This window comes from Vigna radiata, chromosome 7 (assembly GCF_000741045.1).
Source record: "Vigna radiata var. radiata cultivar VC1973A chromosome 7, Vradiata_ver6, whole genome shotgun sequence".
In the NCBI taxonomy this organism is placed as follows: domain Eukaryota; kingdom Viridiplantae; phylum Streptophyta; class Magnoliopsida; order Fabales; family Fabaceae; genus Vigna; species Vigna radiata.
The window spans coordinates 30,839,364-30,893,118 of NC_028357.1; the positions used below are offsets into that span (position 1 = coordinate 30,839,364).

General features: G+C 31.1%; 6 protein-coding genes across 23 annotated transcripts; 5 read left to right on the top strand and 1 right to left on the bottom strand.

Moving 5' to 3' along the window:
* The first annotated feature begins 3,792 nt into the window (after positions 1-3,792).
* Positions 3,793-6,549, top strand: LOC106765833. 15 transcript variants are annotated; one of them, XM_022783421.1, is made up of 6 exons: positions 3,793-3,998; positions 4,089-4,207; positions 4,410-4,467; positions 4,947-5,006; positions 6,054-6,094; positions 6,347-6,549. In XM_022783421.1, the coding sequence occupies exons 1-5, from the start codon at positions 3,865-3,867 to the stop codon at positions 6,061-6,063; spliced, it is 381 nt and encodes a 126-aa protein (XP_022639142.1). In that variant the 5' UTR covers positions 3,793-3,864; the 3' UTR covers positions 6,064-6,094; positions 6,347-6,549. The 15 variants fall into 15 exon arrangements, 11 of the variants coding, with proteins under 11 accessions (XP_022639142.1, XP_014506071.1, XP_022639139.1 ...); XM_014650585.2 differs by having other exon boundaries at positions 4,410-4,422; XM_022783418.1 differs by lacking the exon at positions 6,054-6,094.
* A 4,283-nt stretch (positions 6,550-10,832) lies between these two features.
* On the top strand, positions 10,833-13,824 carry LOC106767399 (WAT1-related protein At5g47470). 2 transcript variants are annotated; one of them, XM_014652278.2, is made up of 7 exons: positions 10,835-11,371; positions 11,452-11,517; positions 12,175-12,291; positions 12,419-12,665; positions 12,760-12,921; positions 13,401-13,552; positions 13,621-13,824. In XM_014652278.2, the coding sequence occupies exons 1-7, from the start codon at positions 11,124-11,126 to the stop codon at positions 13,730-13,732; spliced, it is 1,104 nt and encodes a 367-aa protein (XP_014507764.1). In that variant the 5' UTR covers positions 10,835-11,123; the 3' UTR covers positions 13,733-13,824. The 2 variants fall into 2 exon arrangements, with proteins under 2 accessions (XP_022639148.1, XP_014507764.1); XM_022783427.1 differs by lacking the exon at positions 11,452-11,517 and having other exon boundaries at positions 10,833-11,371.
* A 6,696-nt stretch (positions 13,825-20,520) lies between these two features.
* On the top strand, positions 20,521-22,373 carry LOC106767479 (zinc finger protein ZAT4). The gene has a single exon (XM_014652384.2). It carries the CDS (start codon positions 20,899-20,901, stop codon positions 21,742-21,744), a length of 846 nt encoding a protein of 281 aa, XP_014507870.1. The 5' UTR covers positions 20,521-20,898; the 3' UTR covers positions 21,745-22,373.
* A 5,828-nt stretch (positions 22,374-28,201) lies between these two features.
* Positions 28,202-37,550, top strand: LOC106769273 (protein transport protein SEC16B homolog). 2 transcript variants are annotated; one of them, XM_014654821.2, is made up of 14 exons: positions 28,202-28,407; positions 28,542-30,275; positions 30,365-30,685; positions 33,576-33,707; positions 33,784-33,906; positions 34,048-34,215; positions 34,367-34,492; positions 34,576-34,710; positions 35,284-35,411; positions 35,486-35,594; positions 35,673-35,999; positions 36,103-36,234; positions 36,330-36,625; positions 36,731-37,550. In XM_014654821.2, the coding sequence occupies exons 2-14, from the start codon at positions 28,638-28,640 to the stop codon at positions 37,176-37,178; spliced, it is 4,083 nt and encodes a 1,360-aa protein (XP_014510307.1). In that variant the 5' UTR covers positions 28,202-28,407; positions 28,542-28,637; the 3' UTR covers positions 37,179-37,550. The 2 variants fall into 2 exon arrangements, with proteins under 2 accessions (XP_014510307.1, XP_014510308.1); XM_014654822.2 differs by having other exon boundaries at positions 28,202-30,275; positions 35,350-35,411.
* A 704-nt stretch (positions 37,551-38,254) lies between these two features.
* On the top strand, positions 38,255-39,167 carry LOC106767569 (40S ribosomal protein S30). The gene is made up of 3 exons (XM_014652492.2): positions 38,255-38,403; positions 38,517-38,654; positions 38,863-39,167. The coding sequence occupies exons 1-3, from the start codon at positions 38,400-38,402 to the stop codon at positions 38,907-38,909; spliced, it is 189 nt and encodes a 62-aa protein (XP_014507978.1). The 5' UTR covers positions 38,255-38,399; the 3' UTR covers positions 38,910-39,167.
* Positions 39,168-41,222: 2,055 nt separating this feature from the next.
* LOC106769096 (asparagine--tRNA ligase, chloroplastic/mitochondrial) lies at positions 41,223-48,671 on the bottom strand. Of its 2 annotated transcripts, none has more exons than XM_014654569.2 (15): positions 48,219-48,671; positions 48,066-48,134; positions 47,646-47,738; positions 46,858-46,962; positions 46,064-46,201; positions 45,133-45,213; positions 44,969-45,046; positions 44,754-44,822; positions 44,537-44,611; positions 44,339-44,422; positions 44,136-44,222; positions 43,607-43,702; positions 43,149-43,223; positions 42,294-42,420; positions 41,223-41,548 (listed from the first exon to the last, which is right to left on the bottom strand). In XM_014654569.2, exons 1-15 carry the CDS (start codon positions 48,549-48,551, stop codon positions 41,433-41,435), a joined length of 1,626 nt encoding a protein of 541 aa, XP_014510055.1. In that variant the 5' UTR covers positions 48,552-48,671; the 3' UTR covers positions 41,223-41,432. The 2 variants fall into 2 exon arrangements, with proteins under 2 accessions (XP_014510055.1, XP_014510054.1); XM_014654568.2 differs by having other exon boundaries at positions 47,628-47,738; positions 48,219-48,669.
* Between the last annotated feature and the right edge of the window lie 5,084 nt (positions 48,672-53,755).

Below are 53,755 nucleotides of genomic sequence, written 5' to 3' on the forward strand. Positions count from 1 at the left end.
CACTTTTCAAATTAAAAGTATACGAAACCTTCCAACTTTTAATTCACATAAGCATTCCAATTATCTGGCTTAATATTCAATTTCAATTCACAAAATAATTTCCATTTAATGCACAACAATGTTAAAAAAATAACACGCTACAGTAAGATTGCTTTACTGTGACAACAATGCTGCAACAGTAAAGTTGCTTTCAAATAGAATTACGCACCGAATAAAAACACAAATGTGCAATGCAACACCTTAATGCAACAATAAATAAAAATTGGCTTCCAGACGAATTCAAACAATCATCTAAGAGCAAAAATTGCTTTATGTCAAATCAAAATTTTGTGCACCAGAAACCAAGTTAAAAAACCCCGCATAACCCCTTGAATTTCCACGACTGGAGTTGTAATATTAAAGTTGCTTTAATGCAACAATCACAATAATAAAACAAAAGGAACTTGCGGCTTCAGGGGTTAAAAGTAATTCACGTTCCAGGTGAATGAAAATCACGTGAATTGTTTCTATCATGCAGAATTTTAATTTTGATTTAGCCTTTGTGAATCAAATTCACGAAATAGTGAATTGCAATTTTTCTTTTATGCCAACAAAAAACAATTAAACATCTGAAAATTTAAAATCCCTAAATTTTACAATTCAAAAAATTAGGGTTTTAAAATTGGGAACATTACCATTCATGGAGAATCATAAAATTCAGAACCAGGCTTTGATACCACTTGTAAGCAATTCTTTAATTTTTCAATTGAATGAAAATTAAGTCAACAAGATCTTGAATTTTCATGATACTCACAATTCCCATATACACAGTAAAGGAGAACTAACCTGGATCCATTGTGCACTTCTTCCTGTCAAAAGTTATCTCTCCTCTTACTCCTCTTTAATGCCTTCTTGATGATATAGAAGTTGTCAAGGAAAGTTTTCTCTGTTAAAGTCACAGTTTCTATGTCTTTCCTGAGAACGATACGTACTCTCTTTTCTTTTCTTTTTCAGAAAAGTAACTATTGTCAATCTTAGTCAAAACTTTTCCTCTTTTATGATATTTTAATTAACCTTAATAAAATACCAAAATACCCTTTTGGAGTGAGAAGAGAGGGATTAATTTTAATAACTCTAAAATAATCCCAATAACTTTAATACCTTATATTCTAATAATCATCACATTAGAATCTTTACATCAAAGTTATATTTTACATTACATGAACCAATGTTAATTATTAATATAATTTAACAGGTATCAGAGTTATGGTCAAAGCCTATCCTAGCGATATTTCTTGTTTCTTGGGCATTTCTATTCCACCCGTTATCGGGCCGTATTGTACCACCCAATTTCTACTATCACGCACGAGATGTCTATACCTCAGCCTGAAGGGGATGTGTTGGAAGTCCCACATCAACTAGAGACAAGGCCAATATATATATATATATATATATATATATATATATATATATATAAGTAGGGATGACAATGGGTCGGATCGGGCACGGATAGTGCGATACCTGAACCCGACCCGCATGTAAAAAACTATATACCCGTACCCGCTCCGTTACCCGTCGAATACCCACATAAAAAAAATNCGCGGATGTTTTCCAACTCGCGGATACCTNTTGGATACCCGTTTTAACCCAATAATACTTTAAAAAAATAATATTTTATTTGTTTGTTTTTTAAAGATGGACATATACAAACCTTCAATGGGCCAAGCCCAAACCCTTCATCAGGGTTTCTTTNTTCGNAGGAGTCTTCATTCTCCTCCCTATCTGGTGTGCGGCGCGTACAGGAGAAGTCCCTGGCAGCCTCAGACAACTTTTTCTTCTCCATGAAACGAGCTCGATTAATCCTTTTTTCCTCTGAAAGATGAAACAGAAACAGAACAAATCGCAGATCCAGCGTCTCATCGCCTCNAAGCTGCCACCGTCGCGCCTCACCGCCTCCAAGCTACCATAGTTGCGCCTCGCCGCACCACGACAAAGGGAGTTCGCTCCCGATCCAAGAAGAAGAAAGGAGGAACGCCTCCCTGAGTTGCGCTTTCGCTGCTCCACTNGCTATGTTCTCGCCGCGCCATCACTCCGTCATCGCCGCTGTGAGGTTGTTGCCTCTGCTCAAGACGCAGATCTTCCTTGTCCCAGCATTGGATCGTTCGCGGTGGAGAGAAAAGGATAAACTTCAAGCTTCTTCTGGCTTTAGTGTGATGAAGGAGATGAAGAAGAAAGAGAATGATTGAATGAGCCTTGTTGTGACCCTTTGAAAAGAAACCCTAGAATTCTCTCTTTGTCTCTAGCGGCAATGTAAATGTAGGAGAAAAGAATTTGAAATTAGGGTTTGACGACTTAGAAAATAATTTAAAGGGGATAAATAAAGGGGGTAAAATTGACATTTCGTTTTGCAGACGGGTTGCGGGTACCCGCGGGTACGGATAGTGTGATATCCGAACACGATCCGTTAACAAGCAGGTATTAAAATACTCGCTACCTGCGGGTACTAAATATCCGTTGCGGATTTTATCCGCGGAAACCCGCAGGTATGGGTTTTTTTGCCATCCCTATATATAAGTGATGTGCAAACCTCACCAGGACATGGAAATTGTTTGTCTCTTTATGACATCTCTCAACAAACGTCAATATCAAACCTTTGTTGGCGTAATCGTAAGAAATATCACATAGATACATCGTTCAATAAATTAACACAAAATGTTGAATAGTCGAATGGCATGTTCTAAATTTGTTTAATTTTTTTTCCACGAGAGACCAACTTAATATCCCTTTGGTCCAACACAAAGCAATTAGATATAAAGTTCAAACAACTCATGAGCCATTAAAATTCAAGTACAATAATAATTTGACCTTGCCACAACGCACATGCAACGTTATCCACATAGCTCGTCAAGAGTGATGTTTCAAGTGAACCTCTTGAAAATCCACCTACTTCATTTTTTCTTGAACAACATTCTCGTGTTACTCAACAACAACATCTTTTTGCTCAATAACATTCTCATACACCTCATGAACATCAACATCATGTAATATCCTAACTTCTTTAGGGTGACTCTTTTTACGAGTTGATATTGTAGGTCTCCTTCTCTCTTCGTCTTGTGAAGATCCCCAACTTGATATGTAGATACACCTTATGTTCTTGTTAAGTGAAAAAATTGATCAAATATTTAAACATGGATAAAAATATAAAAACACAAAATATAGAAACCATATTTTGAAATTCAAGAAAGACTTAACTACATTTTAAAATTCAGGAAGATTTAATCCGATTTCATATATGGTTTTAAATCTGGTAAATCCTTAATTGGTTTTTGAAATCCAATATAAACAATCATCATCGGATTTTGAAAAAAAACATACAAAATTGTCTATATACATTGTAAAATTTAAATGAAAATTAATAAATCTCAACGTAAATGATCGTGTATCTATCTTGTTAATGTAGTGAGAAGGAAAGTTTTGCAATAGCTAGGATGATATGCAAAATTAGAAAGGTAAAAAGGAAAGAGGTGAAAATGAAAGAGGTGTAGGGTGCTTGCGTGGTGTGTTAAGTAAAATTTTGAAACATAAGTAAATGATGTGATTATGCATTTTAATAGAACAGAGAAAAAGTTAAAAAATTACCCTCTTCATCTACCAGAAGGTTAATTCTGGAATTAAATGAAATTTTGGAAATGCAGAAAGAAGGATTTAGAGGTGCAGGAAGAGGCCCCTTAAAGGACGGGAGAGGTTGGGCTCAACCTGTCAAAAGGCCCAATACTTTTAATTTCGAAGAAAATAGATAAAATTAAAATAATCTCATAAAAAGAGGCAAAACCCTAAACCCTTTCTGCGCTGTTCTGTCTCCTCTTCCGATCTGATCTATCTTCAATGGCTTCCGCCTGCAGCAGAATTGCGCAACGAACGTTAATTTCGTCTGCAAAATCCGTCATTAAGTCCAATGTTCGAGCTTCTTCCAAACCAACTTCAACTTCCGTTCCTCTTCGACAATCCTTGTTGACCAGGTTTCCCTTCCATCTACGACTCTCGTTTCTGTTCCTAATCGCAAAACCTCTGAAATAATCCATTTCTTTGTTGTGGTTGGTCTGTGACAGGATATCGCCGGAACTGAGATGCGCACAGTCGCTGTTGCCGCTGCACAGTGCGGTGGCGGCAGCTAGAATGACTTCTTGCTTGAGCGTAACTTCCAGAAGCTGCCGAGCGCTTTCTCAGGGTACTCTCTGCTGCACCTCTCCCGGCCTCTAATACTTTCTTTTTCAAAATTATACGCAAAGTGTGAGTAGCTTCTTTGCTTCTCCGATTGTGTTATTCTTTCGATTTTCTTTCTCTTTCCATTTCTGAATAAATTGTTTTGAGCAAACTACAACAAATAATACAAAACCTAATACGTTTATTCTATTTCTTTGTTTTACTAGGACCCATGCTCTGGTATTTCTCGTATGTAATTGAAAGTATTTCATTGGAGTTTAATTGGCGAGTTTCAGTTTCCAAACTTATTCAAAAGGCTGTAGTCTTTTTGCTTCTTGTTAAATTTTAGCATCATTTGGCCTCTTCATGATACTATTGCATCAAATGTGGGTAGTTGATACTAAATGATGTATGGAGAATGAACCCAAAAAAAAAATGCAATACAGATATTTTAGCCAAAAAAGAGGGCGCAGGGAAGTTTAGAATTAGGAAGCTATAGATAATTAAGCCAGCCGTTATCGATACTAAGCTAGATAATTTGTTCTGACGATAGCATAATTTCAGCATGCCGTGTCTAATCAAGAATGTAAGTTTTTTTAGTCCTTCAGACGGCATTGTGTGGCTTAGTAACCTACAGTTTATAGAGTTGGGGTGTTATGGTTCAGTAGGTTTACGGAAAACAATTGGAGGCTGTGAGTAAGAAGTAAATAGTGCTTTAACCAGGAATTTTGTCGTTAACTAACTGTAAAATTTGGTTCCTGCAGGCACATAGTAATTTGGATTTTGCGGGACAAGCCAATTATGGCGTACTGCTTCATTATCAAGTATGAAATAATTAGTGTTTGTTTAACATAGTGTAATCTCTTCAACAAATATTAGAATGACTTCGATTTCTGCTATCTTTAAAACAAAGTCTGTTGGCAGCTTCTGCAGATATTTGAAGTCTAAATGGATGTCCTTTGTGATAGTGTCGTCGTTTTTCTTTTTGTGTGGGAAATGAAAATGTGAGGGAGAAAGAAGTTAGAGGATGAAAATGATGGACATATCTTGTATAATACTATAAAGTCTATATTCATTGGCATTTTCCATTTCTCACACTCTCTTCTCTCGAATATTTCCTAAGAAAAGGAAATAATGATGTCCCAGTTTTCTATATAATAAATCGATGATCTGTGTTTTCTTTGACACGTGTATTCTCACTCTCCAATCAGTAAAAACAGTGTCAAATGAGTGTAGGTATGTCAACCTACCGGTTTACTACATAATATGGTGAGCTGGCAGTCCTCTATGATTTTTAGAAAATAGCCATTTCATTTACATATAAAGCTTTTTGTTAATGATTTCAACTCATTACCTTGATCTTTTATACTCTATCTATTGTACACTGTAACCTTCATTGCTAGGGTGATGAGCTCGACGAATTTAAATAATTAAACATATAAGCACACAAACTGTTTCCTGTTGAGTGATTTGTAATTGAGATTCATGGAATTCTGGACGAAAGTCACCCTCAGTCGGGACTCGAGCGCATTAGCACCCGAGCTGGAAATACCATTCCCTAACTAATCACGTTTGTAAATAATGCATGTCTTTGTGTTAACATGTTTTTGTGTTAACAATGATTTGTTGGATTAAGTTTTCATCAGTGGTATTAGATAGTTGAAAAAACAAACGGAAGGCCTTATATTGGTACGTAGGGAAATTGAAATTAGGCAGTGAATTGGGCATTGGTGCAATGGATAATTAAAGGACAGTTATGATAGCCAATCAGACTCTTGAATGCAAATATTTGTCTTAAGTTTATGATATTTTGACTTTTCACTTTATAGTAATTAAATATAACACGATAACATAACTGCTACTTTCATCAGATGGAATTGATGGGACGTGAGACATGCATGCTGTTTTTAAGGTGTGGTATTTTGTCTTTGCTGTCCGAATAGTTTGGACAATCATCTTCTCTATTAGCATGTCTATCAGTTTGTGCTTAGAACATATGTTTAGACATGGTGTGAATGCCATATGAACAGAGCTTATAAATTTCATTGACCATAATTACCCTTATTGACCTTGACATCATTACAACTGCCTTTACAGGCCTTTGATTTATTTAGTGTTTTTTTAACTCAAGCATGTTACTAACCGTGTCTTTATTTTATTTTAGAGCTTGGTTTATCAGTGCCAAGGTGAGACCTGCTACAAGAGAGATTGAAGAAGGCCTTGTGTTTTTGAGGATATCTAGATGATTAAACCCTAATGCGCGCGCAGTAAGCAACACTGTGATTCTTTCAGTCTGAGAAAATGAATATCTGCTGAATAAAAGATTCTCGCCCTGAATTTTACATTTATTCACTTGCCTTCCTCGCTCGTGTTTAGTGCCGTCTTTACTTTTAAGCCCAAGTTCTTCAGTTATTCAATTCTTGCAATTAATAAACCCCAAAACACATTCTAAGTATGATATTTTCTTAAAAGGATTTTTAAGAAAATTAGGAAGAAAAATGTATTAGTTTTTTTATAAATTAGAATTATATTATACAGGACTTTTTTTTTTTTAAAATGATGTGAGAGTAGTTATAAATTAGTTTCTGGATAAGTTCATTTTAGTTTAGAGTGAAATATTAATTTTTCATTTTCTATTTTGAAAGTCGTTGTGAACTTTTCCAAATAAAGCTTTTTTTATCAAATCATTGCCTACTGCCACTGCAACTTGATCTCAAACGAAAATGTCTGCCAGTAAAACCTCTCTTCCACAGCCACAGTTACCCTGCATGCGTCAGTGTGGATTTGAATTCCAGTAGATGAAGATTGGTACCAAGTTACAAAGCTCAAGAAAGAAAACTAGTAATACTCGGCCTATTATATTAACAATAAACTCTATAATATCATTAGTTTAAGTTGTCTTTTAAAAACGAAAGCAAACAAATCTGATGAAAAATCATATTCCAAAAGAAAACGTAAATGATGTTAGAAACAAATATCATATTTAGCACGGAATGGTTACAAGAAAGAGATTTGTTCGGCCACTTTGGTTAGCCTCAGTCATAAAAACCCCAATGAATGAACAGACACACTATGTATGGTTTTGAAAAAGACAATTCTTATTGAACGGGTAAGATTGATCTTAGAAATTTGATAATTATAAAAGTAATTAGGATTTGAATATAAGTTGGGAAACGTATGAAATAGTTTGTAAATGAGTGGTGAGGAACCTTTGTCATAAAGGTGAGGGAAAGGCCAAGCATGGGAGCTAAGAAAAGCCTCTCCCGAAATGGAGACTAGCGTGAATTGCCTTACAAAGTTTTCTATCCTTTCTTCATTTTTAAATTATTGTTTTATTTTCTTTTTCTCTTTACAAGTTTGCCTCTCTTTTTCTCGCTACGTCTCATCTTCTCATTGCTCAATTTATTGTTTTCAATCTTTCTTTTCACAGTATAAAAACTATATAATTGTTTATATATGCACGATGAAAGTGATATAATATATATGCAAAACAAATAAAAGTTCATTCATATTATCTTGGGAAACAAATTAATTATAATAATTTGACATAAATATTAATCATTAAAATTACTCAATATTCAACTCTTAAAAGTTTAAATATAAATTACAAATTTTACATTAAGTAAAAATAAAAAGATTAGTTAAGAAAAAACAATATCCATAAATATTAAGATTTAAGATTTTATATTAAAAATAGTGCAAAATCTCTTATACGAGCAACTTGTAGTGTAGAAATGGTAACAGACAAGAAAAATGTGTTGAGATAAATGATGAATAAGTATATTGTGCTAAAATCCAACTTACACTTTATATAAATAAAAAACTTAAAATAATTGAATATTATATAACAAAAACAAGATATTAAATCTTAAAATTTTATGTTGAAATTGATATCAAGTCTTTTATATAAGTAAAGTAACTCATATATTAAACAAGATTAATATTTTCAATTTGTACTAGGATGACAAAATGGACATCGACTATGGCTGGGTGAGCTCGTCAAAATAAGATAGGTGAATTTTTCAACCTGACCTAACCTGTTTTTTATTTTTTAATTAAAAATTAAAACTAAAATAATTTGAAAAGTTAAATTTTGTTATATTTTTAAATATTTAAATATATAATAGTATTATAACTTAAATAATTAATCTCTATAAATTAAATTTCAATTATTAATTATAATACAGTAATATAATATATAAATATAATACTTATTTTAATTTATTTAATTAAAATATAATAAATTAGTCAATTAAAAACTTAATAATATTTATATGTCTAAATATATTTTTAATATATATATATATATATATAAACAAATTTTAAAAATCAAAATAAAAAAATAACGGATTAGCCTGTCCTGTGACCGTTATATTAAAAAATTATACCCGATATATTATAATTTTTTTTTATGACTAGACTCCATTTGTTTTTATCGACTAAGGATGGATATAGTTAAAATTAAAATGGCCGATTGACTAACTTTATTTTTTTAAACATTATTAATAAAGACGAGTGAAGTTTTATTTATTTTTTTCAAAATTTGGTTTAGTAAGAATTTGAAGTACATTATAAAAGAATGTTAAAAAGTGAATTCAAGTTTAGTCTTAACTCAATATCTTGTTAAGATGTGGACTTAAACACATAAAAAGATTGTACTTATTTATATATTATAAATTGATATTATTTTTAATCGCACATATAACAAAAAGAGAAGTAATAAAGTTTAATAGCCAATTTTGTCTTCAGTTTCGTTGACAAATCTCAATTTAGTCCCTCGTTTTAAAAGTGATTGAAATGAGTCCTTAGTTTCAAAATTTTGAGTCAAATTAGTCCCTTTGGTCAAACAGAAACAAACAACGTTAAAGGCTTGATGATTTGGCAGAAGAGATATTATTTTATAGATATATCTATAAAATAATATCTCTTATGCTAAATCATTAAATCCTTAAGACCATTTGTTTCTGTTTAACAAAAGGGACTAATTTGACTCAAAATTTTGAAAGTGAGGACTCATTTCAAACACTTTTAAAACGAGGAACTAAATTGAGAAACTGGGGACAAAATTGGCTATTAAACCAAGTAATAAACTTTTATGTTCAGTATAATATAAGAGAATGAGTAAAATTATAATTATAAAAATAACTTAAAAATAGTAATTAAAAAACAAAAATGTATTATACTTATCAATTTGAAATTAAGTAATGATATAAAAAAATACATTAATTGGTAATACAACATTTTCTCCATTTCCTCTGTACCACTACTTCAAATTTATAAGTAATGATCAGGAGAGTCAAAATTAGTTAATTCATTAGAATATCATTAACATCTGAATTTAATTCCTTTTTTATAAACAAAAATATTAAAAAAAATGAAAAATGTATATCTAAAAATTTATGATATCAGATGGAAGAAGCACAGTTAGTATTGAAAAAAAAAAGTTATAAACAAAAAAAGTTGTATTAAAAAAAATCATATTTCAATTTATTTAAGACAGTGTTGAAATTTAAAAAAAAAAATTATCTTTAACCTAAAACATTAAAGAAAATAAGACTTTCGACTTGAGACATCTTCATCAATAAGGTGATAAGTTTATGACATGAGTCTTATAAGACATTTCCATTACAATATATTGATATAACATAAAATTTAAGAGTTTGATTTCACTACGGAGAACAAATATTTTTTGCGACAACTAAATGGAACATGAATTATAAGGTGTGAGTCTTTTAAGATAAGACTCTTGTAATACAATGAAAATTACAAAAATGTCTTAAAAGTGATTATCACATTAAAACCCATAAAAAGTGAATCAAAACTTATAAAAACCTTAGACTCTATTACACGAATAAATTTAAGTATGCTGACATAACATGAAATTTAAGATTTTGGACGGTCTTAGAAAAAACTCCTAGTCATAAAAAATAAAATAATATTTTCTGTGTTAAAAACAAGTTTTATGCTAATAAAATAAAACATTAATTAAAATGCGAATTTTATAAGGATCCTATGTTAAAGTTACAAAAAATGGTTCTAAGAATAAGAATAATAAGAGAGACTAAACTCACAAAAATAAATAAAGATATTTTATGATAAGATAACTTTTGTAATGGAGATAATCTCATATTGTTACTTAGATAATTTTTTTTGACAACATTTAAACATCATCTATGTGTCATTCAAAATTACTTTACAATCAATAATAATAATCATAAACATCACTATGGACCAATCACAGAATGACACGTAGATGATGTTCAAATAGTGTAAAAAAATTATTGTCTAAGTATCATTATCCTTGTTATTTATATTCATTTTATTACTTAATTTGCATATTGTAATTCAAGTTGGATTTCTAATAAAAATAAATGCATATTTGTTTCAAGATACAATTAATGTTATATTGTTCATTTCATTTTTTATTATTTTCTTTAAAATTTTATATAAATATAAATTTAATAGTAAAACCAATGATTTTAAATTCAAATTTTGTTCTTGTAGGAAAAAAAATGTTTTAACTTGCATAAGAGATCAAACAAAACAGTTGTGGATTTACAAAAAAAATTTCGAATAACATTAAAAATATGAGTTGAAGTTACTTGTAAGAACAAAAGGAACGGACAATCCTCCCTATATCCAAGGAAAAGAAAATCTAGATTTAGATTTAGCAAACAACAATTGAACGTTAAACAACAGCCTCTATTTATGTCTGAAAAAAAATCAACAGAAGAAAACTGAGAAAAGTTGGTACGACAAAAGAAATTCAAGCAAGAAAGGGCGACAAGAGAGAAAGAAAGTTTGGTAGAAGAACGTGGAGGGTAGCCAGCTCAGTTCTATAATCTAACTCAGATTTCTCATGCAACCATAAGAAACATGCAATAAAGGAAGTTGAAAGGAAGGCACGGAAACGAGAATGAAGAGAGGATAGGGTGGCATATATGTCCTCTCTTGGTATCAGTTTTGATTTGATTTTGCAGAGAGGAAAAGTTACGACAATGGTGAATGGAGGGTTGGTGGAAGATGTTGCAGTGATTGGAGGGTTGATAGGGGTGCAATTTGTTTACGCAGGAAACGCTTTGTTGCTCAGTTATCTTATGTCTTTGGGCCTCGAATCTCTTACCATTGTCACTTTTACTTCCTTTGCTACGTTCCTTATTCTCTTACCCTTTGCCTTCTATTATGAAAGGTTCATCTTCTTCTCCTTCTCTCTCTCTCTACATTTTATCTGCTTTTGGGATGCAGTTTCATCATAAACACCTTTTGCAGGTGTCGATGGCCCACCAAAGTTGGTTTCAAGTTGCTTACACAGCTTTTCTTGCTTGCACTAGGAGGGTAGCCAAATCTTATTACTAACTTCTCACTTTCTTTATTAAATTTTCATCTCAATTTAAATTCCTTTTCTTTTCTGCTGTAAAGTATACATTTTTTTTTCTTCAAATTCGGGGATGGAAGTTGTTTTTGAATATTAATCCAACAAAAAAGTTGCATAGAGCATGCTGGGTTTTGAGTTTTGAATCCCAGTTATGGGAAGGAATTTAATCGAAGGATAATTATTTTAGGGAATTGTTGAAGGGTGATAGAAACAATATCATTGATTTTTGGGAATATGAACCCTAGAATCTATCTAAGATAATCTTGCTTTTGTCGGGCACCAGAATTGTCTTTATTTTCCAACTATTAAGTGCAAACACCGTAGTTTGAGCTAATTAAACCCTCAATTTTAGGAACCCTTATCTTATAATTTTCTCATTGGATTGCAAAGGCTTACCTTGATAATGAAAGGTGGGTACTATTTTAAGGAATTTGATGACTGTAAAAGGACATAAATTGTTGTGTATAGAACCAGTGGCGTTTTGGATTTAATAAAAAATGACAAATCCAAATCATCACTCCATTTTCTAATTACCTGACCCAAAGGGTATAATGTTATTTACCTCTTTTCCTTTCTCTTGGAATCTATTCATACAGAGTTGTTATCATGGTATGCAGGGTAACAATGTTCCAGTCTCTATTTCTAAAAGGAATCAATCTAACCTCGCCAGCAATGGGAACAGCCATGCCAAATCTTGCACCAGGGCTCATCTTCATCATGGCATGGATTTTTCGGTAATATGATCTATTTTTCCGTATTTCTCTTATATGTGTATGTGTTTAGTTAATTAAAAAGGTGTAAGATTTCGCTAGTATCTATATAATTTGAATGCTAATTAATGAAAATTTTGATGTTAGGCAGGTTGGAAAAAGTAAAGTTAAGCTGCACATATAGTAGAGTAAAAATAGTTGGCACATTGCTTTGTGTCTTAGGAGCTCTCACACTTAGCATAATGCAAAGCATATCTGCACCTCCTAAGTCCAATAAAGTGGGAACAATTCAATCACCATCTCCACCAATACATGTAACATTTGACAGTCACAAGCTAATCGGTTGTCTATATCTTTTGGTCGCAATCCTTATATTGTCAAGCAACATTGTCCTACAGGTAACTTGCATTGTGAGACTTTTACATCAAAGAATTGATTTCTTACTTCTCATGTTTTCAAACATGCTATTACCGGAAATTGTGATTCTTGTAGGCCTTTACTCTGGGAGATTTTCCTGCACCGATGTCGTTGTGTTCAATAACTTGCTTTTTTGGGACATTCATGACTGTTGCAGTTCAATTAATTGAAAATCACGAATTCAAAACTGGTTGGCCTATTGTGAGGGTCGGAGATATTATTGGATATTCTCTTCTGGTAATTTCAATATATAGATAAGATCCTTATAATTCGTTTTGACAATTTTAAAACCCAACATTTAACATTTAGAGACATTGAAAAAGAGGTAGCATGTGATTGTATAATGTAGCTTTTAGAGGACTTCAACTCGGGTTTCAGTTAAGAACTGTATATTAAGCTGAATCCACTTTTATAAAACTGGCTTATAACATAAGGTAATATTTATACTTATTTATATATTGTGAATTGGTTTGATCTATAATCAGTTTATTTTAACTAAATTCGTTTTTTGTTGGGTCTAATGTTTCATTTACTATCGACTTGAGGGGTGAGTTGAAACTTTCACATTAACTAAATATTAGACCAATTTATATTATATAACTGGATGTAAACCTTATCTTGTAAATGAGTTTTGTAAAGTTGAATTAGATTTAAAATTTATTTATTAATATACAATTTATGGTAGAAGTAACATTTTGTTAAAATGTAATGCACAGGCAGGTGTAGTGAGTGGAATATGCCTGACTGTGAATTGTTGGGCACTTGAGAAAAGAGGGCCAGTGTTGGTGTCCATGTTCAGCCCTATTGGCACAGTCTGCTCAGTCATTTTCTCAGTTGTTACTCTAGGACACACCACCAACATTGGAAGGTATTTCTTTTTTATGTTTCATATGACTTCTCAAGTACAGTATCTTATTGTTCAGTACTGTATTGCAGCTTAGCAGGTATGTTCCTGATGTTCACTGGGCTCTACTTTGTGCTTTGGGCCAAAGGGAAAGAAGGTTGCTTTGATAGTGAATATGACGCAGAGAAGCCTCTTTTAAGTTAACCTTCTTTTCAAATGTCAAAAAGAATAGTATGTAGTATGTACTTCTTTTATGCATAGAAACAGAGCAAATAAAATAGAAGTTTATTCACAAATCTTACTTCTAAGTTCTAATCAAATACGCGATGCAATCGAACAAAGTGTTCTACCACAATTTTGGCAGAACCATGTTCTTGAAAAAACAGCTTTTTAAATTTCTCTTGAAAACGCTGAAAGGAGGTAGAGGCTTATTGAGAACTAAGATTTTTCACCTCTTTAATTGTTGAGCTAGCTGGATATGGCATAGGATGCAACTAAAGCAACTCGATGTAGCAGCACAGGATCTTGTGATGCCATTTTGGGACCACCATTGTGAGGAATTAACACTTTTTGTTTAAGAATTTGACATGATTTTGTTAAAAAAACTATACAAGAATGAAGATGGACATGCAAAAAGATTGAGAACACAGTAAACGCTATCATGGTATCAATGAATACTAACGAGTTTATATATGGTGCATATTTTTTGTGGCCATTCAGATATAGATAAATAAGACGAAGCTACTACTCAGGGAGGTTTCAAAAGTTCACTAAAATAACTAAGTGGTGGATATTAAAAGTGGTAAAGACACTTTTTTGTGACATGAAAGAGTCACAGAATATTAATCAAACAAGTAGCAAATTTTAATGGTGCAAGTTTCCTACTTTTTTGCCACCAATAAATGTTAAAGGAAGGAGAAATATTGCTTACTATTTTTGCTGTGAGACATTAGAGATTCTAGACTCTGTTTTTAAGCTCAGCCAATAAATACAAGTATCTTCTTCTGTATTCCTTTTACTTTCTTTTGGAGAGTATCACTGCTTTCTCTTTCGTTCAAAGAGAAAACACTATTATCGCCAACTTCATAAAATCTCTTATTCTTATCCCTAATTTTTCTATGATTTTTTTATACTTAAATTACTTTACCTATTTCTATTTTTATTTTCAACTTTATTTTAGTGTTATGGTATTATATGACTTTTTTATTGTATAATTACTAAGTTTTTACAACGTAATTGTCTGGTTGATATTAGAGTTTCACATGCAAAATCCTCAACCTTTAAAACGAACGTTAATTTAGAGGATAAACCATGTGCAAATTTTATAAACAAAATACTCAACGTTTATTGGCTTTAAAAGAAACGTGAAATTCGAAACTTAATTCTTGTTAAAAATAGTTAAAAAAATAATATACAAGGAATCCATTTTTTTTACATGAAATGGATATATCTAAAATTTTAACTTATCTTTATTTTTATCAAATGATTATATATGACAAAACTTATATCCGAAATGGATTCGCAAAAAAATTACGTGTAGATTTGTGTAAACGTACTCTTAAAATATCGAAGAGAGTTATCCATTTTCAATCCCTCTATTGTTCAATTCTATTTGACATTAAAAATAGACACATGACCTGTTTTTTTTTTTTCATATTTCTCATTATTTAAGTCGTACTTCAAAACCAAAGTTGTTATATGGCATTGATTTTGACTCAGGTCAAAGTAGAGAGTATTAAATAACATTGAAATATAAATGAACATAATTTTGGATAAATGTTTACATATTCGGTTGATATATTGTGTTTAAAGTAAAGAAATAATTTTGAATGATGGTAGGTTAAAAAGTGGTATAGATTAAACTTATGTCACTTTGATAGCCTAATAAATGTTTTTGAAAGACCCACCAATAATATCATTATAAATGTTCAACAATTCTTATGAGAATCACTTTGGTTCCATTAAAAAGTACCCAAAACCGATCCGAGTTAATGGCCACAATGTTTCAACTTTCTCGCGGACTGATGTCATCCTCTTGTTTATTTATTCTTTTCTTTTTTTGGAGTTCCAATATGACCTCTGATTCTTTCAACATCAATTTTGCTTTGCCCATTGCAAAGTTCTTCTCTTTGTAGTGTCTTCAATGTTCAATCACACAAGTCACAAAAGTTAGGTATTCAAAACATAATTTCAGTAACAAATACTGTCATCCTGTGTCAATATCGTAACTTTTCAATCGATTGAGCGTGTGAATGGGTCAGATAATTGACAAAATTTGGTTTGACTTATCACCCCACTCTAAAAGTTTCATCATATTTTAATTTTGAGTTTTTACTGGTGAAAAGATAAAATCAAATTATAATATATAAATGAAGTGCAAACCTTATCTTAAAAATTGATTTTATAAAAATAAGTTAAACTTGAAAATCCACTTTATACTATAATAACAGAGTCATAGTTAAAGTCTATCCTAATAATAAGACATTTAGATTAAGTTAAGTTTAAAATATACTTTCTAATATTTACAACACCCACAAGCGATAAGGTGGTGAGTTCTGCCTAACTTTTCAACTAAAAAAACCAAGAATTTTGGTACAGGTTGGATCTCTGTTGTGTTTAATGCAATTCAACAAACCCCATAGCTATTTCTTTTCTCCACCATTTATTTATTAATTGCATTTGCCGGCGTTGATCGAGCAATTACTCGGGATTCGGTAACATGGCATCAAATTAATAAATAGTAATGCAACTTGTGCATTCCATGCAACATCAGTTTCTCAATCACCCACCATCATCTTAGATCCTATTTTAACTCATAATCATTTTTTTAATGCAATGAATCCGATGGTGATGATGAATATGCTTCAATGGTGGAGCACCGTAGATAAAAGTGCGGAATGGTAACTAGTCAGATGATAAATGATTAAAGTACACAACCATGAATTTTTATCACTGTTTCTTCCTTTTTGCACTCTCACTCTATGCTTCTACTCTATAGGTAAACTACTTATCAACATAACTATCGCTTAATTCAAATGTCTATATATTAAAGTTGTTAAAGTAGTGAATTTAAGGTTCATCTTTTCCAAAGGTACAACGTCTTTTTTAGCAAAATTTATTATATGTTCCATATATTGTTCCATTTGCCATTAATTTAATTTTTTATTAATGTTTAGTTTCATATTAAATGTATATATTTTGACACTAGAGAAATCAACTAAAAATAAGGTAAATTGTAAATTCAAAGTATACAAGTGAATTTAGGATGTAACTTTTGCTTGTTGTTTATTTTTGGGTTTAGTGTTTTGTAGGTATAGGAGTTTATATAGGTTGGTTGCAGTTCCAGCAGACAAGGGGAACAAAAGGGAAGGAGACGTCCAGTGTTGTAGGCCATTCCATAACCTTGACACATGTCTCTCATGTTTGGTCTATTCCTGTTGCACCGAAGTGTGGTCCCTCGTGATTCATCTCTTGTTCGAATGCAAAAGCAAGGCCTCATCGTTGTCATGATGCCTGTCATAATATGCTTGACTTGGAAGCCAAAAACAAACATTTGATAGGCAAGACTTAAAGCTAGGTTGGTTCTTTTTTGGAGCAAACCAAGTCTCAAACACCACATTTTTCATTTTTCCAACCATGTCTTCCCCTTATGTGACCTGACCCTACATTCATTTCATTCCCTAGTGAAGTCAAACTCTTCAAGGATGAAATTTTGTGTTAAAATTAGATTTTAAATCTAATTCAATTCTATTATACTAATTTATATACACTATTGACCTTATATCTAATCAAAATCAACGTAAGATTACCAACAATTTGCAAGAGTTCAAGTGCAAGAGTTGTGTAACTGTGTTGTGTAGTTTAGTGGCACATGCCATTCCTTGTCAGAGTCACTAGACTCTAGCCAGCAGTACCACTCTGGTTGCGAAAAGCAGAATCAACAAAAAGAGAAAAAGAAAAAAGATTTACCACTTTATGTTTGTTGTTCGGACAGCATTTACTATTTGGTGTTCAGTTTGAATGCAGTAGCAATTTGATCTAATTATTTATTTTCTGTCACAAGACATGAATGATTTAAAGCAGTACCATCTTGTAATTTGAAATCCCTGCCTGTTAATTAATATGGTAAACACAAGGCTGGTATTTATCACTGTCACAGAATTTATACTGAGCTAAACCAACCACTACTCATGGATGCTAGCAGACTTTGATGTTCTGTCTTACCTATACCTTTTACTTTTTATTGATTTTACGCAAATCATTTAATACCACAATAATTACAACTTTTCTTTTATTTGTCAGATGCTTCTTTAAATTTTTCTGGACTCTCACTACAACACTTTTTTCCACATCAACAAATTAATTACTTATCTATTTAGAATTTTCCGGAACTATCTTTATATAGATAGCACTTTAACTCATTCAAGCTCAGATTTTGACTCATGAAGCTTTCTGACTGACCTTCTGTAACAATTGAATTGAACTAGTATTGTTCTATGCAAAATTTGAAAAATACAAAAAGGAAAAAAAGAGAATGATCCATATATTAGCATTTGGGTTAATGACATTGCTTAAGTTAAAAGGCATCTTCTGTTTAAAAATTAAAATACGTTCCCTTTTTACTTTAGGCGTATGCAGAGTTCCAATTATATCTTTTCCAGTAGCAGTTGCATGCTTTGTTGAATGTTGAAGTAAGTAAAGAGAGTTTGAGAATTAAAACAAGTGCACAGTGTAAAGAGGCAATTATAGCCACAGATTTTGTAGAATTTTGGTATCCTTTGAGATAAGAATTTGTCATCAGAACGTTATTTAGTCTTGCTTTCTATAAATGTGACTTGTCTAGATTTAAAATACTTCTAACTGTTTACACTGTCATATGAATTTTATCGAAAATTCAGTTATATGTGATTTGATTCATGTTTAATTAATGTTAAATCTCCCCGTTTTAATGTGAAGAATCTAGGACAAGAAAAAGCACATGATAGAAAAATGAATTGAAGCATCCTCGACCAAAGCAAGGTACACTGAAACAAAATCAATGGTGAAGTTTTTTAATCTATTTTCACGAAGTAGATTCGAATAGTTGATGTTACAAGCAACTGCAATCAACTTTTACTGTATCCAACTGCAAAGTAGGTGTAACTTCAAGTTAAATATGAGGACTCATCTTAGAATAGGAAGCTTCTGTCATAAAGTGGTTGTAAATGCCTTAAACTTCACCAAATGATGGATAATAAGGAAACTTCTGCGGTAGTTAAAATGGTTGAAAATGATTGAAATTTTACGATATTAAATGTTTTTCCCCCTTCTCTTATTAACTTTTTATTCATTATTTCACAAAAAAATTGATTGATAGTGTCACTGCTGAAAATATCTATTTAATTTATGTTTCAAGTTATTGTTAAAAGTAGAAAATTAACAGGTGATATATATTTTTAAACTAAAATTTTAAATCAATGTATATGAATTCTGGTAGACGATCTATAACAATTAAACTCACCAACTAAACCACTTAAATACATAATTATATTTTTGTTTATATAATTTATTATTACAATAATGTAACTACTCATGTTTGAACATAAAAACCAAACAGGTACATGAAAGATGGTTTATGCAAGCTCAGCTAATTATTTAGACTATTCTTTGCTCAATAAGATATGAATGAAGAAAATATTCCGAGTATATAGATTAAAGGGAAGATTTGCAAAACTAAATTCGCATTAATAATCTTAGCATTAGAGTAATTGTTGTTGCATATATAATATAACATGATACTTATAAAAACGAAAACAAACAAACACGTACAACATAATAGATGGGAAATTATCTTAGCTTGATATAAATGGAATATAGCATATAATTTATTTTCAATACATATATTCATATTATTTCCTTTTATTTGTGTAGAATCCAAGTGTAAGTCTAAATCCCACATTGGATAGAAAATGAGAAAATAGAACATTATACAAAGACCGAAAATCCATTAATTCATTTTTTAGATAGAAAGTGGTGTTGATTTTTTTATGTGATTGGACTTAAATCTCGATGTTAGTAATCGGTATTATTAACCTTTGAAAAGAATATGGGTTTATAAAAGAGATGAAAAATGACATTAATAGAACAGTGCATGAAGCATTTGTGCTTTGATGGTGATTCTTGGTACGAGTGGTGGCTGAAAGAAGTTAGTGGTATATATAGTGGAACCGAGTAGATACTTTATTTCTTTATTTTCGTAATATGGAAGTTTTTCTAAAACACCAATTAGCAAGAGTTTGTTGCTCTCGCAATTAGTCTGCGTTTGTTGAGGACCATCATCATCATCATCGGTGTCCTCGCATTTCTTCTTCTTTCCATTACCGGTTGTTGGATTTAAGTCTCGGGCACAACTTAACTTCCTTCACTTAACCTACCTACATCATCAAATCTCTCTAATCTTTATACATATATACAAATATTCAAATTAATTATAATCAACTGCATTTTATTCTTTAAAATACATTACTTTGCTTCTAAATTACAAAAAATGGACTGCAAGGAGTTTTTTTTATTTATTTATTTATTTATTATTATATAAGAGATAATCCAATCTTATTTTTTACATGATAGGAAAATTTGGGAATTTGTCTCGGTAGCGTCGTATTGTATTCAATGTTACATTTTGGTTACATCTTGCAATCAGAATTTAATAGAACCACCAATCATTCAGATTAGTGAGTTGCACATCACAACCAAATAATGATCCATTATTTCACCTTCCATTCCAATGAATAATGAATATATTTCAGGGTCCCATAGGGTTTTTTTTTTTTCATTGTAATTCTGGTCATACATCCCAAATATAAGATTAATCTATCTTATTTAATAATTTGAAATAGACAGTAAATAAAAATGAAAAATGATGGTAATCTGTGGATTTACTGAGTAGGCAGTGGTTTGCGAAAGCAGTTTTAAAGTTGTGGTTTGGAGAGCCCTGAAAGCAATAAATGGAAAAAGATTAGTGGAATTGGGCAGCAAGGTTTGCATGTTACTTATGGCTCTTTCTCTGTTGAGGATCACACTTTCTTAATTTTGGGCGCTGGATAATTAATGCCACTGTTATAATGTGTTTTGACATTTTAGCTCGCACACACAACTCATATTTTATGGTAGGCCAAAGAAAAAAAAAAAAAAAAAAAATCATAGTTTTGGGGTGTGTCTTTTGGTGGAGGAATGCTTGTCACCTACTCCTTTTAAGTTCCGAATTCCTCCAAAAACACTCTTGTGTGAGACACCACAACCACAACAACAACCAATAACAATAACAAGGACAACGTTAGAAGAAGAACAAGTACTAGAAGTAGTAGAAGTAGCAGTGGTGGTTGCTCCTCATGGACAATAGACACAAATGCAAGCTTTGTTCCAGGTCTTTCACCAATGGCAGAGCCCTTGGTGGTCACATGAAAGCTCATCTCGCTTCTCTCCCTCTTCCTCCAAAGCCTCAAACTTTAACTCACTCCTCCTCCTTCACTTATTCCTCTTCCTCAGACTCTCAACAACACCACCTCAAAGAACAAGATTCCCTTAGTTACGCGCTCAGGGAGAATCCTAAGAAGACTTTCAGAGTAACGGATCCTGAAGACAGAGAGAGCGAGACCGAGTCAAAGAACCCAACTCGCCAACGATCCAAGAGGAACCGCAAATCCGCCATGCTCAAGCTCAGCTTCGTCGTCTCCACACCTCTCATCACCGAACCCGAACCTGTGAGTTCGGTCTCCGACACCTCCCCGGAGGAAGACGTAGCCATGAGCCTCATGATGCTCTCCCGCGACACGTGGAACGTAGTCACCAATGCAGGTCCACCGCAGAGATCAAAGAGGCGCTGCACGGGATCAGAAACCAAGCTCAAGAAACTCCGCGGCAAGTACCTCTGTCACACTTGCGGCAAAGCCTTTCGATCCTCTCGAGCCTTGGGGAGTCACAAAACCATTTGTTGTCGCCAAGTTGAAGCTCAGAATCAAAACAACGACAACAATAGTATTAAGGTTTTTGAATGTCCCTTTTGTTACAAGGTGTTCGGCTCTGGTCAGGCTCTGGGTGGACATAAGAGATCTCACCTAATCCCTTCATCATCTTCAACAGTTAACGATTCTCTTAAATTCAAACAGACCTTCATAGATCTCAACATGCCGGCTCAGCCGGAAGAGGACGACCTTAGTGTTGTCTCTGATGCCTGATTTTCATATATTTAATTGTTTAATGTTTAGTTATTGCTGCTAGAGTGATCTTTTTTGTTTTTTATATAAAAGTGACTGAGAATATTTCCTTATGTTTATTCATAGATCAAATGCTTTTGATTCTACAATGGTGGCCTGAGTATAAGTGGTGTTGGTTCTTTTTTTTCACTTTTCTTTGTATGAACAGAGTTAGTTATAACTTACACATGGTGAATTACTGGTTAACAGGTGAATTTTATTGGATTGTACAAAACTTGGTTCATCGTACTACTAATCTTAAACATAGTTTCAATGCAAATTTGTGATGTGGTTGTGGACCAATAACTCTGGCCTTTCAAGTACTAAAGCGCCCCTGCAGTTCTGTTTTAATGTTTTGGTTCTGTTCTGTCCTTCCAGCTTGCACTTTTGGTAGGAATAAATAAATAAATCGATTCTTTTTCTTTCTTTTTAAATTCCGGCTTCGGTTTTGCCTTCTTTTGTGCTTGTATTGAGGACTTGGCGTGAGACGTGAAAGCAATGATTCCAAAGATGGAGTTAGAATATAATAGAACTGTACAGTTCATTTGTTTATTTGTTTTTGTGTGTTGTGGTGCTTTTGGAGTTTCAGAGATATCAGGGAAGACTTTTAATTCCCTTGGTTTGCTGGGATGGCGATAAGTATATTTTTGTTTTATTAAGGGAGACTTAATCTTCCTTGAAAAGTCCCAAGTATGATGATGGGTAAAAGGAAGAGGCTCGTACTATTGCTGTGGAAGAATCAGTCAGAATTATTGATTAAATGATAAAGTAAATAAGCCCATCAAATGCTCCTTCAGATAAAATTATCAATAAACATATTTCTTTTCTGTGCATGTGACCCAAAGCAGCATAGGAAGGTGAAGGTAACATGAATACAGAGTTATGGATCATTGATTTGGATCCTTTAAGATAGAGATCGAATGAAGAAAATCAAAGAAGGTGGGAAAATAGGACAAATGAGAAGCCATACATGGTCCTAACTAAGTGGCTTTGGGATTGGAGGTTGAAATTTGGCCATTAGATAAGATGAATAAACGACAAGATTTACGTTAGAAGAAAATTGTCGTCTGCTCCAATGTGCTAATTGTCATTTGTGTTCTCAAAGGTAACATATCTGTTTCCTAATCCATACGTTTTACGGGCACAGGATTCCTATTTTACTTTTTTCCCTTTCTTTTCTTTCTGGTACAGGTCCCCACCCACTTAAGCCAATGCGTGTGTTTAGTTTACTGATAGAAGTTTCAAATTATGTTGAGAATAATTTATAACCATATTTGAGTGGTGAGAATCTTCAAGAAAATCAGGACAAGTAATTAGGAAATATCAGCCAACAACTATAGAAAAGGAAAATGTGAAAGGATTATAAATGAGATAAATTACAGCGAAAAAATAAAAAATAAAGCCTTTGGGTTGAAAGAGAGTGGGAGTAGTAAAATCGCATCAAAATGTCATTTACTGCAAAGAAGGTTGTGTGAAAAAGACATGTTGATCATTAAGAGTGACTTGTAGGAACACACTTGGTCAATGTTCCTTAAAATAAAAGGATTCTCGTCTATGACTCAAATCTACAGTGACCACTTATAAACAAAAGAGATAAGGGATGCCATTGTAATTTCTCCAATAACATGGAATGCTAAATTATACAAAATGCAAAAATCCCTCAAATAGTAACTTAGAGGAGTAATTTTTTCTTTAAGGATGGACAATGTCTATCCACTATTTAATGTGTAACAAAAGAAATATACTTATTATGTTTTATTACTTGTTAGATATTTGTTTAAAAAAATAGTCATGAATATTTTAAAATATGTGAGTATCCAAAAACATTTATGGATCTTTAAAAGAAAATGTTTTATAATTTTTTGAATAAAATTTAAATTATATTCTAAAAAAGAAATTTAAAATATAATATAATTTAAAATTTCATTTTAATTAAATTTTAATATAATAAAATATAAATTAATTTAAATTTGAATTAAATTTAACTTAATAAAATATAAATTAATTTTTTTTTTCAAATAATAGATAATTGTAATATAATCCGTTTATAAGTGGAACCTATAACGAATAATACAATATTTAATATCAATAAGTATCTTCTTTCAAATATTTATAAATTTGAATATTTTTATTATTCTTAAATGTATAATTTTTAGTTTGTGAGTTTTGAACGAGTGTTCTTAATTTTTGTCATTAATTTAATAACTATATGTTTATGTTTTGTTATAATAACATATTTACTAATTTTATATATATGTATAAAAAAATTGAATTAACTTTCACTTGAGAAAAATATAAACTTGATATTATTCTAGATAAAAATTGGTAATCAAAAATAGTATTTACTTACATGATAAATAAATAAAGTTTCGTGGAGTTTTGTTTAACACTCGTAAAGATTTCATATTTATACATAGTAAAGTGACTTGAACCTTAAAGAAAATTAAATTTATAATACCACCTGATTTTGATACAAATATTTTTTATTAAGTGTATTTGATTTTTAAAATTAATATTAATGTGTAATGTAAATGAGATTTTAAATATAAGTTTGATATTAGAGAGTCTCTTTGTAAAAAGATATAATTGTGCGAAGTAAAGTAGAGGATTAAAAACTCAATAATACTTTTGAATAGATTTTAACAACAAAGAAGTTTAATGTAATTTAAATTTAATATGTAACATAAAAATTAATGCTTAAATTGAGTTGAATAAAAGTTCAAGAAAAAATATGAATACATGAATAAAAAAATATTTCAGGGGAAAAGTAATAGAAAAAACAATTATTCACCATATTAACAAAAACTAATATAGTTTTTTTTTCTTAATTTGCTTCAATTGACTCTATATGTGCGTATAATTTAAGAGACTGATATTTTTTTCTAGACTAAATATTGTTTTCATTTTGGTTTCCGTTTATATTGGACGAATCTAACCTTCACCAGCCACAAGTGACAACTCTAAAATACATTAAAGTTATTTGACAATAATTTTATACTATCAATGTAAAAAAGAATCTTAAATAATATACTACTTAAAAGTAATATGTCCTGTAAAAGGAAATCATGTATAATTTTTTAAAACATACATAAAATCAATAAATTTATTATATATATGACTATATAAATAAAACATATTGTAATCAAATTAAAAGTATTTTTTCTTTTGACAGATAATTTTCTCAAAGTTATTAAAGAATAAAAAATAAATAAATATTTGTAATTAAAAAATAGAAATAAATTAATGGTTTATTTGGTGTTCATCACCTCACTTCTTTACTTAAAACTAACAATTTGGATGACGTGGGAAGAAAATTTTAAAGAATGTAAAATGAAAATTAAGTTATCTCGTTAAATTAATTATAATATTATATTTAAAATATTAACAATTACCGAAGTAAAAAAAAATTATCAAAGAAAAAAAATAGTAATATAAATAATGACGTAATAATATGAAAGATTTATCCTGACTTTAGGATTAAATATGTTTTTAGTCTTTATACTTTGGAGTGATTTTGGTTTTAATTCATTTTTCAAACCAAGGTACAATTTAGTCTTTCAACTTTAGAAAACTCTAGTTTTATTCTTTTTTACCAAATTTTTTTAACTTTATTTGCTGTTTCAAGTACGTTTCATTATAGCATTTGGATTGTTTACACTGTTTGACAAATTTTTGTTTCAATGTTAACTGAGAAACGTGTTTGAAACAACAAATGAAGTTTAAAAAATTTGGTAAAAATGACTAAAACTAGAATTTTCTAGAGTTGAAGGATTAAATTGTACCTTAGTTTGAAAGAGAGACTAAAACAAAAATCACCCCAAAATATAGGGACTAAAAACATATTTAACCTTAAAAACTAACATGAATTGTATTATTTTTACCAACGAAAATAAATTATATTATATATAAAGTATTGGGACATTTGACTTTTACACAATTAAATTATAATTTAATTAAGTTTTAAGTATATATTTATGTATTTTTAATTAAATTTTATTAATTTTTTAATTTATTAAATATTTAAAATATTTTAATTGAGAATTTCTTATTTAAATTTTTCTAAATAAATTAGATTATTTTTTTTAATCATAATTTTGATAGAATATGTAGAGCTCTTAACAAAGAAAGTTTGAACAGATGATCAATATCCAACTCAACTTGAAGATAAATTTTAATATATTATTTGATTGAGAGAAATAATATATAAATAAAATTAAGTAAAATACATGATTAAATTTAAACAACGAATTAAAATTTTATAGATATTCGATCTAATTTGAATTTGTTTTAATATTTATAAATTTGTAATACATTTTAAATCTTATTTTTGATATGATAATTTTTTGTCAAAATTTAATAGTAAACTATATAAAATTGTAATCCTGTATAATAATTATTATTAAAATTACTTATGTTATTTTTTAAGTTAAAAATATTATATTTATTTTATTTATTTAAAATAAACAAAATTGTCTTAAAAAGATTGACTTAGTAAGAGTTGGAATGATTTAACCAAATTAACCAACAATCCGTATCTAACCAAGTTCATAAATTAAATGGTCGAATCTAAACTTTAAAATGTTAAATTTAAATTATAATGGATTAACTAAGTTATATCTGAAACCGATTGAATACGAACTATGCTCAAACTTAAAACAAAGCATCGGAATAAAAATTGCATAACATTGAATAGTTAAATAAGTATCTAGAGATAATTAAGACATTTTTTTTTTTTATCAAAGGTTTAAAGATATTAAAGTTTTCAAATATGAGATAACTAGTTAATCTTTTGTATACACAAAATAATGAAAACTTTAATATCATGGAAAACACATCATTTATCCATATCTTGCTAGAAATATGACAAGATTACATAAAAAAAAAAAATTATCGAATTCTATTCTCTTTACTATAAAAGTTATCAAATTTTAGTTCTCTTAACTATAAAAGTTAAATGTTTGCGTAACCAACTTGGTTGGAAAGGTTTATTATCAAGTTTATATTGAAAAATAATAAAATGTACACCTTCATAAGAATACATATATTCTACACTTCCGTTAAACCAATGTAATATTTTGGTTAAGTTAATATAATTGTTGATTAGGTTCATAATCAATATATAAATTAAAATACATCCAAACATTACATAACCATTAAAAGGCTTTTTGAAATTCTCATTATCAATATGGAAAAAAATGATATACTTATTTTTTTAAGGCCACAACACTTTGGTTAACTCAGTACAATGTTTTGATTAAATTTATATTATGCATTAAAACCTAAATTTTGGTTAACAAACTTGCAATATTTTTAAGCATTTTATATTTACTCATCTTCTACATCCACCGTTTCATTTTCCTAAGAAAACCTATCATGTAAAACATAATATTGTAAATGTTATGGTCGTTGCCAGAAGATTCCTGTTGTCGCCAAAAGAATATTATTGTCGCCGAAAAAATATTGTTGGTGGTGGTGGTTGTTAAGGTTAGATGGAGTAGTGAAAATGTTAAAGAATGAAATTTTTAACAGAATTAGCCGGTGAAAGTGAAATGGGATTCTACTTGAAGTAAGTTAAAAGACATTTTTAAGTCTCTTAAAAAAATTAAGAAATGTAAAAATATTACATTTTTAAATCTATTAGAAAAGTAATAGATATAAAAATATTAATTTAAGTCTGTTAAAAAAAAATAACAAATGTAAAATTATTAATTTAAATTTATTAGAAAAACAACATAAGTAAAAATATAACTTTTATTTACAAAACTATCAATACATATTTTTTAAGTCTGTTTTGTTTAAAGAGACATAAATTCATATTCTTAATAAGTGTATTTTGCACTAGTGTGTAAAGTTTAAGTATAAAATTTTAATGGTATCTATGAATCACTAATTTATATAAGTGCATGGGTCTCTCGTTGAAAGTACCCCATTTTTTAGTTTTCCTTGCAATGAAGACCTTTTCATTAATCCCTTTTAAGTTGCTTGATAATACTAAAAAAAAAATTAAGAAAAAGTGATCGTTTTGTAAATATAATTTCTTTATGCGCTTAAATCCTAAAGTCTTAAGTTTTAAGCATAGTTAACAATGCATGTCTCCTTATCAATGCATCCACCATTATTTTTATTTTTATTATAGTTTTTTATATCATCGTTTGGTGAATCACAAATCAAACAATTAACTTTTCTTCATGAGTGGGTCACTTTGTACACATGGGGAGTTTTGACCTTAGTACAGCCCCTAGTCGTGAACGGTTGATGCAATTGCATGCAAATAATACACGTACATATTTTTTTTTCAATTAATTTTTTAATACAGGATTGTGTATGTGGTAGTATAGTAAAAAAATGAGAATTAAAAAATAGAGAAGTGAATGGAGCAATAATAAATGTAAAAAATAATCTAAAATTGACAAAAAGAAAAGATTGTAATTTGGTGTTCTTGATAGTAGGTGAGGTGGTGCGAAATCCAGGGCTTTCCACCCTTTACTACTCTCTCTCTCTTTCTCTCTTTCGTCTCTTTTGATTGTTTTCTGTCTGATTAAAACTGGATCTCTGACGCAACCTCATTCTTTTATTTTTTTTATGTTTTTGCTCTGCGGCCCAAAACGTTGCGTTTTATTGAGAAGGAAACTTTGCAATTCCCGGGTAATGCCTTTATATTTTAATTTTTTTAAATTCCTCTGCGTTCTTGGATTGCGTGCATCATAGGATTCGCATATCTCGTTTCTGTTTTCGTTGGTGTCTATTTTGGATTCGAATCTCGTGGTTGCGAATTGTAGGAGGTGAAATCAAGGATTGTTTGAGTGCGGTTGTGACGATTTCCTTCCGCCGAATTGGTGACCGGTGCAATTCAGAAGGTTTATGGTTTGGCCGTGATGGCTTCGAATCCTCCACTGGAGGATCAGACGGACGAGGATTTTTTCGATAAACTTGTGGAGGATGACAATGAGCATTTTAATTCTGGCCATGGTGATGAAGGTTATCATAATTCTGATGACGTCAAAGCGTTTCCGAATTTAGGGATCGATGGTGATGCTGGAGAATGTCGGAATGAGAGGAAACAGGAAGAATGGGACGAAAGTGGTGTGCAATTGGATGGTGGGAATGCCCAAGAGGGAGGTTTTTTGGCGTCCTCTGGTTCATTTGGAGGTGATAGTGCGATGGATCGTGGTGATCATGGGATGGGTTTGGAGAGATCGTCAGTTTCCGATGTGAGTAAGAGCAATGGGATCAACAATTCCGAGGTTAAGGAGGTGGGTTGGAATTCTTTTAATGTTGATGCAAATGGAGATAATGGATTTGGATCGTATTCTGACTTCTTCGGTGAATTGGTAGAAGAATCTGGCAAAACATGTAATGATTTTAATAATGAGGTGAAATCCGGTAATGAAATTCAAAATGATGGGTCATATTCTTTAGGTAATTATGAACCATGTCAAGAGGGTAAAGGTTACGATACATCTCAGGTAAATAAAACAAATGGGCAAGATCTGGGTAGCACTCAGTACTGGGAGGATCTTTATCCTGGCTGGAAGTATGATCAGAACACTGGGCAATGGTATATGGTAGATGGCCATAATGATAATCAGGGAAGCTCTATGGCCAACACGACTGCAAATTGGGCAACTGCTTCTGATACTGTATCGGAGGTTTCTTATATGCAACAAACTGCGCAATCTATGGTTGGAACTTTAGCTGGGACTAACACAACCGAAAGTGTATCATGCTGGAACCAAGCTTCGCAGGGGAATAATGGGTATCCTGAACATATGGTTTTTGATCCTCAGTATCCCGGTTGGTATTATGACATGATTGCTCAAGAATGGCGCTCGTTAGAAACTTACCATTCATTTATTCGATCTGCTGGTCATGGACAGGAAAGTAGGCGTGCTTCTACTGAAAAAAATTTGTCCAATGATGTCAGTTTATATAGAGAGTATGGTCAAGATGGCAATTATGGTTCACTTGACGCTGGTACTCAGACTACAGATGACAAGTGGAGTGGTTCATATGGTATTCACCATCTCCAGGGTCAAGACACACACACAACTGAGAGGGCTACTAGAAATGAGGATACTGCAACTTCTGGTGGAAACAGACCATTTGGGTATTCTTTTGGCTCAAATATTTCTGTTAATAAAGATCAACAAAATAACCCTGCCTCATTTGAAACAGTTTCGTACAGTAAAGTGAACCATGATCATGGTTTGGCTGATGGAACTCTTGAGAGACAAAACTCTACTCCTAGTGGGAACGTTCCTCAACATTTTAATTATTCAAATACACAGTTTAATGAACCAAATAATTTCTCAAATGAATATGCTAGAAGTCAGAAGCCCTTCAGTTACTCCCAGGCACAGTCATCGTTCCAGGATACACATCAGTCTTGTGCACCTGATGTTAGAAGATCATCAGCTGGACGTCCCCCTCATGCCTTAGTAACCTTTGGATTTGGTGGAAAAGTCGTTGTAATGAAAGATTCTAGTTTTTCGAGTTCATCATATAGAAGCCAGGTCAACTCTTGGTTCATGTTTTCAGTTTTGATCGATGCTTCGTTTGATTTTTGTTATAATTAACACTTGTCGTTGACTTTTATCTGAAGACTTCTGTCCAAGGATCTGTTTCTGTGTTAAACTTGATGGAAGTTATCAATGGAAGTATTGATTCTTCGAGCGTTGGCAGTGGCGCTGGTGATTATTTCCGTGCTCTCACTCAGCAATCTTTCCCTGGTCCATTGGTTAGTGGAAGTTTTGGAAATAAAGAGTTGTACAAATGGATAGATGAGAGGATTGCACATTCTGGATCAACTGAAATGGATTATAAGAAATGTGAAAGGTTGAGACTTCTTCTCTCCTTGCTTAAAATAGCCTGTCAACATTATGGAAAACTACGTTCTCCTTTTGGTACAGACACCATACGAAAAGTAAGTTAAATTTATTACCCTTCAATTTTATTTTATTTTTTATATTTTCTATGCCACTGTTCATTTAATTTATGTTCTTTGCAAGATTGATAAAAAAGCTTTGTGAAGACTTGCTTTGAGCATTATTTTACAGAACTATGCTTGATTAGTAATTTCCACTCTTTCTTTTATATATTTATTATAATGTAGAAACGAATAAGAATAAAAAGAAAAAGAATCATATAATTTTTTTTATTGAAATCAAGAAAATTTATTAGCTTTTTTCTCTTCAAAAATATCATAAATTATACTTAACAAGAGATTAAGAAAGAAATATTGATTTTCAATATACATTACCAATGTTTGGTTCAGCTTGATCTAATAGGTCCATGGTAAAGTTTAATGGCCTTGTTTGACCCATTTTTCAAATACAATACAATTTGTAGTCTCAAGAAACCATCCTAATTTAATTTAGGCCATAGGACTAATTATCCATTTTAGCTCTTTTTAAAAAAAATAAAATGAAATAAGTTAAATTAAAAAATCTAAGAAATAAATAATATATATATATATATATATATATATAAAATCTAAATTACTCTAATGAAAATTATTTTAACTTTTAGATATGCAAGTTTTAATATATAAATTATGATACAAGTATATATGTTTTAATAAAATTATATTGCTTTATTTGTTTGAATATTATTATTTTAGAAGTTGACTAATTCATAAATTTACGGATTAGATCTCGTAAATCCATTTAGATCTTAGATCATAGAGTAAACGGGCTAAGAAAAAAATGATTGAATTCAATTTAGATCACGTTATTTTTAATTATCAGGTGATCAAATTATTTTTGCATGCTTTTAGTCTGAGTATATTTATTATGGTATTTTAATCCAATACTAATATGACAGACAAAGTCAAGATAAAAGAATTATTTCGTATAGAAACTAAATATAGTAATTAATCAAAATCATTAATTTCTTTATTCTTTAGTGGTCATTCATCAAGCTTACAAGCTCATGCTGAAATTTTTTAATTTTGTGACTCAGGACGAGGTTGAGATAAATAAATTAAATATCAACTTCTTTCTTCTTCAAAAATGGAGAAAGAGTTATCATAATTTAATTACAATATAAGAAACAATTTATGATCTAGGATATTTATACCGAGAGAATACAATTAAAAGCAAATAAACAGTCCATATTCTATGTATATCTATGAGAAGTAATTAAAAGCAATCCAAATAAAAAATAAAGTTGACATTCAAATTTTAAAACAAGACATATTCTTTCTATCAACAAAATTATTTATAAAATGCGTTAAAAACGTAGTTCAGTCCTCTCTCTCTCTCTCTCTCTCTCTCTCTCTCTCTCTCTCTCTATATATATATATATATATATATATATATATATATATATATATGTCAATTTTTTCTATTAATAAACATATTCATACATTAAATTTATAAAAAACAATTAAAATAAATTAAATATTAATGTAAAAAATAAGATATTGCAATATTTAAAAGAAGACCCGCTACAAACACCAACCAGAAAAAAGAAAGCTGTTCGACTTTCTATTCTTATCTTCTTATGTCTTCAAAGATAAAATAAAAAATAATAGGCTTAATAGCATCTTTAGTCCTATACATGTTTAATGATTTAATTTTTTTTCTTTATTTATTTTTTACTTAATGTGATCTCTATATTTTTTAAATATATTGGTAATACAATTACTCTTTTTATGAATTTATTGTCCAATTCTAGCAGCAAAATGGGAGGAATGAAGTTAACATTGATCTAATGGAAAAAATAAATTGAATTTTTCTAATATATATATATATATATATATATATATATATATATATATTAGAATCACATTGAGTAAAAAATAAATAGGAAAAAACATCGAATCATTATTATGAATTTAAGGACAAAAAAGGTTATCAAACCAAAATAATATAATACTTAATAACACTACTCACTCAGCTCTCCCCCTTATGCCTCAATAACATTAATAGTTAAAACATATAATATATTCTGTGTTTTTCCAGATTGGATTAAACATCAAATATATTAACAAAATGTACTGATAATACTAATTACTTGTAAATCCAAAACGATTGGTGCAGTAAAAGGAAGGGTACAAGATTGAAATTTAGAAGGGATGGATATATTATATTAGGAATTAATGCAAATGCTGATAACATTTTTTGGGTTAGGGGGTGACTGCCCCTGTTTCAATATATGTGTTCTGTCCCTGGATGTTAATAACATATGTAACTTTGCTTCCTGCCTTTTTTCTTGTCAATTGCTTTCCGGAATGTTTGTTGTGCCATAATATCTTCGTAGTTGGAAAAGTCATTCTTGCGAGCAATCGTTCTCATTCATATTTCTTTTGCTTGATAAGCAGATATATGTTATGGTGTTGATAGTTAGGAACATAGAAGAGAGACTAAGGAGGAAATTGAGTAAATTTTATTGTATTTGGCATATAAACTACACCGTTTGATTTTTATTTTTTATTTTTTATTTTTTATAGTAGAATAGCTTATAATTATTCCATGACTTTTCACTGAACAAACTGATTTAAAATTTGTAATGATCTTTCAAATATTCAACGGGTATTAACGCACAACCCCTCATCTTTAAACTACCTCACAACTTTTTTATTTTTTAATTATTACTTGTAAATGTATTTGCCGTACCTTCTTCAGCACGAGAAGGAAAATTTTGTCCAAATAGGAACGTGGAAGTATTCAGGAAATATTTGGTAATGATCTATGTGGTTGTTCTAACCTTATCATGCCCCATTGATAGTTTTGATTCAATTGTTACATATTCCACTTCCGCACAGTATCACCTACAGATTTGGTGACCTTCTTTGTTTGTATTTTGAACAGGAAAATGATACTCCTGAAGCAGCAGTTGCAAAGCTTTTTGCATCTGCCAAGACGTTTGGCAAGGAGTTCACTCAATACGGTGTGCTAAGAAGTCACTGTCTGCAAAATTTGCCTTCTGAAGCTCAAATGCGGGTGTGTATAAGTTAACTCCAGACAAACCCTACAGATTTTTAAATATGCACATTTGTTGATTTATATTTTGATCCAGGCAACGGCTTCTGAGGTACAAAACCTTCTTGTCTCTGGAAAAAAGAAGGAGGCTTTGCAGTATGCACAAGAAGGTCAATTGTGGGGACCTGCGCTTGTTCTTGCTTCACAACTTGGCGATCAGGTTAGCTGTCTTTTTTCTGGTGTTGAATACTGTATTGAACTATTGATACTGAAATATCTGAATTAGATTGTCCCTTGTCTTATAGTCCTTTTTTAACCAGCTTTTATTGTGGAATGAACTTTGTACATTTATGTATTGCAGTTCTATGTTGACACAGTGAAGCAAATGGCACTTCGTCAGCTAGTTTCAGGATCACCTTTGCGCACATTATGCCTTCTAATCGCTGGACAGCCAGCTGAAGTATTCTCTCCTGGTAGCTCAGCTCGTGGGGATCCTAACTCTTTGAATATCCCTCAGCAGCCTACACAGGTGATCTCATTGGGATGATCTAGGAACCTATGCAAGGATTATACACTTCAGTTTTCATTTTTCCAAGTTTCATTCTTTTCAAAGGTTAATGTTTTTTTTTTTCTAATTCAACTAGGAAACTCATAACTTTCTTGTTACTTTGCAATTTCAGGTTGGATCTTTTGACATGCTTGTTGATTGGGAGGAGAATTTGGCTGTAATAACTGCAAACAGAACGAAAGATGACGAACTTGTAATTATTCATCTTGGTGATTGCTTGTGGAGAGAAACAAGTCAGGTATAGTTTTCAATCTATGTTTCTGGTTTTTTAATGATTATGCAGATTTCAATTTTGCTTCTAACTTGGGAGACATATTTTAGATCATGGCTGCACACATATGCTATTTAGTTGCTGAAGCGAACTTCGAATCATACTCAGATAGGGCAAGGCTCTGTCTAATTGGAGCAGATCACTGGAAATTTCCTCGAACTTACGCTAGTCCAGAGGCTATCCAGGTTCGTTGAAATATCTTTTAACTCTTTAGGTTGCTTCTTGAACTAAATTTGGTTGTTCTGTTGCATATAGCACGAACATGTTTTGAGTTTTTTTTACCGGAAAATGTAATGTACACTGTATATTTGCCATCCCTTCCTCTATGCGTTGGACTTTTCTGGTTCCTAATTGCTTGATTTTCTAGGATTCTACAATGCTCGATCTTTGATATTTCATTAAATGTCTAAGAAAACATCCCCTTATTTAAAACCTTGCATGTAGTTTATATTATCTCTTCAACCCTAGGTTTATCAACGAAGGAATGTGACATTTTAAAAACCGCGTGTTCTGTAAGGCCTTTAAATAACCTGTCTGCGTAAAATACATGTGCCTTAGCATTTCCTTTTATCGAATAATAATTGACAATGTAAAGTATATAAGATTTTATATTGGTGAATTATAATTGACAATTTAAATAAAATATTTTATATCGATAGTGCATGAGCATTTAAACTCAATATTAAATATGATACAATTGTTTTGTGAGATGTATTGAAGTACACAAAGCTGATCTAACTTAATGGTTATTTGAACAGAGGACTGAATTATATGAATATTCAAAGGTGCTTGGAAACTCTCAGTTTATTTTGCTTCCATTGCAGCCATATAAGCTTATTTATGCATACATGCTAGCTGAAGTGGGAAAGGTTTCAGACTCGCTGAAGTAAGTTCTTAGAATATTGTCTGTACAGTATTATACTTTGTGTAATCTGCCTTATTGGTATTATGTTGCTTCAGGTACTGCCAAGCAGTAATGAAATGCTTAAAAACTGGTCGTGCACCAGAAGTAGAAACATGGAAGCAGTTGGTATTATCTCTTGAAGACAGGATTAGAACCCACCAACAGGTACTTCCTTGTATTTGAGCGAGTCTTCATTATTTTGATTGTTTTGTTATTTAATCTCTTAATTAACAATGTGTTCAGGGTGGGTATGCCGCAAATTTGGCACCTGCAAAATTAGTGGGAAAATTGCTCAACTTTTTTGATAGTACTGCACATCGAGTTGTTGGTGGTGGTTTACCACCACCTGCTCCATCATCGTCATCATCTCAAGGATATGTTCACGGAAATGGACAACATCACCAGCCTGTTGCAAACAGAGTATCGAATAGCCAATCAACAATGGCAATGTCATCCTTAGTTCCATCCGCTTCAATGGAACCTATCAGTGATTGGACAGCTGACGATAACAAAACACCAAAACCTAATAGAAGTGTTTCAGAGCCAGACTTTGGTAGAAGCCCTCGCCAGGTTTATGATTACTATTTAGGATACTTCAAAAAACTTCAGTTTAATGTTTTGTTTATTGTTTTTTTTTTTTTTTTATTGGGGAAAATGGTTGATTTTTTTCCAGGGAACTTCACCTGAAGGTCAAGGAAAAACATCAGTATCAGGGGGTGCATCTCGCTTTTCTCGTTTTGGTTTTGGCTCGCAACTATTACAAAAGACAGTGGAACTAGTTTTGAGACCTCGCCCCGGTCGACAGGTATTATTTTAGTCGTTTCATGTTTCGGGTTTTATTTTCTGTTCTAGTTTCAACGGTGCTTTTGACTATGCCAATTCAAATGGTGCTTTATGAAGGCTAAATTGGGTGAAAAGAACAAGTTTTATTATGATGAAAAACTGAAAAGATGGGTAGAGGAAGGCGTTCAATCTCAATCTGAAGAAACTGCACTACCACCGCCTCCAAAGACTGCTGCTTTCCAGAATGGTTCAACTGAATACAGCTTAAAACATGCACTGAAGAAAGAAGGAACGCCTTCTATGGAGGGATGTGATTTAAAAACAAAAAGTCATGAACATAATCCAGGGATTCCACCAATGCCACCAAGCTCAACACAATTCTCTGGCCGAGGTCGCGTTGGTGTTCGATCAAGGTAAGATAATCATAGGCTTGTTACGATCGTCTCCTTGTTGGAACAAAGCAAAGTTCAACTTTATTTATCTTAGTGGAACTTGAGTGAAATTTGTGGTCTATACAGGTACGTTGACACGTTCAACCCTGGTAGTGGAAGCTCTGCAAAATTGTTTCAGTCATCATCTGTCAAACCTGCTCTGGCTGCCAATGCAAAATTTTTTGTTCCTGCTCACACACCATCATCAAATGAGCAGGCAATGAAAGCTATAACAGAAAGTAATCATGAACATAGTTTAACTAATGAAAATCCTTCAACGTCGTACCAATCGCCTGGAGTTTTACATCGGCCAAGGTTTCAAAGCATGGATACTATTGGTTTCCAGGAAATAATGACGAATGGCAGCAACTCTGAAGTGCCTGCTCATTCACGGCGAACAGCTTCATGGGGTGGTGAGGCTATTAATGATCGATTTAGTTCCACAGAATTGGGAGAAAATAATACTCTTGGTGAAGCTTTGGGAATGCCACCAGAAATGTTTGTGGCCAATGATCTTCAAGAGGTTAAACTTTGAGCACATAATTAAGTTGTAAATATCAAATTTTGTTTATGGTCGTCAGAGTAGTTGGGACATCCCTGTTGCATTGAAGTTCTAAATGTTGTTATCCATCGGGTGAAGTTCAAAAAGAACAACTTTTTTCTTCCCATCCGTTGTTTTACTTTCAATGCCATGGGATATACCACGTAGTTGAGTATAAGTAGTACAACTCATTTGTTCATTTTATTACACAACAAAACGCACTGACACTCAAGGAAAACAGGCCTCAACACATCCAAAAGAAAGAATAGTTTATGGAATTGTGAAATATCTTGCCCTTTTGTAATTTTCATTTCAGCAATTAAATATAATTTAATGATAATTGTGCTAGGTTTTTAAGTCAATCTTGCTTCAGATTTCTCTTTCTATTTTTTCTCCTTTTAGGAAGATTTTTCCTTCATTGTAGAGTTAATTTCTCCCTCTTTTCTTTGTTTGAATCAAATGTATGAAATGCAAATTTTTTGTTTTGTTAAGATGAAAATGTAATTGAAATGTAAAGACCTTTCGTAAGCACGGTTCACGAATTTAGTGTGCACTTTTTTTTAAAAAAAAATAATACTTAACACTCTAAAAAATATATATTAATTAAAATACTATTATTTTGAGTTATAATATGAATGTTTTTTTATCTTTGGTGGTCTCAACATATCATTACTTTTTTTTTTATGATCACTGAACTTAACACGTACTACAGAGGAGACGTAAATATGCGAAGGAAAAAAAAAATGAAGCGTGGCTCTCGAGAAAATCGAAGAAAGGGAATGTGCTGTAATGTGGTTTTTTATCGGTAAAAAAAAAAAAAATTAAATAAAGTCTTCATGCAAAATCGATAGAATTTTTAAACGTATGTTGTAACAATATTTTAAGAATAATTTTTGGCAGTCCAAATAAACAAAAAGACTTGATAAATTAAGCATAAACTATTTTAAAGTAAGTTCATTCAACTAAAAATAAATAAAGCTCCCTTAGAATATAAAATTAGGCACGGCCGAAAAAGAGAAACGTGCACGTGCAACAGTGTTTCGGTCCATAAGAGAAGTGGGCTCAGTAAGTTTGCTAAACGGGCCTAAGGCCCAGTAAGACCTCATAACCATAAACCCTACCTTTACAAATAGAGGATCTCTACCTCTGGCATTGGGATTTTACGGTAGCCGCTGCAGCTGAACGTTTCAGAGAGAGAAGCATCTATTCATCAAAATGGGTGAGTTATTTTCCAATTTCTTTTCAATTTCAATGAGATTTCATGGTTTCCATCAACACGGAGACGATGATGTTATGTCTAAAGGGCTTGTTTGGTTGATGTTTCAATTATAGGTAAGGTTCACGGATCTCTCGCACGTGCGGGCAAAGTGAGAGGACAAACTCCTAAGGTGGCCAAGCAAGACAAGAAGAAGAAGCCACGCGGACGCGCTCACAAGAGAATGCAATACAACCGCCGATTCGTCACCGCCGGTAATTTTGTCTTCTCTCCTTTCCCTACCTTATCCTATGTCTAAAGTCGCCTTCCAACACTTCCCAACTTCTTTAATTCTTACCTTATTTTATCTTTTCTACCGAAAAATAATATTTTTGTTGTCTTAGATTTATAGGGTTTCTGAATTTGGGGCTTTCATAATGTAGTGTTTTAAAGTTTTGATTTTTTTGTTTTGTTTGATTGTAGTGGTGGGATTCGGTAAGAAGCGTGGACCAAACTCGTCGGAGAAGTGAGGGGCCTGTGGATGATTACGGGTTTTCGTAGTTTGCAAAATGTATCACTTGTTTTTGTTTTTATTTGATTGATGACTGAAACCTTGATAGTTACGTTATGCTTCAATGAAGGAGTTTTTTTGGCTCGTTTATTTCGAAACTTTATATTTCCCTCTTAGCAAGATTGTTTTAGAGACTTTCCTACACAGTTTTTGTTTTGCTTCTATTGAATATAGAGGTGAAGTAAGCAAACATGGAATACCAAGCTTATAACTTATATATATTTGTGTTGGTTTTAGCCTTTTCAGTTTTTATGTCATGGCCTTTTCTAGATATTACAAAGAATATCGTTTGGAGGCCTATTAGAGGAAAGCATCATTTTGGTCACCCTCTTAAACTTGCCTCCGACGATGTTGTAAACAGTGTTCATTTCTGGCTTTTGTTAATAATTGCTAAATAAATGTTGGAAAACATGATATATAATTATCTAAATTGATATTTTAATCGTCAGTGGAAATAGGAAATAAAGCAACTAATAATGTCTAAGATTATGTTCACAACTATTGAAGCCATGTCTTTATTTTCTAAGACAGTATGATGATATAGTTATTGGTTTTGTATTGAATGGTTATCTTGTGATAGAATACATGCAGTAATAAACTATGAATGAAGTTTAATATATACTTGGTTAGTTTGTTCACCAATTTTGTACTGTCAACATGAGTTGTGTTCTTGAACTCCTAAATGGGCAAACTGGTTAGAGCTCTATTAAGATTGTATTCTTAAATTTCAATAGTTTGTTTTTACACTTCTAACTGAAAATTTGGACATTATAACCAATGGTCATATTCTCTTTATTTAGGTTGTGTAAATTTATCAATTGAGTTTCAGAAAGAGAGTACAAATTATTAACGTTTACAAAATCAGCTCTCATCAAAACTGTTATTATTGTAGCGAAAAAAGTAGACCTACATTTGAGATATAAATCATTAATTTATCCCCTCCCTATTCTTCGACTCCGGTTTTTAGTAATGGTAAATAAATATTAAATAATCATGATTTCACAATATTTTCTTGTTTCCCAATGTTATTTATGTCATTTTAAATGTTTAACTGAGGGTTTAAACATTTTATAGTTTTTTCACCATGTCATTTTATGTCATCATAACCATTTTATTCCCCATTTCTTATAATTGTTCTCTTCTCTGAGCCTGTTCTTGTTCGTCTCACAATATAGCATCAAGGATGTAAATTTCAATTGTTATTTAACATGAAGTGAAAAAGAATCTAAGATTATAATAAAATGGGTAATGCGTAATTCTGTCACTACATTTATTAGCTGGTTTAATTTGAAATTTCAAAGTCGAAATTGTAGTCGATTTTAAAGTGATGTTTGTTACCCTTTGATAGACGAAGTAATTATTATATTGTTTTATGTTTCGTTTTGTCAATGATCATACACGATTTGTTTATGAATGTAAAAGGTATCGATCAAATTCAAATGGTTTTTGTAAGCCATTTACTGTATGAACCTAAACTTTGTTATATTTATTGAAATTATCTTAGGATGAAATTCATCCGAAGTTAAAATGATTTTGTTATACAGGCAAATATTATAAAATAAAGGTTCAGCTATGAAAGTTACCAGAATTAATAATGAAGGAAGACGTTTACAAATCGTTACTTTAAGAAACAATAGCAGCCAAACAAATTGTTAGTTGCAAGAAGTATTGCATTCTTAAATCATGATACCTATGAAACTAAAACGGCAGCAAGCTTAAAAAATGTGATCTTTTCAATGCAGATTGCCGTCTACACTTAATGAATTTAGAAAGGTAAGAATAATTTTCTTTCGTTAATCTCTTAGGACAGGGGCTATTTTGAGACTAAAAGTTGATTGAACACAATTTATATTTAAATTAGAAAGAAATGAAGAAATTAAGTTAAATTAATTTAGCTGTTTTAGTTTAATAATATTAATAAAATATTTTCAGACAATACAGATATAATTTTTATGGATCTATAACTTTCCACTTAAAAACCATAATTCATTGAAGAATTATCCGTACATATATATAAACCAGAAAAAAAGCAGTAACTTTAGATCAAAAGGCAAAAGTTTAGATCATATGTTTTGTTCAATTTTAAAACCAGTCAAAATAATAATTCCAGGGTTGAATAAAGTTCGGATGATTACTTGCATTCCCCCTCCTGGGCTCCAATTTTACATTTATTATTCCGATCTAATTTACTTTCTTGTTTCTGAACAGTGCCGATATATTGTATAGACAGGTTGCCTTATCATAAATTTGAATACCGAATACAATTTGATAATTTATAAGCTCAATGTGCAAGCACCATTATATTGCCTCAAAATCGTATTGCACTCAGTTCAGAATGTATAAATACTTCATTTAGACCAAGCGGGTTGCTTTTCGAAATAAAAAGAAAAACGGAAAGATGCAAGAAACTTTATTACCTAAAATAGGGAGTTTGAATCGTACAAATGAATGTTGAGTCGATATTTGAGTATATCTGCAAGTTCTAAAACTCTGCCGAGCCAGGTGTCCGAGGAAAAGGAATAACGTCCCTTATATTGTCCATTCCTGTTGCAAATTGGACAAGCCTTTCAAATCCCAAACCAAAGCCTGCGTGAGGTACTGCATCAAGAAAACACTGCATCTTGTCAATATCATCGAGTTAAAAAGTTCAAACAATAATAGACCCCCTTCGTTGATACAACAATAGCGTCGCCCCAACACTCTTAAATGTTTGTATCATCAAATTAAAGAAATGTTTGTCTTTATGGGAGACATAAACATACGTATGAATTAGAGTTATTTTAAGTACTAATTTGATGACAAATTATTGGTTTAAACAAGATCTTAATACCTCAAAAATTAGTTCCTCTTAAATTGATACCACAAAAAAAAAAAGTCAATATTTTCATCCCAACATTTAAGAAATATTTTAATTTGTTCCTGATAATTCATGTTACTTCGAACAATATTGATATCTTAAGTTTGTTAATGTAATGTCTTTATATCAAAAATATTTTATAAGATGATTACATGTTAACACCATCAATTCAAAGATAATATTTACTGTCAAGAACAAATTGGCATACTTTTTAAATGTTGGGATAGAAAACACTAAAAAAAAATTAGAGGTACCGATTTCAATATAGACCAAGTACCAAACACTTATTTAACTCTCAAAAGTGTTTGAGAACTAACAGGTGACGTTGGAAGACCATTCTCAACAACAACAAAAAATTGAAACAAATTGCAGAGCTTGCAATTTACCACCTACAACAACAGTTTTATAAACCAAGTTGGATAAAAACAGCAAAATCCTTTTTCCCCAAAAGATGAAATGAGAGTTTCCAAATGAAAGACATTTAACCTGAACCATATCGACGCAAATCAAGATACCACCAATATGCGTCCTTGTTTAACTTTAATTCATCTAAACGAGCTTCTAGATACTCAAGCCTTTCTTCCCTTTGGCTTCCACCAATAAGTTCACCAATCTAACAAATAGACATGTAGATAAGTTTGCATTGTGCATAAATAGGAACATAATACTAAGAACTGTGTACAGTAGAACTCCCATGTTATAGCTCATCAGGCAAACATTCCCGGCCCAAAATAACATTAGAGAAAGGCTAACAACGTATTTTTTTCATACAACCTTTACTATTAACTGAAATTTATTGAAAATCACAAAAATTGTGAGTATCTCTATTTAAGGAATTTCACTCATGATTCAGTAACCTTCACTACATTTTAATACACTAGAGAATGTGTTAGAATGAAGATGCTGCTAGTACTGCTCTACTTATTTGACACAGAAGTTTCTACATTTTTATGCCCTATCAAACCTAAACCACTACTCTTTTGGATAGTGCTATGACAGAACTANATCACAATCTGGCGTAAAGTAAAAATCTTTATTGGTGAAGCGTGGTTCCCAATCTTGCCCCAACATGGGTACAGTACCAAGAACTGAAACTCTACAAAGAAAAGGAAATTCTCTGGATATTCGAGAGATCCATTTAACCCTCAGCCACCAAACTGATTCTCCAATGACTAACTACACCTTAAACTCCTCTACCTGAGTCAACACGCCTTATTTTTCTAATTATTTCGCGATTAATGATTCTACTATGTGATTAACTAAAGGGATTGTTTATTGTACTGAAAATTTTATTCACAAACACTTTGATGGTGATAATAAGAGAGAAATCTTATGAAGTACCCCTGGAACCAACATGTCCATGGCTGCAACTGTCTTTCCATCATCATTCTGTCGCATATAGAATGCTTTAATATCCTGAAAAAAATTAAATTCAACAACTTCAATACGTTTTACTCACCTTTTTTTTGTGTATACACAGAATCCTGATTGCTGGTCCATTTCATGCAAGTTAAGTAAAACAATGGCAAAGCATTTTTGTGGCAAAATTTGCATTTTTTTTTTATAATTTTTGTGCAGGGAGGAGTGGAAGTTGAGCAGAAGAAAAAGAGTTCGGAAGAATGTTACTTCTACTCTATTTTCTCAGCCACTTCTTTCAGATTTTGTGGACTCTAGATCTTGCATCTAAGGTCAAAAGTTCTAGGTCTTTTTTAGAACTGACACCCATTTTAAAATTATTTATAACGCCATGATCTCTTCCATATGCCATGTCCAAAAGATGAGAGGAGAAGGTAGCATACCTTTGGGTAATCTCTAATTATCACTGGGCATCCATTGTATGCCTCTTCAGTTATATAGCGCTCGTGTTCACTCTGAAGATCACAACCCCATTTCACCTATGAATGCAAGTAGAAAAATATGTCAAATACAAAAAATTGGAAAAACTTACGAATCAAGTCATTTCACATTTAGAAAAATAGTTTATACAACGACAATCAAATCTTGAATCACTAGTTGGACCAGCTACTTTGATGAACGAGAGTAAATTTAGCAGATGACCAATTTTGAACAAAATAAAAGCAAGTATAAGACAGGTAATGTCCAGGGATGGGAGGAGCAAACAAAAGAGAAGTTACAAGATGTCCTCTTAGTGTGTTTGATTCGCTAAACAATAAACACAATACATTACAGCAAAAAAATAATTGTTACATGTTTGATTTTAGAAAATGGTCATGGGATAGAATTAAAATAAGATAAAGCACAGGGTAACTGCACATTCAACAGGATTACTGAAAATTACCAAAAAAAGAAAAACATTTAGTGAGTTACCGGGAATTCAAATTTCTTATTTGCTCCCGACAGCAGATCTATTGCTTCAGTGTAGGTTATTTGCACAACATCTTTATCTGCTACATCCTTTTATAATGACATGAAACTAATATGTAGTGATCAAATTGGTAATTATAACCGATACATACAGATATAAATTAGATAAAGGAAAGCAATATGATGGTTACACTGAGAACTCATACACTCAAGCGAGCAATGATTCCTTTACTAATCCATGTATCAAAAAACTCCATGTCTTCCTTGCAGTTATCGAGAATATATTTTATCTTCAAGAACATGAAGCACACAAGCTTTAATATGAGGAAGTAATATAAAAAAATCTTTGCAAAAATAATCAAAAATCGATGACAACTTTGTAGTATTAGTGGAATGCAACATACTACAAACTGGAGATAAGCAGATGCACAAGCCATGTCATCATTAAGATCAGCAAATGCAAGCTCCGGTTCAATCATCTGAATAAACAATATGATAATGTCCGTTAGTTATTGTTCCATTACAACTAATCAGAAAAACTAAGCAGCTTATAAGCAAAAGGGAATGCATAATCCAGCTTCTTTTTTCAAATTGAACACACAGAAAAACAAAATCACTAACCCAAAATTCAGCCAAGTGCCTAGAAGTGTTGGAATTTTCTGCTCGGAATGTGGGACCAAAGGTATAAACCTGCATAGGTACAATATTCAAGCTAAGCACGTTTTATTCATTAATTTTAAATAACTAAATTTTAAAGAAGACGAGACAACTACTAAAAAATGAGAGAGAGAGAGAGAGAGAGAGAGAGAGAGAGAGAGAGAAGGTGACATATGTACATCAGAGAGAGCGGTTGCATAAGTTTCAGCATTGAGTTGACCTGAAACAGTCAAGAATGCTGGTTTTCCAAAGAAGTCCTGATTCATAGAATGCTTCAGATTAGTGCAAAAAATATAATAACCGCCTTACACATTAAAAGAGTAGGGATATGAATTTGTCTCACTTGTGACCAATCAATCAATCTGTCATTCTTTTTTGGAATTACATCAACAGGAGAATCCGTAGTATCTTGAGAACTTGGTATCTGTAAATTGAAGGGGGGGAAATCTAAAACTAAATGCGTAATAAGATGAGAAATCATTACTTCCGACAGACTTATAAGTTATAACCCAATCCTTGAACCGTTTTTAAATTATGGAAATGAAGTTCCTTCATTGAGGGAAAATATTAGCAAGGGGCTGCTATAAGTAGTGATTACTGAGTAAACAAAGTAATACACTCTGCATGTCCTGTGTAGACTTCAAAGATATAGTTCAAAATCTAAATATAATAAGAAATTCAAACAAATTTTCACTGCATAAAATTTTTTAATTTAAATTCTTTTACAGCAGAAAAGATAAAAATTTCCAGACAAGAGGGACTGCATCAAAGAAAACATTAGGAAAAACCAATGAGAAGGCTTTGCTCCAAATAGTTTTACTAAAATTGTTTTAAACAGTGTTCAATGGCATTGATTGACCAAAGAGGATAATTGAACATAAGGTGATTTGGCTATTTTTGTTGCTAAATTATTATCAACCAGTGTTTCTTAACAAGCTAAAGTGTGTCATCCCCAGAGATCCCACCCGCTCCAGAGTCTAAGCTAAAACCAAACGTTCTCCTGCTCACAGCATAACAGTAAAGGATAATATAACATTTACTTTTAATGGTTTTAGTTTGCTCTACTGTGACTTTCGGGAATTATTTTCTTGTGGGATTCATAGTAGTTTGGAATGAAAGACTGCTCCCCCCACAACCATGGTTTTCTAACAAATTTCCAGGCAGGGAAGATGAGTGGGGAATTTAACTCTTGAGTACTCAAAGTGCATCAATAAGATATAACTTGGTCAAAAATATTCATATAAAGTGGAAGTAGATCGTGGAATTGGAAATACCAAAGTAGTAACACAGAACTGTTCACCCGCTCCCTCACAATCTGAAGCTGTTATGATAGGACTTGAGATCCAAACAAACCCATTTTCTTGGAAGAACTTATGTGTAGCATAGGCCAAAGCATTCCTAACCCTTGCAACCTGAAATTATTTTTTATAACAAAAAGATAAAGATAACTGTAAAAATAAAAAGTAAGGTAATTTCATGCGAAAATCAAAACAGAAGTTACGTGAATTAATACCCTAGTCAGAATTTTGTACATAAAGTACAAACAAATAAAAACATTATATGTAAATGAAAAATAGAGGGAAGGAAATTGAAAACCATAAGCTAAAAATTCATTGCCACTATATGAATTTTCTGCATAAACCTATGGAGATACGAACTGATTGAGCACCATCGTCGGAGATAAATTGCAAAAGGCTACAAAGTAGCTTCACTGGATATAATTGATAAGATGGTGATTAAAATTTATTCATGGTTAGAGTTTTAAGCAAATAAACCATTACTTAAAACTCCTACTAAAGAAGAGACATAAAGCTAGTTAGGCTAGAGTATCTTTTGCCTCCACACGAAGCATGATTAACACCAATGAAATATCTCCATTAATAGAATGCAACAAATTTTGGGAACACCTACCCCCACCCTTACCATCACCCCCAAACAGTATTTGCTCATAAAGAAATTTAAGATATCGATTTAAACTAAAGTAATTAAGAATTGTTCTTCTGAATGATTAAGTAAAGGCATAAGAAGGCAAGGTAAAAAAAAATATGACAAAAATAGGAAACCATACTGCACCAAAAGTATTTGTCCTTGGACGAAGATGTGCTTTTGTCCTTAGAAATTCTCTGCTGGCTCTTTTCTTTTGGATGGGGAAAGAGGGATCACTCTTGCCAATCTGAAATTGTAAGACCAAAGTCTTGCATGAGTCACCTTGGAGTTAAAGATCTAAATGAACGAAGTAGGAAACATGTAATGAGTCCAATGCAAGCCCATAAGAGAAAATAAAATCCTGTATACTATAATTACTTGCAGCACTAATGAAAATTTTAGTCACAAGATTTGTTGTCAAGAGAATAGTTGTCCTTTCCATTGCCATTTACACTGACAGGAAAAAAAAAACAAAAGAAAGCATAATGAAAGCAAAAACGAAGTTAGTGATCTAAAATCTAAATCATGTTAGGAAATTAGATTCAATAAACAACCAAACAGTGGTTATTGAACAAAGAATGAAACTTTAAAAGTTTAAAGACAATGCTTTCATTAGCAATACCAAAAGACCAAAGTAAACACCTAACAATGCAGCCAGGTGAGAGTGACTGTTCACACTGGTACTACGTACATAAAAGATGTTCCAAGTATGAAAAAGAAAAAAACAACACAGCATCTATAATTTCAATATATTGTATGGTAGAAGCCTGCGAAATATTATGTTGGAATACATACGCAAATGAAAAAGACATTTTAAAAATGGATAAAGTCTTGAAGCGAACAAAAAAATGATATGATAAAAGAGAGCAAAATTGTGAGAGGTTGTTTCATTACGAACGAGGGAGAGCTAACCAGCACTATTTTATTGACCTTCAACTCCACTTTCTGTTTGGATCCTTGGCTCTTCACCAAAACTCCTTGCACCCACACGGAGGCACCAGTGGTAACCAAGCCAGATTCTACCTATTAACAACCTCCAAACCTTCAAGAGAGATGGTAACAAAAGTTTGTCCTGATAAACTTCTCCAAAATTATGTATATAGGAGAAGAAAATAAGGAGAAATGAAATATACTTTGTAAACTAAACTTAACTTATATATAAATAATTAGTAAGAATTCTTGAAGTTTTGTTTTCTAAAAGCTACTTTTCCGCTTATGCACAAAATCCTATTTTAAACTACCCAAAATCTTATTTCATTTGCTTCTCGTTTATAGTGTTTCCCGATAAGTTTATTCACACAAACCTAAATATAAAACCATAAACAAAAACGATAGAAAAAGCAAGCACACCTGATCGTAACCTTCAGCCTCGGAGTTCAACACGCATTGCATGTTAGAAAGGCAAGAACCATCGTTAATCTACACACAATCAACAATTTACTCGATCAGCAATTGCATTGCAAATACCGGCTAATTACAATAGAAATCAGTCTAATGGCTTGCCTCGATGAAGGTGACGCTACTCTGAAGGCGAAGCGTGCGAACCCAGCCCTGCACGACAAGGTCGCGGCCGAGAACGTCTGCACCATCGCCTTCTTTGATTTCGGAAACCCTAAGCTTCTTGCGGAACTGTTCTACTCTGCTGCCGGAAGTTCGAAGAGCGGCGGCGCAGAAGGAGCGGCGCGAGGGGAAGGGAGAAGGAGGGAGGAAGATAGATTTGTGGAGTGACAGAAAAGCAAGTGCCGTTGTTGCGGCGTAAGGCTTCAGGCGAAGAGGCCTCGCCGCTATTGCCATTGTTATCGCTTTTGCGGCGCCAACGCCAATTATAGCAGCCATTTGCTTGTTGGTGCGTCGCCGACCACACCCTACTCACTCTCCGACAAGTCTTATCCCCTTTCACTTCATTTCACTGCCTAAAACTGCCTTATTTTCTTTTTAGTATCATGAAATTATATTTTGTTATTCTCTCCAACTTAATCATTCTCATTTCTAATACTTGTGAATAAATTTTGTATCACAACCAAATACATACGCTAAAGTGTATCTAGTATGGACATGTATCCACAAACATGTCTAATGACATACGTACAATTAACACGTATGTGTTTACCTGTTAATATGTATCCATCTCAATAAATACTGATATATGATTATTATATCAATAATTTTTTAATATTATATAATCACGAACACTTAATTCATTTATTAATAAAAAATAGAAAATAAAATAATTAAAATTTTGAAAAAAGACAAAATATATTTTAAATTAGATTTTAAATTAATAAACTAAAACATATTTTATACTTTCTATATAAAATATAAATTAAAAAAGTTACGCGTATATTATATATATATATATATATATTTATTATTATTATTATTATTATTATTATTATTATATTATAGGGAGATAAAATAACATGACTTATGTTTTTAAATAATAATAAAAATTTGGTTCAATGAGCTTAATTTAATTTAAACATATTAGATAATAGTTAAAATTCAAATAAAATAATAAATAATGTATGTAAACTAATAAAAATTATTACAACCAAAATTAAATTTTAATTCGATAAAATAAAANAAAATACACACACAAAATATATATATATATATATATATATATATATATATATATATATATATATATATATATATATTAATAGATACATTTCTATTAATTAATTGTGATATAAGACATCAGTATATATATTTTTATTACTTAATTATAAAATAAAATTTTTATATTAATTTTAATATGACATAAATTTAAATGTAATGGATACATTTAAATTTATTAGCTATATAATATATATATATATATATATATATATATATATATATAATAAGTTAAGAAATATATAAAATCATAAGAAAATAAAATAAAATTTAAATAGTTTTTATACTTATTTTTACTCTATGATCATATAAACAATAAACTATTTATTACAATTTTTTTGCAGTGTATACTTTTATATTTTATATGTAGAATATGTATATTGAATATATTTTTAGAATATGTATATTGAATATTTTTTTAGTTAACTCAAAATCATTTAATATTAATTAGAAAACATATATTTTTAATTTAAAAGGTTGAATATAATTTCAGTCTTTTAATTTTTGTAAAATTTGTAAGCCCCATGAAAATGTTTATATAATAGTAGTAATTTTCTTAATATTATTATTAATAGTAAAATAATTATGGATAGAAAATATAATTAATAAGAAAATTTTGGAAAGTTAAATAAGAATTTATGGTCATTTTAGAGGCATGGGTTCAGACTTTTGAAAATGTATTTCTAGAAAAAAATATTATTAAAAAAAAACGAAATTGGAAATTCAGAAGTAGACAAACCTCTTTCAGTGGTGATTCACGGAAGAAAAAAACAAAATACCTTTAGGTGATTAAAATAATATTTTAATATAATAATAATAATAATAATAATAATAATAATAATAAGCCTTAAATAGTGCCACAGTTTAGCCTATAAATAGCAAGTAGGGGAGGCTGAATTTGCACCAAGAAGTAAAGAAATTTATGAGAAAGAAAGATTAGAAATAGCTTAGAGTTGGAAGGAATTTAGAATGGAAATTCTGAAAATTTTTCGAGAATAATCTCAGATCAAGAAAATAATTCAAGAATAAAGATAAGGAATTAATTTTTCTAAGCTTTTATATTATGAATTAATATAAGTATAATTATTTATGTTTTGAAATTTTGTGTGAATGAAAAACTTATTTGTTTGTTATATGATTATCTTTTGAATTTTTATGTTAATATTATGTGTTGTTGTTTTAATTTTGGTGAATAAGAATTTTGTTAAGAATAAGTTGAGGAATACTTTGGCTAAAAAAGATATGATACTTAAGTTGTTCATTGTGACACGTCTCTCTTTTTTAGAAGTCTATTCAACGAGTTTTTTACTTAATTCTTATCAGACAGATTATGCACCGTTAAGTTATTTTGTAATATATTCAATTAGTATGATTTTTGTGATGGATGTATTTTATGATGTTGGATATGGATTTATGTATTTGGACATGATATGAATCTTATGGAGAGATTTTGTAGTGGTATGGTATGAGTTGATGAATATGAACATGATACGAGTCTCGTGGAGAGATTTCTTAGTGACATGGTATTAGTGTACACAATGACATTGATAGTCCTATTGTGGTGGTTATTTTGATACTCTAATAACTCTCCAATCTCTAGTAGATAAGGATGATTTATGTGGTGAGAGGAGCAGGAAGTCCTGGTTTCTATGCTGGTTTTGGACACAGGTGTTAAAGACTAACTTTGTGAATGACATGTTGTATTTTATTTGGCCATAATTTTGTTGTATGAGGAGTGGAGCCATCACAAGTGCACGATCATCCGAGACTTCCATCAACGTGCTATTTAGATAATAGAATCTAATATAATAATTTCCATCTCACGTTAATTTTATTATAAATAAGTTAGGAGTAGTAGTATTATGCTTCATTTTTAATTTGTTGCATGGTAACTCACCCCTTACTTGTTTGTGTTTGTATGAATGTTTGTTCAATGATCCGTGTGTTATACAAGAACAAATAAAGAAATGTCATCTGATTCAGTGTAAGTGAAGAGAGAGGTAGAAAAATGGTGAAAAATGTTTGAGTTGTATTTAGGAGTATTAAATTGAAATATGAATTTAAAAATATGTACTTAGTGTGAAATTTGTTATATTTTTTAGTAAATGAATGTATAAATGTTACAATATTTATCTATGAAATGTTCAGTGAGAGAATTTCGAACGTTACAAAATTAGATTTTATTTATGTGACAAATGACATTATTATATATAATATGAACACGCGTGATACTATTTATGTTATCAATAAATTTTTAATGTGACAATTAAATTCATTAAGTAAATAAAATCTGAGTATGTAAATAATTTAAAATTTAGGATATGAAAGAAATTAAATTTAACATGAAAATTAATAAAGCAAAACTATGTTTAACCTTTTGAAATATCACTGATATTATGATTTAATTCATAACTTAATATATGATATCTAAGTGACCTTTTTATATATAAAATATGATTTAGTTTTGATTAAATTGACAGGACTAGCAAATAATAAGAAACAATATTTCGTAATTTTGTCTGAAAATTCTCTCAAATCTCAATAATGCATAAAGTGAACAACATATATAATCAATAATATTGAATAATTTAAATAACGACTGGTTTGATGTAATCCATTTTTTTCTTAAATTGAATTGCAAACATTGATGTAATATTATAGTTATTTTTTAATTATTTGGAAGTATCTTTTTGAATATTTTGTTTGAATAAAGAACTTCTTAACTTTTAATAATACATTAAAATATATTAAATTTTAAGTACTTTTATTATAAATATTTTATCTTTTAATTTTTTTTAGATAAAAGAATTTGAATTTAATACATTTTATTTTTTGTTTGAATAAAGTCTTATAATTATTATTAAATACAAAAAATATTTAAATATGAAATACTTTTTTTTTATCTTTTGTAATCAATAGTGGTTAATGTTTTTTCGATTAAAGTTTGTTAAGATTTTTTAATTGACATTTGTAATTCTTGTTCTCAATTAAGGTTAATTGATATTGGTTTGAATTGTTGTATGGGTCAAGTCTATTTTTATGATGCTAATAGTTACAGTGTTCTTTTATCAATCTTTTATCAATTGACTAACAATTTTTTTCTCATTGATATTAGTAAAAATTAAACTTAATTAATTTTTTTGAAAATTTTTAATTAACTTTAAAAAAATCTAATTAATTATTAACAAAAAATGACATATCTGTTAAAGATAAAAAAAATACCAAAGAAATTGACAAAAGAATAATTACAATATTGGAATTTTTTAGTAAGTTCACATATATCCATTTTCGTGAGTCAAATTTTAAAAGTTTTGTATACATGTATTTTAGGACTGTTGAGGTTCAAAAGAGTTTAAAATGAATCTTTATTTCTATAGAATTGTTATAATATACTGAAATTATTGATTTGAGCTTTTCTATATATAAGTATAGAATTTTGTCAGTTTGATTGAGTTGAAGTGATTCAAATAAAGGAAAGTAACCTATTTTTTTTTAAGGATAATGATACTTTGACATCCAAAAAGTAACAAACTTTTGACACCAACACGTGTCATCTTGTTAGTGGTCCACATGTCAAATAAAAAAAAAAACCAAAATGACGTGTAAATGATACAAGACAGGAGTTCAAAGTGGTGATTTCATTTTGGTTTTCAAAATCAGATTTCAAATTTGGGATTCCAAAAACCCTAGAGAGAAGGAGTGAAGCCGTGGAGAAGAGATTTTTCACTTCTACGAATTTTCCACCACCACTTTCAAACCTGCGCTGTTTACGGTTCACCGGAGGACATTCCGGCATTGTACCACCGATTGGAACGTGCCCCTCTTTCCGTCGTCGTGTCGTGCGTTTCGCCACTCTAAAGCTTTTGTTTGGTGCGTATGATTTTTTTCCTACATTTTTTTCGATTTAGTTATTTTTAGTGTTCTATGGTTGTTTTTTCCATGTATTTGGGTTGGATGAACGATTATAGGATGTGAGAACTTTGTTCATTGTTTCATTACATAGAACTTTTTGTTGGGAGAAGTTTTGAACCATGTATGTGCATTCTGAAATAGAGTTGAAGTTTGAAGGTATGCTTGTATAAAAATGATATAAAAATCAAGATAGAAAATTTATGATGGAACCTTGAAAGAGTGGTCAGATTCCTTATAGCAATTTTGCAAAATTGAAATTAATAGGAATTATGGTATGATAGATATTTGGATTAGTATACTTTTCTCAATTGGATTTGAATCAATTTTATAAATATTAAGGTTTGGAGTAATTTGGATAGAGAAAACTTGAATTTAGTGCTTTCCTTGATTATGATGAATATAAAGAGGGGTATTTTGTTAAGATTTAAAAGGAAAAAGAATAGTAATTATGGTGTTATAATTTATGAAGCAGATGGATGTTTTGTTTGTAATTTATTCAGATTTTGTAA

Coding starts and splice junctions, on each gene's coding strand:
- LOC106769273 (XM_014654821.2), top strand. CDS start 28,638: ATGGCTTCGAATCCTCCACTGGAGGATCAGACGGACGAGGATTTTTTC. Junction 30,686..33,575: donor GTACAGACACCATACGAAAA/GTAAGTTAAATT, acceptor TATTTTGAACAG/GAAAATGATACTCCTGAAGC. Junction 35,595..35,672: donor GGATTAGAACCCACCAACAG/GTACTTCCTTGT, acceptor CAATGTGTTCAG/GGTGGGTATGCCGCAAATTT.
- LOC106769096 (XM_014654568.2), bottom strand. CDS start 48,551: ATGGCTGCTATAATTGGCGTTGGCGCCGCAAAAGCGATAACAATGGCA. Junction 46,202..46,857: donor GGACAAATACTTTTGGTGCA/GTATGGTTTCCT, acceptor AAATAATTTCAG/GTTGCAAGGGTTAGGAATGC. Junction 41,549..42,293: donor TTTGCGTCGATATGGTTCAG/GTTAAATGTCTT, acceptor TTCTTGATGCAG/TACCTCACGCAGGCTTTGGT.
- LOC106765833 (XM_022783418.1), top strand. CDS start 3,865: ATGGCTTCCGCCTGCAGCAGAATTGCGCAACGAACGTTAATTTCGTCT. Junction 3,999..4,088: donor CGACAATCCTTGTTGACCAG/GTTTCCCTTCCA, acceptor GGTCTGTGACAG/GATATCGCCGGAACTGAGAT. Junction 4,468..4,946: donor ATTTCATTGGAGTTTAATTG/GCGAGTTTCAGT, acceptor TGGTTCCTGCAG/GCACATAGTAATTTGGATTT.
- LOC106767569 (XM_014652492.2), top strand. Junction 38,655..38,862: donor CCGCCGATTCGTCACCGCCG/GTAATTTTGTCT, acceptor GTTTGATTGTAG/TGGTGGGATTCGGTAAGAAG.
- LOC106767479 (XM_014652384.2), top strand. CDS start 20,899: ATGGACAATAGACACAAATGCAAGCTTTGTTCCAGGTCTTTCACCAAT.
- LOC106767399 (XM_014652278.2), top strand. CDS start 11,124: ATGTCCTCTCTTGGTATCAGTTTTGATTTGATTTTGCAGAGAGGAAAA. Junction 11,518..12,174: donor TTCTTGCTTGCACTAGGAGG/GTAGCCAAATCT, acceptor CATGGTATGCAG/GGTAACAATGTTCCAGTCTC. Junction 12,922..13,400: donor TTATTGGATATTCTCTTCTG/GTAATTTCAATA, acceptor TGTAATGCACAG/GCAGGTGTAGTGAGTGGAAT.